A 58,242-nucleotide genomic window follows, 5' to 3' on the forward strand; every position below is an offset into this window, starting at 1 on the left:
CACCCCCCCCCCACCCTCCTACACACAAGTGTAATCATATATCAGCTGGTGGTAAAAGGTCTCGTGCACCCACATCACACAGCTCTCTGCACTCTTCTTTTACTTGACAACCCCCCCCCCCCCACCCCTCCTACACACAGTGTAATCATATATCAGCTGGTGGTAAAAGGGTTTCGTGCACCTTCATCACACAGCTCTCTGCACCTCTTCTCATACATGAACCCCCCCCCCCCCCCGACACTCCTACACACAAGTGTATCATATATCAGCTGGTGTACAAGGTTCTCGTGCACCCACATCACACAGCTCTCTGCACTCTTCTTTTACATGACAACCCCCCCCCCCCACACCCTCCGACACACAAGTGTAATCATATATCAGCTGGAGGTAAAAGGGTTTCGTGCACCTTCATCACACAGCTCTCTGCACTCTTCTCATACATGAACCCCCCCCCCCCACCCTCCTACACCAAGTGTAATCTATATCAGCTGGTGGTAAAAGGTCTCGTGCACCCACATCACACAGCTCTCTGCACTCTTCTTTTACATGACAAACCCCCCCCCCCCCCACACCCTCCTACACACAAGTGTAATCATATATCAGCTGGTGGTAAAAGGTTTTCGTGCACCTTCATCACACAGCTCTCTGCACTCTTCTCATACATGAACCCCCCCCCCCCCCCCCCGAACCCTCCTACACACAAGTTTAATCTATATCAGCTGGTGGTAAAAGGGTCTCGTGCACCCACATCACACAGCTCTCTGCACTCTTCTTTTACATGACAACCCCCCCCCCCCCCCAACCCTCCTACACACAAGTGTAATTATATATCAGCTGGTGGTAAAAGGGTCTCGTGCACCCACATCACACAGCTCTCTGCACTCTTCTCTTACATGACGAACCCCCCCCCCCCCCCCCGACACCCTCCTACACACAAGTGTAATCATATATGAGCTGGTGGTAAAAGGGTCTCGTGCACCCACATCACACAGCTCTCTGCACTCTTCTCTAACATGAACCCCCCCCCCCCTACACACAAGTGTAATCATATATCAGCTGGTGGTAAAAGGGTCTCGTGCACCCACATCAAACACAGCTTTCTGAACTCTTCTCAAACATGACACCCCCCCCCCCACCCTCCTACACACAAAGTGTAATCATATATCAGCTGGTGGTAAAAGGGTCTCGTGCACCCACACATCACACAGCTCTCTGCACTCTTCTCTAACATGAACCCCCCCCCCCCCCCCCTACACACAAGTGTAATCATATATCATCTGGTGGTAAAAGGGTCTCGTGCACCCACATCACACAGCTCTCTGCACTCTTCTCTAACATGAACCCCCCCCCCCCCCCCCCCCCTACACACACATGTTTCATATATCAGCTGGTGGTAAAAGGTCGTGTGCACCCACATCATCACAGCTCTCTACACTCTTCTCATACATGACAACACCCCCCTCCCCCACCCTCCTACCACAAAGTGTAATCATATATCAGCTAGTGGTAAAAGGTCTCGTGCACCCACATCACACAGCTTTCTGAACTCTTCCCAACATGACACCCCCCCACACCCTCCTACACACAAGTGTAATCATATATCAGCTGGTGGTAAAAGGGTCGTGTGCACCCACATCACACAGCTGTCTACACTCTTCTCATACATGACAACACCCCCCTCCCCCACCCTCCTACACACAAGTGTAATCATATATCAGCTAGTGGTAAAAGGGCCTCGTGCACCCACATCACACAGCTTTCTGAACTCTTCTCAAACATGACACCCCCCACACCCTCCTACACACAAGTGTAATCATATATCAGCTGGTGGTAAAAGGGTTCGTCAGTGCACCCACATCACACAGCTCTCTGCACTCTTCTCTAACATGAACCCCCCCCCCCCCCTACACACAAGTGTAATCATATATCAGCTGGTGGTAAAAGGGTCTCGTGCACCCACATCACACAGCTCTCTGCACTCTTCCAAACATGACACCCCCCCCCCCCCCCTACCTCCTACACACAAGTGTAATCATATATCAGCTGGTGGTAAAAGGGTTTCGTGCACCCACATCACACAGCTCTCTGCACTCTTCTCTAACATGAACCCCCCCCCCCCCCCTACACACACATGTTATCATATATCAGCTGGTGGTAAAAGGGTCTCGTGCACCCACATCACACAGCTCTCTACACTCTTCTCATACATGACAACACCCCCCCCCCCCCCACCCTCCTACACACAAGTGTAAATCAAATATCAGCTAGTGGTAAAAGGGTCTCGTGCACCCACATCACACAGCTTTCTGAACTCTTCTCAAACATGACACCCCCCCCCCACACCCTCCTACACACAAGTGTAATCATATATCAGCTGGTGGTAAAAGGGTCTCGTGCACCCACATCACACAGCTCTCTGCACTCTTCTCTAACATGAACCCCCCCCCCCTACACACAATTGTAATCATATATCAGCTGGTGGTAAAAGGGTCTCGTGCACCCACATCACACAGCTCTCTGCACTCTTCTCTAACATGAACCCCCCCCCCCCCTACACACACATGTTATCATATATCAGCTGGTGGTAAAAGGGTCGTGTGCACCCACATCACGCAGCTCTCTACACTCTTCTCATACATGACAACACCCCCCTCCCCCACCCTCCTACACACAAGTGTAATCATATATCAGCTAGTGGTAAAAGGGTCTCGTGCACCCACATCACACAGCTTTCTGAACTCTTCCCAAACATGACACCCCCCCACACCCTCCTACACACAAGTGTAATCATATATCAGCTGGTGGTAAAAGGGTCGTGTGCACCCACATCACACAGCTCTCTACACTCTTCTCATACATGACAACACCCCCCTCCCCCCACCCTCCTACACACAAGTGTAATCATATATCAGCTAGTGGTAAAAGGGCCTCGTGCACCCACATCACACAGCTTTCTGAACTCTTCTCAAACATGACACCCCCCCACACCCTCCTACACACAAGTGTAATCATATATCAGCTGGTGGTAAAGGGTTTCGTGCACCCACATCACACAGCTCTCTGCACTCTTCTCTAACATGAACCCCCCCCCCCCCCCTACACACAAGTGTAATCATATATCAGCTGGTGGTAAAAGGGTCTCGTGCACCCACATCACACAGCTCTCTGCACTCTTCCCAAACATGACACCCCCCCCCCCCCTACCTCCTACACACAAGTGTAATCATATATCAGCTGGTGGTAAAAGGGTTTCGTGCACCCACATCACACAGCTCTCTGCACTCTTCTCTAACATGACCCCCCCCCCCCCCTACACACACATGTTATCATATATCAGCTGGTGGTAAAAGGGTCTCGTGCACCCACATCACACAGCTCTCTACACTCTTCTCATACATGACAACACCCCCCCCCCACCCTCCTACACACAAGTGTAATCAATATCAGCTAGTGGTAAAAGGGTCTCGTGCACCCACATCACACAGCTTTCTGACTCTTCTCAACATGACACCCCCCCCCCCCACACCCTCCTACACACAAGTGTAATCATATATTAGCTGGTGGTAAAAGGGTCTCGTGCACCCACATCACACAGCTTTCTGAACTCTTCCAAACATGACACCCCCCCCCCCCCCACACCCTCCTACACACAAGTGTAATCAAATATCAGCTGGTGGTAAAAGGGTCGTGTGCACCCACATCACACAGCTCTCTACACTCTTCTCATACATGACAACACCCCCCTCCCCCACCCTCCTACACACAAGTGTAATCATATATCAGCTAGTGGTAAAAGGGCCTCGTGCACCCACATCATCACACAGCTTTCTGAACTCTTCTCAAACATGACCCCCCCCACACCCTCCTACACACAAGTGTAATCATATATCAGCTGGTGGTAAAAGGGTTTCGTGCACCCACATCACACAGCTCTCTGCACTCTTCTCTAACATGAACCCCCCCCCTACACACACAGTGTAATCATATATCAGCTGGTGGTAAAAGGGTCTCGTGCACCCACATCACACAGCTCTCTGCACTCTTCCCAAACATGACACCCCCCCCCCCCCTACCTCCTACACACAAGTGTAATCATATATCAGCTGGTGGTAAAAGGGTTTCGTGCACCCACATCACACAGCTCTCTGCACTCTTCTCTTACATGACGAACCCCCCCCCCCCCCCCCGACACCCTCCTACACACAAGTGTAATCATATATGAGCTGGTGGTAAAAGGGTCTCGTGCACCCACATCACACAGCTCTCTGCACTCTTCTCTAACATGAACCCCCCCCCCCCCCCTACACACAAGTGTAATCATGTATCAGCTGGTGGTAAAAGGGTCTCGTGCACCCACATCACACAGCTTTCTGAACTCTTCTCAAACATGACACCCCCCCCCCCCCACACCCTCCTACACACAAGTGTAATCATATATCAGCTGGTGGTAAAAGTGTTTCGTGCACCCACATCACACAGCTCTCTGCACTCTTCTCTAACATGAACCCCCCCCCCCCCCCTACAGTACACACAAGTGTAATCATATATCAGCTGGTGGTAAAAGGGTCGCGTGCACCCACATCACACAGCTTTCTGAACTCTTTTCAAAACATGACACCCCCCCCCCCACACACACAAGTGTAATCATATATCAGCTGGTGGTAAAAGGGTTTCGTGCACCCACATCACACAGCTTTCTGAACTCTTCTCAAACATGACACCCCCCCCCCCACCACCCTCCTACACACAAGTGTAACCATATATCAGCTGGTGGTAAAGGGGTTCGTGCACCCACATCACACAGCTCTCTGCACTCTTCTCTAACATGAACCCCCCCCCCCCCACACACAAGTGTAATCATATATCAGCTGGTGGTAAAAGGGTCTCGTGCACCCCATCACACAGCTCTCTGCACTCTTCCCAAACATGAACCCCCCCCCCCCCACCCTCCTACACACAAGTGTAATCATATATCAGCTGGTGGTAAAAGGGTTTCGTGCACCCACATCACACAGCTCTATGCACTTTTCTCTAACATGAACCCCCCCCCCCCCCCCTACACACACGTGTTTTCTATATCAGTAAAGTATGCTGGTGTAAAAGGGTCTCGGCACCCACATCCACAGCTCTCTGCACTCTTCTCTAACATGAACCCCCCCCCCTACACACACGTTGTAATCATATATCAGCTGTGGTAAAGGGTCTCGTGCACCCACATCACACAGCTCTCTGCACTCTTCTCTAACATGAACCCCCCCCCCCCCCTACACACAAGTGTAATCATATATCAGCTGGTGGTAAAAGGGTCTCGTTCACCCACATCACACAGCTCTCTGCACTCTTCCAAACATGACACCCCCCCCCCCCCCCTTTAACACAAGTGTAATCATATATCAGCTGGTGGTAAAAGGGTGTCGTGCATCCACATCACACAGCTCTCTGCACCTTTCTCATACATAACAACCCCTGCTACACACAAGTGTAATAACCATATCATGGTAAAAGGGTGTACATGCACCCACATCACACAGCTCTCTGCACTCTTCTCTAACATGAACCCCCCCCCCCCCCCCCCCCCCGCCTTAAACACAAGTGTAATCATATATCAGCTGGTGGTAAAAGGGTCTCGTGCACCCACATCACACAGCTCTCTACACTCTTCTCATACATGACAACACCCCCCCCCCCCCCACCCTCCTACACACAAGTGTAATGATATATCAGCTGGTGGTAAAAGGGTCTCGTGCACCCACATCACACAGCTTTCTGAACTCTTCTCAAACATGACACCACCCCCCCCACACCCTCCTACACACAAGGTAATCATATATTAGCTGGTGGTAAAAGGTCTCGTGCACCCATATCACACAGCTTTCTGAACTCTTCTCAAACATGACACCCCCCCCCACCCTCCTACACAAAAGTTTAATCATATATCAGCTGGTGGTAAAAAGGTTTCGTGCACCCACCCCATCACACAGCTCTCTGAACTCTTCCCATACATCACAACCCCCCCCCCCCCACACACAAGTGTAATCATATATCAGCTGGTGGTAAAAGGGTCTCATTCACCCACATCACACAGCTCTCTGCACTCTTCCCAAACATGACACCCCCCCCCCCCCCCTTAAACACAAGTGTAATCATATATCAGCTGGTGGTAAAAGGGTGTCGTGCATCCCCATCACACAGCTCTCTGCACCTTTCTCATACATAACAACCCCTGCTACACACAAGTGTAATAACCATATCATGGTAAAAGGGTGTACATGCACCCACATCACACAGCTCTCTGCACTCTTCTCTAACATGAACCCCCCCCCCCCCCCCCCGCCTTAAACACAAGTGTAATCATATATCAGCTGGTGGTAAAAGGGTCTCGTGCACCCACATCACACAGCTCTCTACACTCTTCTCATACATGACACACACACCCCCCCCCCCCCCCCCCACCCTCCTACACACAAGTGTAATGATATATCAGCTGGTGGTAAAAGGGTCTCGTGCACCCACATCACACAGCTTTCTGAACTCTTCTCAAACATGACCACCCCCCCCCCCCACACCCTCCTACACACAAGTGTAATCATATATTAGCTGGTGGTAAAAGGGTCTCGTGCACCCATATCACACAGCTTTCTGAACTCTTCTCAAACATGACCCCCCCCCCCCCCACACCCTCCTACACAAAAGTTTAATCATATATCAGCTGGTGGTAAAAAGGTTTCGTGCACCCACATCACACAGCTCTCTGCACTCTTCTCTAACATGAACCCCCCCCCCCCCCCTACACACAAGAGTAATCATATATCAGCTGGTGGTAAAAGGGTTTCGTGCACCCACATCACACAGCTCTCCGCACTCTTCCCAAACATGACACCCCCCCCCCCCCTTACACACAAGTGTAATCATATATCAGCTGGTGGTAAAAGGGTTTCGTGCACCCACATCACACAGCTCTCTGCACTCTTCTCTAACATGAACCCCCCCCCCCCCTTTCTATACACAAGTGTAATCATATATTAGCTGGTGGTAAAAGGGTCTCGTGCACCCACATCACACAGCTTTCTTAACTCTTCTCAAACATGACACCCCCCCCCCACCCCCCCCCCCCACACCTTCCTACACACAAGTGTAATCATAAATCAGCTGGTGGTAAAAGGGTCTCGTACACCCACATCACACAGCTCTCTGCACCTTTCTCATACATAACAACCCCTGCTACACACAAGTGTAATCATATATCAGCTGGTGGTAAAAGGGTTTCGTGCACCCACATCAACAGCTCTCTGCACTCTTCTCTAACATGAACCCCCCCCCCCCCTCCCACACACAAGTGTAATCATATATCAGCTGGTGGTAAAAGGGTTTCGTGCACCCACATCACACAGCTCTCTGAACTCTTCCCATACATGACAACCCCCCCCCCCCCCCTACACACAAGTGTAATCATATATCAGCTGGTGGTAAAAGGGTTTCGTGCACCCACATCACACAGCTCTCTGAACTCTTCCATACATGACAACCCCCCCCCCCCCCCCCCCCCCTACACACAAGTGTAATCATATATCAGCTGGTGGTAAAAGGGTCTCGTGCACCCACATCACACAGCTCTCTGCACTCTTCCCAAACATGACACCCCCCCCCCCCCCCCCCTTAAACACAAGTGTAATCATATATCAGCTGGTGGTAAAAGGGTGTCGTGCATCCACATCACACAGCTCTCTGCACCTTTCTCATACATAACAACCCCTGCTACACACAAGTGTAATAAATATCAGCTGGTGGTAAAGGGTGTACATGCACCCACATCACACAGCTCTATGCACTCTTCTCTAACATGAACCCCCCCCCCCCGCCTTAAATACAAGTGTAATCATATATCAGCTGGTGGTAAAAGGGTCTCATGCACCCACATCACACAGCTCTGTGAACTTTTCTGAAACATTACAACCCCACTCCCACTCCCCCACTCTACTCTCACAGCGCTCTTATCCTATCTGTCTTATATTCCACAACTGAGACCTTGCTTTGTTATCAAATGGAGGTGGTCTCAGTCTCTACTCTCATACCAGTCTTATCCTATCTGTCATATATTCTATAACTGAGACCTTGCTTCTCTATCAAATATAAATGGTCTCAGTCTCTACTCTTACACCAGTCTTACCCTATCTCTAGCATATTCTACAACTGAGGCCTGGCTTCTCAATCAAATAGGTACTTTAAAAAAAAAATATTTTGGGGTTATTTTCAGCGTTTTATTCTTTTTATGCCTTAGATCTACATTTTAGGGCATTTGGTTGATGTGCTTTATGTGCACAAAAAAAAAACGTATTAGATGAAGAAAAAATTGTACTACCGTAATTTGAGAAAAAAAATGATTAATCGTGGGAAAAACATTATGGGTTTGCAGCTCTGCAAACCCATGACCTTTGCATTGACAGTCGAGTTATGAGACCACTCTAATTATAGTGTAATCCTGTAAGTTTCATTTAGACTTCAAAGGCCCACTGTACTATTTGTAGCTTCTCGCTCCCTCTATATAGAAAACAATTCCTAATCGGTGACCATTGGTCCCCCATGATCCTCTTTTTCTCATGTCAATTGACAGCTGAGTTGAAGAGATAGCCACCTGTCAGTGACCTTCCTTGGTGGTCTAATCCCTCCTAGCCTAAGAGTACACACAGGCTTTAAGCCTTTTGTGAGTTTCTCCTTAAATCTGTATGAAGTACAACTTCTTGGTCATGGAAGCTAATGCGAGGAGCTTCAGGGACGGGCAGACCAGCTTACACCAGGTTTCAGCTGTCAGTGACCTTCCTGGGTGGTCTAATCCCTCCTAGCCAAACTAGTACAGACGGCCTTTAAAGTCCTATCAAACCATACCTCAGCAATCTTGTCCTGCAGTAATGTCTTGAGGAGAATGACCAGTACCCTGGCCAGGTATGCAAAGCCTTCCTTGCCACAAACAAGAGCTTTCATCAGAGAATCTATAGAGAAAATAAAATCAGATTGATTAGGGTAAAGATAACAAAGATAACATCTTTTGGAGTATTAAAGAGAAGGTTGAGTTCTGGGGAGAGGTGAACAAGAGTTTGTGAGCATTATTATTGTTATTATGCAAGTGTGGAAGAACATCAGATAAAATGTTCCCTGAAAAGCATGGCTCATTAAATGCCTTAATATTCTAAATATGGCATGTAACCGCAAACAGATTTTTATGCCACATGGTCGTGTAGTCCCATATACATATTTCTGTGTACAGTGCTTGTAGCTTACCAAGACTGGGCCAAATTTCTTGTATTTTAGATCTTTCAAGAACCTTGCAGTACACACCAGTACTATTTGCTAGATGATCAACCTTTTCTGATCTATCTATCGATCATCTTTCTTTCATACGTGACATCATTTAGTATCAGATGTGTGTTAAAACCATTAAATTTTTTTTTTTAAATATCAATTTCCACAGCTTCTAACAGTGATCTACTCAAGTACAATCAATATACAGTTCTGTGGCCAGTCATTAAAACTAGTGATGCATTGAATGTGTATCATATAGGCACTGGGTATGCAAAGTCTGCAAACATCATCAAATCATTTCCTTTCCTTTTATTTATTTATCAATCCATCAAATTATCAATCTATTTCTATACCTGCTGTTACTGGATAAGGATCGTTGGGCATCAGTAGTCCGTTGAAACAGTCAAGAAATTCCACCACCATTGCTACGTCTCCAAAAAGAGAGTTAGGTAGACCATCCGGCATTGGAACAGGTTTAGGGACCGGGAGAGGTAAGAGGTCCAAGTCTTGGTCCTCAAAACGCTGCGGGGGAGAGATATATATATAGAGAGAGAGAGAGATAGGAAGGGGGGGGGGAATGGAAAGATCGAGAGAGAGAGACAGAAAGAGAGAGAGAGAGAGAGAGGGGGATATAGACAGAAGGGGGGGGGGGGGAGAAAGAGAATGAGAGAGAGAGGGGGGACAAAGAGATATAGGGAGAGAGAGAGGGGGGACAAAGAGATAGAGGGAGAGAGAGAGAGAGGGGGGGGAGAGAACGAGATAGAGAGGGGGGGGGGACAAAGAGATAGAGGGAGAGGGAGAGAGAGAGAGGGGGGGGGGAGAGAGAATGAGATAGAGAGAGAGGGGGGACAAAGAGATAGAGGTAGAGAGAGGGGGAAAAGAGAGAGAGATATAGAGCAGGGGAGGGAGGGAAGAGATAGAGGGAGAAAGAGAGAGGGGGAGAGTAAAATTTTGATGACAATATTTTTTTGGTGGGTCCTCATTCAATTATTTGTATTTGTACGCGCTACGGTACTTATTGTTTTAGCGCTCCTAAATATTTGATATTATTAGAAATAGTAGTAGTAGTAGTACAGTGTACATCATAGTACATTACAATATCTTTATGTGCTTTAACCCTATTTTAACTGGGCTATTTCAGACCAGGTTTTTACTGGGGGGGGGGGGGGGGGTCAATTTGACCCCCCCCCCCCCCCCAAGATCTCGGCCGTTTCACCGCCGATCGCCGCGAAAATGTGCATGCATGCCAAGTGAAGTGTATAGAATACTATGGTAATTTCAAATTTTTTAAAATTCACTCATTTGCATATTTTAGCTAATTTATGCAAATAAGGTCATCAAATTCACATTTCTGCCCTAAATCATATATTATTCATGTTTACGTATTCTTTTTCACTACATATATTTATTAACCATTTGGAATAATAATACAACACAAAAATTGGAAGAGCCAGGTTATTCCTTATGTTATCTCTTGTTTTTATAATTTCTTATGTATTTCATTGTTTTTTTAACTTATGTATTTTATTGTTTTTGTTGTTTTATTTCATTTATAACTACAATTCAACTATTTTGACCCCAAAACAAACATCTAAACTTTAAACAAGACTGAATAACCAATGTTTTATCTATTTTTAGGAAAATGACTTTTACATACGTTTTGTACACAAATCATGAAAATGAGCGATTTTCGGGCTGACATGCAAAGACAAAAGGTCACGTGACCTTGTAACCGTAGGTCCGATTTTCGAAAAAATTGTTTTAAAAGATGCGTAAGACTCGAAAGTAAAAAGTCATGAAAGGAAAATTTTATATCTGCTGCTGTTTCGGAGTAGTCGCGAAATTTCTACAGGGGGGGGGGGGTCAAATTGACCCCCCCCCCCCCCCCCCAGTTAACATAGGGTTAAGAGCTTTTCAAATTACACACTGGCTTTAACACTGAAAAATACGATTTGTTACTGAGATCATTGCATAAGATTGGCTGTGAGAAAATAAATTCATAAATTAAATACAGTCAAACCTGCTTTAGTGACCACCTGTCTGCAAATACCACATTTTTTGTTTCCTTGAAAATGGTTTGTCATTGAAACATGTACTAAAGGAACCTGTTCATAAAGACCACCTGCCTATAAAGACCATTTTTCTTGTCTCCCCTGGGTGGTCTTTGTAGACAGGTTTCACTGTATATTAAAGACCATCAATATTTCTGGGCCAGAAGGGATTAGACCACACAGCGAGGTCACTAACAGGTGGCTATCGCATTAACTCAGCTCTCAACTAGCATAAAAAATAGAAAATCATGGGGGACCAACAGGCACCGATTGGGGAAGTTTTCTATATAGAAAGAGCAAGTAGCTACAAGTAGGACAGTGGGGCTTTAAATAAAACCATAAATTTGTGTCACTCAGTACTTGAAAGAAATTTTCATGACACATGGCCGAAGACCTTACTAATTTTTACCTTTGCTTTTTCCATCTTAAGCTTCCTCTCCTCTCCCATCTTCTTTTCTCGCTCCTCCGATCTCTTCTTCTTTCTCTCCTCTTTCTTGGCATCCAGCTCCTTCTTACGTTCTTCTGGAGTCATTTGCTTCCTGCATTTAGAACGATATAGTGCTTATCAGTCATATCATAGTATAGCGCTTATTAATAAGTTTCTACATTGCTTATTACTACGTTTTTTAGCGCTTTACATTGTAAGTATCATTTGCTTCCTGCATTGATAATGATAATAATAATATTAGTCATATTTGTTTAGTGCTTATTACTACGTTTCTACATTGTAATTGTAATTGCCCGGTCATTGCATTCAATTGCTAATTCGCACGAGTGAACACAATCTGCTCTATGGGAAGTATTCCGGCCAGGGGTCATTTCACAGGTGCACACGTGCCAATCAAAACACATTAACGCTCGCATCCTACCGGGTATCCATTCAACACCTGGGTGGAGAATAGCAAATGTAGATTAATGTCTTGCCAATGAACATTATTGCCATGACGGGACTTCATGTAAATTCATTAATATCTTTTATTTAGGACAAGCTAAAAGGGCTTGGACCTAAAGACACGGTCCTGGTCCTGGGCTGACTTACCATCTGGTCCTAGCCTGGCCTTCAGAGAACTTCTGCCACACGTCATCTTTGATCTCTGGTCTAAGGTTCTTGCATTCTTTCTCTGAGAGGATCTTAGCTGCTTTCCGCAGTAGCTTCCCATAGGCTACCTTCTCGTTCAGTTTCTTAGCCCTCAGTAACCTGGAATGCAGTAAAAGAGAAAAATATTGAGTTATTTGGGCACATAGAAAAAGTATGTGGATTTGTACTATCCTTCATTTCCAGATTTTAGGTTCTGCAACTCTTTCTCTGATAAAGTCTTTGCTGCTCGGTGTTTGCCAAGTTGCCTACTTCACAAAGGACTATGTTGAACATTTTTAAAGAGAAGGTTGGGTTCTGGGATAAGGTGAAAAACAATTTGTGAGCGTTATCATTGTATTACGCAAGTGGAGAAGAACATCAGATAAAAAATGTTTCCTGAAAAGCTTGGCTCTTCAAATGCCTTAATATTCTAAATATGGCATGTAACATGATAAAAATTGGGACAGATTTTTCTGCCACATGTTTGTATAGTCCCATATACATCTTTATGTGTACAGTGCTCGTAACTTAACCAAGACTGGGCCAATTTCTTATCATTTTGATGATTCCAGAACCTTGCAGTACACACAAACACGTATATGCTAGATGATCAACTTTTTCTGATGAATTCCACAACATTTCTTTCACAATGCAATCGCATGACCAGAACTCAACATGAGCTTTAAATGCAAAAGGTTCTTACTTTGATATAATAGGTGGCTGCCTTGGGCTTGGTAGAGCCTGGGAGAGCCGATATTGGATATGGGAGTTATCTTTGTCATAGATGGGTTTCCTCTTCCCTGCCTGGCTCTTGGTGATGTCAAACAGTGTGGCTTGCTTCAGTTGCTTCTAAAATGATAAAAAACAGAGGGAAAGTTAAAGGTATAGACCAGTTTTGGAAACGCCCCCATCTCAAAAAATGAAATGGAAGCTCATATTACTTATCATGTGATAGAATATGTTTTGACGAATATGTGATTGTACAAATTGTGCCGGGAAACCGCCTACTAATTGATATATTTGGTAAATTATCAAATTGATCCGGCTGGATAGATAGAATGATTCACAATAAATTTGAACATTTGGGCATATATTTCTGCTTTTTTGCAAATTTAGATTGAAGTATTACCATCTAAACCTCTGAAGGCAATATTTAAACAATATTGAATGGATATTTTGCACCCAAAACCCTTCAACCGCAATTTAACCACTACGGTCTTTACCTTTAACATAATTTCCAGCATTTCATGAAAACTGTATACCCTGAATTAACTCCCAAGTTTTCTGATTTTGTTTTGTTTTAGTTTTTCGTGATGAAGATTAAATATTTAAGATCACAAAGTGAGGCATTTTACAAACTAAAAGCCAAATGAAATGGGAATTTATTTCATATGAAATTAAAAAAATAACAATTTGTCAATTTTTTTTTTTTTCCTCCAAACTGTCACAAGTCTTAGGCCAACCACCAGGGAAATGTGCTGCAGAATAAACCTGGAGGTGTTTCACAAAGATCCTACATGTAAGTCGAACTTAACTCTAAGTTGGACTTAAAAATTATGGAGAGCCATTTGTAGACTTATAAAAAATATATTCAAAGGCGAAATTTTGACCATTTTTGACTTTTTAGTAATTCCACATCAAAAACATAAAATCTCCTTGATAATAGAAAATATAAATGATTTGAATCAACATTTTATACCTTTTAAAAAAACTATTACAAAATATTTTCATAGATGCTAACGTCCAACTTGGAGATAAGTTCAAGTTAGGGTCTTTGTGAAACATCCCCCAGGGCCCCATCTTAAAAAGATCTGATATCAATCACAAATTATTTGAGATTGATATCACTGTAGATAAGAGATAGGAGACTGCAAACTTGCGATTGATTAGAGGACCACAACTCATTATATAAGACAGGCACAGTTTACCAAATCTATTTTGATTCACACCCTTGGTTCCAACTCTTTGAACCACCTCCTATGCAAAATGGCATCTCTATAGGTGGAATATTCACAGTTGTTGCTATGTCAGTAAAGCATCTGGCAAACCCTTTAGTCGTCAAGAAAGATACTTTGTTTCATAAAGCATATACATACAATCAGTAAACAGGGCAGCATTTCACGATACCGTCCTAAGTACAAGTTGGCCGACAACCAATTGAAATGCATGTATTACATTTAATATTTTTTCCAAATTGAGGTGAACTTGTACTTGTACGTGTTTTGGGAAACCAGTCCGGGTACTCAACCGTCTCTTCAATAGTTCATACCTTGCTTGATGCTGTGGGAGATTTGGCAGCTTTGGTAGGTGAGGTAGTCTTCTTAACAGGAGTTTTCTTGGCTGATGGGGCTTTGGATGCAGTCTTAGCAGGTGCCTTCTTGGGAGTAGCCTGGTAAAAGAGTCAAGGGCAAAGAGAACACATGCTTATTCTTGAGCTCTGGTATGGGAGTGCCAGAGTATAAGATAGTAAGAGTTTCTTGTTTGATCTAGATGTCTGATGTTTAAGTTCAGTTTATTTCACATCCAATAAAAAACTTACAGCAATATAACATTCAAATACAATAATATAACATGCAATATATATAAAATATGATGAGAACAAACAACAACAACAACAGTAATAATTAATGGGTGGAGTAGGAATGTGAGGGACAAGAAAAGGCCATTGGTCTATCTAGGTTGGTCCCCTTTTTCTACAACCCCCATAAGTAAAATATTGACAATATAGATATTACATTAACTGAGACACACATACACACATACAGGACAGGCAGAAATAATAAAAGCTAAAAAATGTGGTTAATAATAGTAATATTGACTGCCTAATTCAGGGCAATACGACTTGTCATATATCATCCTCACCTTTGGTTCAGGCAGTACATGTTGTATTGCCCTGAAGGCAGTCAATATTCATTAATTATTGCAATCTATAAGCTTTCTTTTGATATTCACTCATTTCTTTTTTCATTTCTGGGGAGTGTTTCACAAAGACTAGGATTGACTTTAAATTGGACTTAACTATGGCAGGCCATGAATGCAACAACTTTCTCTCACCATTTACTGGCATTGGTCTCTCAAGGGACGTACAAATCATAGTCACAAATCTACATTTTTTGAAAATTCATTATTGAATGAAAAACATATTTTCTAAAGATAATGGTGAGAGCAACCAGTGGCATGAATGGCCTGCCATAGTTAAGTCCAAAATAAAGTCGATCTTAGTCTTGAAAAACGCCCCGCTAATGTTATTACTGGAAATCATCAAACATAGAACATAACTATAGATGATTTACACAGACAGTGTGCCAATGACAAAAGAATAGTTTCAAAGATACCATACACTGACCTTTGACCCAGCCTTCTTGGGTTTGACTGCTAAGGACAAGGTCTTCTTTGCAGGAGTCTTCTTCTTCTTCTGGAGTGCCTTTGCCGCCGGTTTCTGTGGTGTCTTCTTTGGTGTTTTCTTGGGCGTGGCTCCAGTTTTCTTGGGCGTCGCTGCAGTCTTTTTGGGTGTGGTGGCTGCTTTCTTGGGTGTGGCAGGCTTGCTGGCGCCCTTCTTCACGGGGCTGGTCTTCCGCGGGGTCGCTTTCTTAGGGGTCGCTTTCTTTGGGGTTTCTTTTTTAGGCGTGGTCATTGCCTTTTTAGGTGTGGCGGTTTGCTTTTTAGGTGTGGCGGTTTGCTTTTTAGGTGTGGCTGTTTGCTTTTTGGGTGTTGCCGTTTGTTTTTTGGGTGTGGTGCTCACTTTGACCCCCTCCTTTGATGACACGGTGCTTAGTTTCTTAGCAACAACTTTAACTTTAATGGGTTTTCCCGCAGGCTTCTTTTTCGGCGCTGCTTTTTTCTTCTCCACCAACATCGCTTTCTTCTTTGGACTTTCTTTTGGATCATCTTTCTGTGGAGTCTTCTGGGTGTCTGGCTTAACAGCCTTTACAGGACTAGCACTTTTTTTTGTTGGAGTTTTCTTTTCAGGTTCTTCTCTTGATTCTTTCTTTACTTGTTTCTCTTCAGTTAAGTCACTTTTTTGCATCGGTTTGAAATGATCGGTTAACTTTCGTTTTGCCGGAGTTCTTTTCTCAGACTTCTTGGGTGACTTTGTCGGAGAAGCCTTTTTATTAGAGTTTGATGTTGATTTTTTGGTTGCAGACGCTGGCGTTGGACGGAGAAACTAATTTGGTTGGATCATCACCGTCATCAGTGCCATCACGTGACTTGCGTTTAGTCCTTCCACTGTTCAATTTCTGTTTTTTCTCCTTCGCATCCGATGGGGATTTCCTTCATCTGAATGTTTCCTCTTCTTTGTCTTCTGCTCTCCATCCTTCTCCTCCTTTTTCCTCTCCTTCCTCTCTTTCCTCTCCTTCTTATCCTCCTTCCCTTTCCTTGAAATATCCTTCACTTTCTTATCCTTCTTCTTGTCCTTTTCCTTTTTATCCGGCGATGAAAACCGCCTTTTTGGGTGATTTGCTCGACGATCGCTTCGTCGATGCATTTTGTTTGTGGGGTGGAGAACTGTACGAGTGATCCAGGAAGATTTTCTCTGGGGAAGGGGTGAACTGCAGGGGCGTGATTACGACGGTGGGGTTCTGCCCCTCTCTGCTATTTGACCTCTGTTTCTTGGAGGAGCTCTCGGATTGCTGGTTAGCCGACTCGCGTTTGACGGCAAGTTTCAGACCTGTCGCAGATATCTGTGAAGGCAAAGTATAAAGTAATTTGTTAAAAACGGGTAGGATTTCATACATCCCTGAATGAATATGAATACAATGTAGAAACAATGATGAATAGCCTTTACTACCACGCAAGACTTCTGCAATTTTTGTGGCAGCATAATATCTATGTATAAGCCTAAGGTGAAATTGTAGATCAATGTTTTCACTTTATAATTGTATCATAAGATATATAAAATGGGTTCAAGAATGTAGGTGTCTAATAGATCAAATTACACCATATGACTATGCATCTTTCTTTCCTACCATGCCTACTTGATTAATATCAATTTACATTATTAATCTTATCAGAAGCAAAATTGTTTAATCATTGTATGACATAAAAGTATTTGCTTCTGATCTTCCTCACATGTGACTAATATGATGGTTAATTTTAATTACACATTTATTAATAAATTATGTTGACCTTATCTTTAAATTTTGTTTTATGTATGCACCAGCCAATGTGGAGAGCCTCTAGACAGAATTTTTAAATTCTTTTAGGTGATCCTCAGGCATTGGCTGGTGCTAAATATCATTATGTTAATGTTATATAATTTTGTCAACCGTGTGATGTTTTGTATGTTATCATCTTGCCTGGAAATAAAATAAATTAAAAATAAAAAAAATAAAATAAAAAGGAGTAATATTATTATTATCGTAATCGGCATTCACATTCGCGTGCATCTGTCAAATATAAACATACCCTTGTTGGAGAAAGGAGAGACGGAATAAGTCGACCTGAGAGGGCGTGCTTCTTCACCAGATCTTCATGTACGATCCACGGACTGGTCGGTTTGTTGCCCGCTTGCAGAGCACTGCTTCGTATATAGAGTTCTATGATTTCTCTGGATGGTATTGCAGTGCAGCGTCTTTTATGCAAGAAAAAGAAACATTTTATGTCACAATAACTATATGTAATAATATTTGTTGGTTTGTTTCAAGTTCAAGTTCAATTTATTTCTCCACAAATGCAAAACATAGGGAGCTACATAAAATAAAATACATACATACAATACAATAATAGAACATGTACATTATATATAAAACGACTCCAGTTGGAGCAATGTACATGTATGTTTTAAAAAGAAAAAAAAAAAATCATTGATGGTTTGTATGATGGTTTGTTTAATAAAGCATGTGTATGCTTACATGGAAGTAAGCACGAGACTGACCATTTAATGACCTCTCCGCAGGACTTGGTAATGAGTATTAATGCCTTTATTAACTGTTTTATTTTTCCAAATCATTATTTTTTTTACATCAAATACAATTACAAATACAGTTCATGTACAGTAACAAAATAGATAAGGAAAAAAAGTTGAAGCTTGTGGGTTGAAAAGTTCTCTCAGTACATCATCATAATCACACTGTGTACATAAAATAAAAATAAGAAAAATATTCTAAGGTTACACTTACACTGGGCTTGCATAAGATCGGAACAAGGACAACTTTTTTGCAATCAGCAAAATTCTCTACGGAAATGTTTTGTGAAAATGTGTACCAGGTTAAAGGAATGGGGGTGGACTCACGTAAGGTCGGAACCAGGCACAAAGCTAATGATCTTATCTTCGTTCTCTAGCTGAATGTTGTACCTATATGATGAACTCTGTTGTGTTGAGGAGGAAGAAGAATAAAGGGAAGATAATAAAAAAGAAAATTAAAAAGGTATTAAAAAGTTTGGGTTTGTTACAGTATGTATTACAGCTAATGCTGTGTACTGTACATACCTTCCATGAGTAGTCTAAACTCGCCTTTACAAAGTAAATATCAGCTTTTAATAAAAACATGAGGTATTCAGAATAGAAGAAAAAAAAATGTCTGTCTTTAAAAAATTATTCGATCGGTATGGTATGAGAAAGAAATTACTCCAACTTGCCTTCAAATCTTGAGGGTGAGGTAAATTTAACATTATGATTCCTCATGGCGGTAGGCTAGGACACAAGGTATTACATAAGCTAAATCGGTCGTAAAAAAGAAGTCCTTTCTTGGTGACTGACAACACCTGTTATTGGGGTAACACCTGAATGGTGTCAAATTCCCCATGAAAACCCTACAAATATAAGCCCATACCTAAGATGGCATTTCATATAGAGGCAACGTACCTGGCTTTTCTTCTTGGTCTTAGACGACAGTCCCTCGTCCGACAGGTTCCCGTGGTTCTCCTTGTCACTAGAGGGCGACCCACTCACGCTTGCAACCTGAAATGATCAAGGATTATTAATCTATATGAGTAAGGCGTTCAGGTTCAGTGGATAAGTTTCTGGACTGTGAACCACAAAGTTGCAGCACTAACGTCCTGAGGCAAGACATGAATGTACAATTGCCACACTCCATCCTGGGGGGTGTTTCACAAAGATCCTAAGTAGAACTTATCTCTAAGTTGGACTTAAAAATTATGGAAAGCCGTTAGCATCTTTGAAAATATTTTGTAAAAGTTATTTTGAAAGGCATAAAATGTTGATTCAAATCATTCATATTTTCTATCATCAAGGAGATTTCATGTTCTGGATTTGGAATTTATAAAAAAGTATAAAATACTTGAATTTCTGCTTTTGAATATATTTCATTTTAAGACTCCAATGGCTGTCCATAATTTTTAAGTCCAACTTAGAGTGAAGTTCAACTTAGGATCTTTGTGAAACACCCCCCAGGAATTAGTTCCTTGAAATGCTTGAGTGCTGTACGACAGCCGTGCTAAAGCCAGGGTAATGATAATGGAGTGCCAGGAGTGGCCATGTGCAAGACAGCTATACAAGACTCCACTATTATTATTAACCTGTTGACTACTGAATTGTATAAGTCCCATAGGCTTTTCACAGGGACCACCAGGTTCCCGTAAGCAAAGGGTTAAGGCAATTTCCTTTTAGTGAGGTCCATGTACAATAAATGAACATTCTTTCAAGTACAAAATCATGAGCCGCGCCTCTTCTCAAAATAGTTGATGTTTGATACTCTGATGAACTGTACCTTTTCTGAAAAAATTTATTCCACATTGTATTTGCACTACAAAAACATAGACTAATGAAATGAAATCTCAAGACTATTTTTAGCATAGATCTTAAACAGCTGAGGGATTATAACATAAACTTCATTTTTAATAGCAACCATTCCAAATTTTGTGGTTTGGTTTCACAGGTTTTTTTAATTTAGAGCTGTACAATATCTACCAGATGCGTGAGGAGAATGGACACACTGCATCCATTTGTTGCATGACCACATTGCGCTTGATGCTACAATTTTTTAAAGGAAAATAAGCGTTAAAATTTGTAAATTGGTAACATGTTGTAAGGTTCAAAGTCATATATTTCAATTTAAAAAAAATATGCCCCCCCCAAAAAAAAAGTTCTTTACCTAAGTTCCTACCATCTTATTTATTTTCAAGGTCTATTATATTATATTACAACAATGTAGCCGTAACAAAAAAATATTGTTGTTGGCAATTTGAAGAATACTACGTGATCAATTTAAATGACTCCTGTCCTGGATTGTTGATACTTTGTGATATAAGCTTCAACTTAATAGGAACAGTAACCCAAGGAACTATAGAGATGTGAAAGTTATATTTCTTGAAACGCAGCGCGCGTAACAGCTGCACTGCTAAAGCCAGGGTAATTATGCTGCATTATTGTAGAGCGCTTAGAGACTTCTGATAAAGTAAGTGTTAGGCGCTATATAAGCAAATATAATTATTATAGGAAGTCTTTACTGATTCCTGTTTTCAGGGGAAAATATTGTTAGATTTCTATGATGATTTATTATTCTGCAACATAAAAGCATCAATAGTGAAAATCTGGGACTCGTTTCATAAATTACAAAAAGGAGTGACAAATCTGCTGATAACCAATCAGAAGCAAGGATTTCAGTAGCTTATAACAAAACTGTCATTTGTCTGTCACTGATGAAAAGTTTGGTGAAATGGGGGCCCAGTTTTCTGTTGCCCGAAGAAAAGTAAAGAGGATGATATATCCTATATGACTTACCTCTGCTGAGCTGTCTAGTTCTACTTTCATGATTTTTCCCGTGAATCTGATAGAGAGATGAACACAAAAAAAAAAGGGCTAAGAATTAATAATGAACTGTAGGGCGAGGATGATTTCACAAGAGCCACTTTGTTGAAGAAAAAAGAGGAAGAAAAGAACACCAATGAGAGAGAAAAATATAACATAAAAATCCACAAAACAAATAACACAATATAATTTTTTTTTTAAAGAAAAAAGAAGGAAAACAAAAACAAACAACAGAACCAAATATATCAATTTTCTACAAATAATTGAGATTTAATTCACTTACAATCTACCCTTCACTTTGACCTTGAGCTCGACCTTCTCCCCAAGGGCAAAGCTTGAACTGAGGAATTGGGTAGTCTCCTGCAACAGGCTTTCCAATGTGCTTGCACCTGTGATCAAAACAAAGATAAAATATAATAATTTGCTTGCTAATAAAAAGTGGAAGACACTAGACTTTATTCATGTGCATACTCACATTTCATCCAGGTCCTTATTTACATCCTAAAATTATTCATACCCCTTATACGTTTGATGTTTTGTGCATCTTGCAACTAATATCAAGTTGGACTTGAACTATGTCAGGCGATTGGAAAAAAACTTAGAACTTATGATCTTTTGAAAATGTTTTTTCCTTCAATAATAAACTATCAACATTTTTGAATTCTGTAGATTTGTAACATCCTCTGAGAGACCAAGGGTGAGAGCAACCAGTGGCATGAATGGCCTGCCATAGTGAAGTCCATCTTTAGAGTCGATCTTTGTCTTTGTGAAACACCCCCCTGTTGTGATCGATTGAAATCGAAGACAAAGACAGGGCCCAAAACCTTTACTTTATTACAACACCCAATATATAATAATAATTTTTTTCAAGCCATGAACTGAAAGCCTTCAGGCACTCAGCAGACTGTAACTTACTGTGATGAACATGCTGCAGAATGGGCTTCTCAAAATGGGTGGGGAAGCCTTGGAGACGCTGCCTGGCGCTGACCTCTGACCTCTGTGCCTCCTCAAAGGTCATGCCGGTCTGACCCGTGCACTGGCAGGTCCAGAGCGCCTGAGCATACACTTCAAGCTGGTTCTCATAGTCACTGGTGCACAGGGGGTTAAGGGAAACAATGAAATCTTGCCTGTTTGCCTATACTTTAACTGTACGAATCAGGGGGGAGGGGGGCAGGTTGAAGGGGTTGTATGGACATAAACAGAAATACATGTAAAACTTGAATGAAAAATACACAAATATATATATATTTTTTAATCAATGAATATTACAGCGATTATATAGTCTAGGCCCTAATTAATTATATAACAATTACTGGTACAGTTATTAAAGGGAGGCGTTACTACTTCAGCTAGAAGGGATTAGACCACCCAGTGAGCCATCGAGGTAACTGTGACAGGTGGCTATCTCATTAACTCAGCTCTCATTTAACATAAGAAAAAGAGGATCATGGGGGACCAACAGGCACCGATTTGGGAAGTTTTCTACATAGAGGGAGCAAGTAGCTACAAGTAGGACAGTGGGGCTTTAAGAATGAGGAATGATGAAGATACATGGATGGGGTACCAATTTCCTTTTTTACATGTAGACTATACAAATTTGTTTAATAAAATTAATTAATTCAGCCCAAATTGAAAATAGTCTATCATAGACTGAGTCTAGATCCAAGTCTGCAGATTTCTCACAAAACCAGACGCGATGATTCTGTATTTTTTAAAGTTTTAATGATGGAGTTTTACTCTCATAGGATCCGCACTCAACATAATGGCAATGCAAGACTCTTAATCTCAGAAATGCAAACAATAGAGAAATTCTGGGATATCTGAATTGTTGTTGTTGTTGTTGTTGTTGTTGTTTTTTTTTGAAGACCTCCATTCCAAGAATCCAAGCCAAATTTAATTAAATTAAGCCTGGCTGTGGCAAGGTGCTTGAACAAACTTTCTTCAAATTAGGAGACACTCTCTCCAATCTAGAGTCTAAATAATAATAACACTTAGAATTCTACTCAAAGTCAATTGACAATGTATTGTTGACAACGGTTTTCATCTCTCTCACTCAGGCCTCAACTCAAGCTCATCTCATTCTCAGCCCTCACCTAGGGCTTTCATCGAAAGGGTGCGTTGAGAGCGGAGTACCGTTTTAACACACCCTTTCGCTAAAAGCGGGGGGGGGGGGGGGGGGGGGGGGGGGCTTAAATTGGCAACTATTACCTTCTGTCCCAGATCCTCATTTTAAACGACTGATGCGAAAGACTAGTCGACGCACCCTTTCGAGAAAAGCCCCCCCCCCCCCCCCCCCCGCTTTTATCGAAAGGGTGTGTTAAAACGGTACTCCGCTCTCAACGCACCCTTTCGAGAAAAGCCCCCCCCCCTCTTTTATCGAATGGGTGCGTTGAGCACACCACACCGCGCCGCACCGCACCCTTTCGATGAAAGCCCTCACCGAGGCTCTGAGCCGAGTGAGTCACACACTGTCTCACTCTCAGTCTCAGTCTCAGCTCAGTCTCACTTTTTAAGTTTTAATCCGACATTCCACATAAATTTTAGCTCCTAGTAGGGTGTCTGAACGATTTTTCAATTTTCAATTTGGGATCGTTTTTCACCATTTTTGTTTGATATTTGAATTAAAAATGTAATCAGAATAATACATTTCAAATTTCAAGTCTCGCCGATGTTTCTATCAAAAGATACAGCCCCTTCAAAACGCTGAAATATTCATAGCATTTTGCTCAGAATCGACGAAAAAGACGTACACGCAGAGTTATGTTGTTTTGCTAAATTTAGCCAAACAGCTGTATCGCGCGATATGCAAGCGTATGCATATCGTACGCAAGTTGCTCAGCCAATGCGCGACTTGCAAGCTTGAGCTACGCTGTCTCCGCGACACGTGCCATTGACTAGTATGGTTAGCGTTCGTCGCACAAAAAACCCGGAAGTGAATGCACGTTATAGTCAATGGCAATATCGCGGAGATGTCTCCGCGATATTGCCATTGACTACAACGTGTATTCACTTCCGGGGTTTATAGTGGGAACGGCCATCCATACTTTCATTCACTATAAGCGCACATGTTACGCGATGTAACCATGGTTTGGACTGAGCGGAGCTCACGCCTCCCTAATTAGCTGATTCCAAAAATGTGGGAGGGTATTTTCAAACTGTTATAACAAATGATCCCTTGGGGCTAGCAAAAAAAAAGCATCTGGATATTATCCTTACGTCTAGCCCTGCTTAAGCCGCGGGGCGGCAGCTCAGGAAAGTGGCAAATTTTGGAGCTAGGATGCAAACAACATTTCAATCGCTATTTTGACCAAGATATTTTTAGAATTCTGGGGGTGGCCCCCGATGGGGAATATGGAGAAAAACCTGCTCTTTCATATGACACCTCATTTATTGAGTTTCACCTTCAGGATCATTTGTTATAAAGGTTTGAATTTCAAATTTTTTCATAAAATCATTGACCAATTTTGGATGGTCGCGCAATGCACGTAGACCACATAGGGAAGCGTACAATCTCTATGGGAAGGGTTTTAGCACACAACATTGGGTGCGCGATCAGACACCCTACTCCTAGAGTCTACAAGTCTTTCATAATCATTATTAACACAATCATAGTCTCTTCTTGAAAAATCTTATCTTATGTCTCCGCACAAGACACTTAAACAATCATAACTATCATTATTATCATCCATTCCGGAAACACAATACTGACACACACACAACAAAATTTTCCCATAGACATTACACAGGAGACCATGGGCGCAGCCATCTTGTTTTTGTCCGCAGAATTTCCGACCCAAATTTTGAAAGGATACATTTTGCTCGAGAACACTTCGTTGGTGAATGGAATGAGAAAATGAGGCTCTGCTAAGGTTACTGTCTTCGATAGCACCTTCGGAATGTAAAGCTTTTTCCCCAAAAGTGGCATTTTGGGGATCCTTCCGACACCGGTCGTACTCTCACAAAAGCGCTCGCTTTTAAAATCTGGCGCGAACGTCCCCGACGATGACCCGAGAATGACCCGTCCTTTCGGAGCTGCCAAATTTTGTCTATTGTCACAGGATTGTAGTGATCAAATTTTGTCTAGGTAATAAAAATGATAAAAATATAAATTAGTCCCGATTATACAAGTATAATAATATATTTAAGAAATTATTATTGATAATAATATTTGTTAAATTGTAAAAATATTTGTTTATGCCGTAAAATTGCAAACTAAATTTAGGTTTAGGGAACTATTATGCGGCAAGTTCAAAATATTACGCAATCCCTATTCGTAGTAAACACGCGAACGTACTACTTGCAGACACTACATGTATGACCGATCTACTGAAATTCATAAACAGACAACTTGTTTGACAGCCGAAAATGACTTTGTTGATATATGAAGTGATTGTATTCAGTGATTGAGCGACCATTGTGTTTCATGCATGGCCGCTGATTGAGCGCAAGTGCAGGAGGCCGATAAGCGGTGTCGTTGTTCGATCACGTCAAGTAAAAATTAAAATAAAATAATGGGCGTTCAGAACCTGTGGCAGATTCTTGCTCCCGTGAAATCTGAGGAATCCATTGAGAGTTTGAAAGGGAAGAAGATAGCAGTGGATCTAGCGATATGGCTGGTGGAGAGTCAAGTCACTGGGATGAAGATGATGCAAGGCAGAGTCAGTAAACCTCATTTAAGGTAAATTTCTAATGGAATTTGTTGACACTTGATTCATCAGAATTCAGATATTTATTTGACTGTATTTCAGTCAAACTGTTCATTTGTCAATCTTCCTTTGCAGACATATTCAGCTCAAAACTAGACTAGAGACGAGTCTAGACCTTCGTAGTCTAGTCTAGATCTATCAGTTATATAACCAAAAACATGTTAGTTACTTTAATCTGTTATTAACAGATGTTAATGAAACAGAGCTACTGCTGCATCAAAATTGTATCGTGATTCACATGATTCATGTCAGAGCTCTAGTAATGTATTTAGTTATCTATAAGCATGCTAAGCTAATTGAGTGTTTATTTGAAATGATCTAACTTAATTAGTTTGATGATTGTTACGTTTTTTCTTTCATCCCAGGGCCCATGCAGGGCCTACAGTACTCGGTAGTTCTTTTATTTTGACATTTTGTTTTGTTTTGTTCTAGACCTGTATGTAACTTCTAGCTTCATGCATCAAATAAAGTAATAGCACAAGTTGTCCTTTAATACTGTCCAACATAACTTTAGTTAATAGCCTCTCAATCAATGTATTTATCAGTTATGTATTTTGTATTAAGACATGTCTTGTGGCACTTGCAACAATATCAAAGTACTTGATTGTTTATGTTTTCCTATTGCTTAACCATGTCAGTAGTTTATAATGTTGCATTTCTATACTTTTAGTAGGAACTTCTTCTTTCACGGGTTTCCAACTTCCTTCAGCATAATTGAGCCGAGCGCATCTCATCTTTCGGAACTATTCATTTTAGTTTTTCACATTCATGTGTGAAGCCGAAGTTTACTGGACTGTACACAATCTTTTTTTCTATATTTTCAGAAATCTCTTCTTCCAGGTTTCCACCTTCCTTCCGCTAGGCCTAGGAGTAAAGCTGTTGTTGTTCATCAACAGCTTCAGTTTATGTGTTCTGAAAAGATGTTTTTAAAAGCTCTGTAGCAACCTGTGTTTGTGCTCAATTTTTTTTTTACTGCTAAATTTCTATTGTCATCAGAAGCCCCTCATACAAGGCTCTAAAAGGTTTCCTTTTTACTCTTTAAAATCTTAACCAGAGAGCCTTCGTGGAATCAAACTTGAATTTTAAAAATTGCTTCTGTTTTGGTTTGTAAAATTGCGTCTAGTTTATTCTGTACATGTAAATGTCTAGATCAAAGGACATGTACACTGTTTGTACTCTCTATTATTTTACTGTTACAGTTGTAGGAACCTATTCTTTCGAGCTTCAAACTTCATACAGCTTGGAGTTAAGCTGATGTTTTTCATCCACGCGGCCACCACATCTCAACTTTAGGAGCTTTTCATTTTACATCAAATTTTCATCTTCAAATTTTCATCTTCAAATCGTCAGAAATCTCTTCTTCCGGACATCCATTTTTCTACGGCTCGGAGTCAAGCTGGTGTTTGTCATCGATGGTACACCGCCAGAGCTGAAGTGGGAGGAGATCGCCAGAAGAAATGAAGTAAGGCTTGGAGGAGGAGGAGGAGGAGGAGCCAGAGGAGGACGGGGAGGATGGAGAGGAAGAGGAAGAGGTGGTGGAGGAGGAGGAGTAAGGAAGGCTTCAAGATCCCATTTTACCTGTTGGTTAAAAGAGGTAAACATGATGATGAAGTATAGAGGGGATGGACAATCAAAGTATTGGAAACAAAACTGTTGGTAATTGTTTCTTTTATCTTATGTTTGTCCTCAAAGCATTGTCCAAAGAGTCTCATATTATCGTCACCGTCAACCGTATTTGAAATTAAGTGTTTGTAAATGCTAAATTTAAAAAAAGTTGTCATCAAATATCTGCACTCTTAGGTTAGCCTATTGTCAAAATGTTTTAAAAATTGTATGAAATCTCCTATTTGTTTATTTGCAGGAGCTGTATTTGAATTTTAAAATGGAGGAGAGTGGGGCGGGGGTTCTTAATTGCACTCTGCTCTCAGTTATTATTTCACTGATTTAGGTGTAATATTTCAAGTTTGGGGTTATTTCTTGTTTTGTTTCCAGTGTCAAGAATTATTGGAACTGATGGGAGTGCCGTGCATCCAGAGCAAGGGAGAAGCAGAAGCTATGTGTGCTGCACTGAACAGTGCTGGGGTTAGTTTACGCAGTCATATCTCACTAGAAGTTGATTTACTATAATTTCGCTATTTCCCAGTGTTATCTCTTTAATTTGCCTTCTGTTTGTGTCTGTCTGCATGGCTCTCTCTCTCCTGCCCACCTCCCCCTCTCTCTCTCCCCCCTCCCTCTTTCTCTCGCTCTCTCTCTCTCTCTCTCCATCCCTTCTCTTTTTCTCTATTGATCTTTCTTTCCTTCTCTCTCCTCCTCCTCCTCATCCTCTCTCTCTCTCCTCTTTTCCTGCAATTTATTTAAAGTTGTTAGCGTTCCTCTTTATGTCTTTTTCTCATACATACTGTAACTCTTCAGGTATTGATCTGTGAAACAATACAAGATAGCACCCCCCCCCCCCCCCCCCCCCTCTGCCCCTTCCTCCAAATTGCATATCTCACTTATTGTGTTCTGAACATTTTAGTGTTGATGATAAACATTTTCATTTGTATTAAATACAACCAAAAATAACACTGAAGAGATAGCAAAATAGTACAATACCTAATTAATTTATATTTGCATCGTGATATTTTTAGTTTTACTGCTCTTCCTCCAGATTGTAGATGGTTGTATGACTGAGGACGGGGATGCCTTTCTCTACGGGGCTCGCATCGTTTATAGAAACCTCAATATGGCCACAGGAAAGGTATGGTGTATTACAGTCGAACCTGCTTTAGTGACCACCTGTATAGTAAGACCACCTGTCTACAAAGACCACCTGTATAGAAAGACCACATTTTTAGTTTCCCTTTAAAATGGTTTCTCATTGAAACATGTACTAAAGGAACCTGGGCTGCGACTCACGAAACCATCATAAGTACAAGTTGAGCGACATCCCATTGAAACGTGTGTATTAAGTTTAACACGCATTTCAATGGGATGTCACTGAACTTGTACTTATGACGGTTTCATGAGACGCAGCCCTGTACACAAAGACCACTTTTCTTGTCTCCCTTGGGTGGTCTTTATAGACAGGTTTCACTGTACCTTCATTATGTACAGTATGTCATACGGGATGAACATTATGAATATAAATACGTTCAATCAATGTACGTGTTTAGTTATAAATTCTATTGATAACTTTTACAATTAAGACATATTAGGATGTATGATTTCTTGCACATGCTTTCACAAATTTAGGTACTTATAAATCATGACGATAAATAACGGCAAACAAGTTTGTACATAATACTGGTTTCTTATATAGAACTTATACCTACAGTATAACTATTACCCAGGAGTGGTCACTGAAATCAATTACTATACTGCACATTCTGGTACACATTCTCCACTCCCTGGGGAGCATTCCAGCTAGTCACCTTTGTTTGGGGCGCACATGCTAATCCAACCTCAGTGACGATCACATACTACCAAATTAACACCTGGGTGGAGAGGAGCAACATAGATGAAATGCCTTGCTCAAGGACGTAAATGCAGTACCTGGGCTCGAACCCACGACCTTTGCATTTCCAGTCAAGTGACTAAACCACAAGACTACGACACCTCTACATAGATGGCTGCACTTGGATGAAAATATTTGGAAAAGGAAGGAAAAAAATATCTAGGTCAAACTATCCTATGAAAGCATTTCAGAAGCGATCATGAATATTAAATATTACAATAATACATATATGTACTTTGTATGTCTGTTTAATTTCTGCCCTAATTGACCTGGGGGGTGTTTCACAAAGATCCTAAGTCAAAGTTAACTCTAAGTTGGACTTGAACACTATGGAGTGCCATTTGTAGCCTTAAATTAAAATATATTAAAAAGCAAATAATTCAAGTATTTTAAACTTTATATAAATTCCACATCAAGAACATGAATTCTCCTTGATAATAAGAAAATATGAATGTTTTGAATCAACATGTTATGCCATTTTAAAGAACTTTTACAAAATATTTTCATATATGCTAATGGCTTTCCAAAATTGTTAATTCCAATTAATACAGTAGCAACTTTGTAAAAGTTATTTTAAAAAGCATTTAATGTTGATTCAAATCATTCTTATTTTCTATTATCAAGGAGATTTCATGTTCTTGACGTGGAATATAAGAAAAGTCTAAAATACTTCAATTTTTGCTTTTGGAAATATTTAATTTTAAGGCTACGAATGGCTCTCCATAATTTTTAAGTCCAACGAACAGAGATAAGTTCAACTTTATCTTATTGAAACACCCCCCTGTACAATCAATTCTCTCTTTGATTACAGGTGGACTGTTACCGTATGGATGATATAGAGACCAAGCTGGACTTGGATCGCAGACGGCTCGTAGCGCTCGCCATCCTCCTAGGGTGTGACTATCTTCCCAAAGGAGTGCCGGGTAAGACATAGAGGCTTCGGTTGGATCAGAAGGTGCGATCTTGCATTTAATCTCTCTACCCCCTTTCGTACCTGCACCCTCTCACCCTCTTTTTTCCCCTGACTCGCTCTTTCTCTCCTCTCTCTCTCTTTCATTCTCTTTTTCATTATCATATTTCCTACCGGTATTGCCTTTTTCTCTATATCCCTCTATTTCTTTTACAATTTCCCCCTTCTTCTTCGTCTGTTGCTACATGTATTTTTTCTCTTCTCTTGTAATTTGTTTCCAATCTCTCTCTCTACCTCTTAATGTCTCTTATTCTCTCACTCTCTGTCTTCTCTCGTCCTATTTCTTAAGTTCTTTTACTTTATGCTATTTCTCAGGATTGGTCCTCTAACAAGTTACTTTTACGTGAAATTCTTTAAATGGTACGTTAAGCTCCTTAGAACTATAAGCTAAGAAAGATAGCCAACAGTCTTTTTCAAGACTACACAAACAGTCCTTTTCAGGACTACACACCCTCAAGAAAGATAACCAAGAGTCCTTTTCAGGACTCCCCAATCCTCCCTCTCACATGGTGCACCCGCAAGCCTACTGTATCAAATATTTCTTGTTAGTCACTCTTTTTATTTTCAGGGGCTGGAAAGGAGGGTGCCATGCGGGGTTTGTATGTACCTTGTGCCCTTACACTGCTTAGTCTGCTGTCAAAGACCCTACCAGATATTTTAATCAACAAACTAGAGAAACGCCAAGGTGGTTTCAGAAGTCGACTCTTTTTTCAGTATATAAACGTAATAATGACTGCTTTAATTTTCGAGACATAGTTGTTTTTATACGCTCTGGAAACTTATATAGCAAAATATTTTCTGTTGTCATTCTCTTTATTTTCAGGGGTTGGGAAGGAGGTTGCCATGAGGTTCATGAAGTCTCTCCCAAGCTCTGTTGACCCCCTCAACCTATTCCAGGACTGGAGAGGAGGTTGTGATTCAACTTGTTTAACAAATGAGGAACGAGATGTCAGGAAGTAAGGATAAAATGTTATTCTCTGGTGTTGGGGTAATACAGTCAATCCTGTCTTTAGCGACCGCCCACGGGGAAACACAAACAGTTGTCTTTGTAGACAGGTTTTCAAGGGAAACAAAAAATGTGCTCTTTGTAGACAGGTGGTCACTGAAGCAGTTTTGACTGTACATGCCATTGATGATATTTCGCCAAAACAAAAACTACTGTGTAGTTGGGTTTTTACAGACGTGTATCAATTAATATATGATTATTTATGTATCGGGACCAACCTTTAACATCACCATCTGAAAGACGTGACTCGGTTTCAAACCTGCGTCTTTGGCTGAATCAGTTTGTAACTTCCATTGTTAGCCCGAGTCACATTATGACATAGTCTTATCTCTACCTTTGTAATTATGCCCTGATGCTAAAAGAAAAGTTTTCCTCTTGATCTCAGTTCTTAGCTATAATCCTGAGAGTACTTTTTGGACACTATCTGTTTAAAGTGACCAGGTTACATTGCCTCAAATTCTGAAACAAAATCCTGGATTTAGCTCGTGCTGCAATCATAATTATGAACCTTTAGGTCGGTCAGGAATCCCATGACTTTTACAAGCCTGTCTGATTATCAAGATATTTGTGATTGGAAATCAAACTCATTTTTTTCATTTTTTTAACAGTTTTTATAACACTACATTCTATTGGGGAAAATGAGTATGGTAAACCCGGTCACTCAAAGATTTTTACTTTTCTGAGGCACTTCTTGATCACTTTGAAGTGCAATTTTTTTAGTGCTTCAATATTACACCATATCACAGACATTGACAACACGGGGTCATGCATCAGATTTAACATTGTTAAACGATGCCTTTAATGTATGAGTAACTCTCTAATCCAATGTTTGTTGTCGCCTGAACAGGAAATCTGTGAGAGTTGAAGGGTTTCCGAACCAGAATGTGATCAAGGAGTTCCTTCAGAATAAGGAGACACCGCCTACTCATCACAGTGAATGGAGAAGACCCCTCCTGCTTCACCTTCAGGTACGGTCAAAATGTAGCCTCTTATGCCTCGGTCACACCTTTGCGTATTTGGCTTGCGTATTGCTGTGTATTTATGGCAAGCCGTTTTAACATTAATTCCTATTTCTCGATATCAAGAAATGATTTTCTGTTGTAAAGCAATAGTAATTCTTGATATCAAGAAATAGGAATAAAGGTTAAACGGCTTGCCATAAATAGGCAGCAATACGCAAGCCAAAAACGGAAAGGTATGACTGAGGCATTAGAGGTTAGCTTAAGCTTCCTATGTGAAGTTTCAATTGTTGTAAAGAACAGTTTGGCCTGCACCCTGTCGATAAAGATCTTGTTTTTGATCTTTAGATTAATCATTGATATTTATTTATGTTCCATCCTGAACAGCAATTCAACCTGGTCAAAATGGAATGGCCCATCGAGTACACGCAGGAGAAGGTCGTTCCTTTGATGACCTTGTATGACCTCACCCATATGAACTCTGACCGTAAAGGTCGCCTAACTCCCGCTACAGTCGTAAAACTCCGTGTTCGACAAGGTGTACCGTGTGCGGAGGTCAAATGGCATAAGCCTGGTGAGTTGAAAATAATTTTTTTTTAATATCTAAATTTGTTTTTATTCTTCACAATCAGTGCTTGCTGTGGTGCAGGCTTCTTCAGACCTTTAAAGCCTGTCTGTAATAGTTTGGCCAGGAGGGATGAGACCACCCAGTGTGGTCACTGACAGGTGGTTATCTCATCAACTCGGCTCTCAATTAACACAAGAAAAAGAGGATCGTGGGGGACCAACGAGCACTGCTTAGGAATTGTTTTCTATATAGAGGGAGCAAGTAGTTACAAGTAATACAGAGGGGCTTTAACAATTGTATCTTTTGGGGGAAATTCTGGTTAATACGACAGAATGATCATATCGCCCGTAGGTATATCCCTTGATTTTGTGTCACATTTATCAATGGATTTACAGCAGAGTTGGAATTTAACTTGAATTTCATATTTTTGAATACTAACAGAAGAAGACAAGGAAAATGATGAGGACTGTGAGCCTTTCTATACGACGGTGGAGGAGAGAGAACTCTTCACATCGGCCTACCCTGATGTGATGGAACAGTTTATGGTTGCCATGGATATGAAGAAAGCCAAAGGTGAGATCAATTTCCAAAGTGTAACTTTTTCTTTTTGTTTTTCATGTTTTTATCTTTTTTTTATGGTAAAGCATCATCATTATGCGGAAAAATAGACTTATTCTTTTCATTGTTTGAAGTTATTGTTAGACATTCTGAAAGGTTTTAACTAAGTAAAGATTGGTAGTATTGAAGAAAAATTGAGCAACTCCAAATCCAATACATGGAAATTATCCTTGGGGCTTTTCAACAAAAAATTGAGATCGAAATTCTTTAAAGGAATGGAATTTCTAGATATGAGATGCTGATCATCCCCATTGCATGTATTAATATTAAAACTTAATTACAACATACAACTTCTCCTGGTTGTGAATTTGTTTTAGATGTAACCATGATTTATTTGTTCATGTATCTTTTTCTGTGTTTGCTAAGGACGAGGGAAGAAGAAAAAGGAGACGTCTTCCTCTACGCAGCAGGAAGGATCGACGGTGGATGATCATCGTGTTGTCATGGATACCGCATCCGAGCATCCGTGTGATGATTTTCATGAACCTTTCACCCTTGACCAGGAAAATCCTCTCAAGGTCGACCATACACCATCACAAGCAGAAAGTTGTCATGGAAACAAGATAGGGAGTAGAGAACTTGAATCATCACATGGAACAGATGGTGATCGTGCTGGAAGACGCAGAGCTCCGTCTCAAGGAGTAACACGTCATGGTGATGCCGATGAGGAGGACATGCTGAGGAAGTTGATAAACCTCTCTCTGCATGATGGAAGATTAGAGATGATCTTAAAAGGAGGCGGAGGAGGAGGAATAGAAAGAGGGGGAGGAGGAGCAAGAGTAGAACTAAGAAGAGGAGAAGGAGGAAGATGTTCTGGAAAAACAGCAGATGGAGTGCAAGAAGATGAAACAAGACTAAAGAGGATACCAATTAGGGACAAGAAAGCTAAACCAGGAAAAAAATGCTTGAGTGGAAAAGATTTGAATTCGGGAAAAGAATGTTCAAGAGGAATTACTCATGAAGGAATGTCATCCTTGAAAAGCAAATCTCTGCCAGTAGGTCTGGGAACTAAAGAAAGGACAATGACCAAGGATAATGTTCTTGTAACTAAAGTAACTGAAGACATTGACACTGAAGGAAAAGAAAAGGAGAGGGATGGGGAGGAAGAAGGAGAATCTTTTATAGAGGTTTTACCGTTATCCCAAAGACTTGGTTGTCATTCGTTGCGTGGATTCATCCCCAACTCTAGGAGAATCGGAAATCAAAATTCATCATGTGCCACATCAAATGCTGCAAAAAGAATTGATCACTTGTCAGATGATGAATCAGATCCAGAAATGCAAAGTACAATACCACAATTGTGCCATGAGGAGTCGCAGGACACCAGTCAAGGAGATATAAGGTCTCTCGAATTCACTCTTGCAGACAATGCTAAAGTGGTGGGAAGGAAAACACATTCAAGAGAAACCGTTGCTGGATCAGAACGACCCACTTTGCCCACTGCTGGTGAATGCTGTAAAGGAAGTTCTCCAGAAAACATCATGGATCAAGGAAAATCCATGGCAACAGAAGCTTCAGAAATCAATGCCAAACGATACATCTCACACCCAAAGGACAGGCTCAAATCGACTCCAGATCTAAAGCGTAACCAGGACATCAAAGTCAGTAAGATGCACACCCCTTGCCACAAATCAACTTCTCCAGCAACATGTGAGGTCATAGATCTAACTGAAGACAGTCCCTTAAAGGATCAACCCATGTCAGCCCACTCAGCTGTACATTCTGTAGAGGAAGTGGAAGAAACCGACCATCAGTCACCCAATGCAAGGGCCCTAGGTGTTCAGTCCAGGAGCTTGTCTGAAAAGGAAGGTGACAATAACAGTACCTACTTTGATGAAGACATCCCTTACTTCCAAGAAAAGCCTGTTCATGAGAGACTACTCCAAATATCAGTTAGTAATGGAAACTCAACTTATAATGCCAAGAAGAATGAATCAACATTCATGAAGTTGGACAATAGTTTGGCAAAGTTCATGAACGAACTGAGCCTGGTTTCAAATTCGTCATCACTAGCTGCCAGCTTTGAGGAAATTGATGATTCTGTGTTCATCGTTGAGGATGAGGAACCTTGTTTAGATGATGATAAACAAGAGAGAACCCATTTGGAGAAAAATAATGAAGAGAAAAAGATGGAATTCGTCAATGTGTGTCAAGGGACTGTACGGAACGTTTCTGGCAAAGTTCAAGAAAGCTATTCGTCGTCAGAGGTCAGCCTTGGGGTTCCTGAAGGAATCTGTGTGGTTCCAGAGAAAGAGGTGGATACAAAGATCACAGAGAGTGAGCTGCCAGTTCAAGGAGAGGTACAGGAAAGTACAGACCTTCGCAGCAGAGAAACTAACAATTTCCATGTGGTCTCAGACTCCAAGACGTCTGGTAATCTGGATTCTTTAGCGGTAACTGAGCAAGCCTGTTCGGGCAAATCGGAAGGTGGGGAGCTGTTAATGAAACAGACAAAGAACAATAGTGGAGAGATTCTAGATCAAATGATATCTGGTTCTCTTGATTCTTCTGAAGCTGCAGTGCAGGAAACCTGTGAACCACAACAAGACAAAGGAGTGGTTGCTCATCCAAGCATCTCCTGTGATGTAATGGGGAACATGTCCCCTTCTGTACATGTAGAAACGAAGAGAACAAAATCTAGGAAAGGGAGAATAGGCAAGACAAAGAAAATGCATAAGTTACATGATAGTGTTCTAATTGAAAATGGTTTGATGAAGATCCTTCAGATGATGAGTCCAGTGACTTGTCTCTCCCGTTCTGGACGTCGACGAGAAACCAGTCAATTGTCAGAGGTAGCTCAGGCAAGCGAAGATCCTTGTTCACAAACATCATGTTTAGCTTCCCAAAACGGAAGACCATGTCCAGAATTAGCCATTCTTTCACCATCTTTATCATCATCATCAGCAACAGCATCATCATCATTTACTACATCTGGATCTACATCTATAGTCACCCCAAACTTGCCAGGGCCAGATGTTACTACCACTTCAGGACAGACTCCTTTGTCCATTCCAGAAGAGCCACTGGCCATTCTTGCCAATTCTGCCACAGGAGCACATACTGTGTCTCCTTGTACCAAGTCATCTCATTTACTCAGAGGACAACTCCTGTCAATGTTGAGCCAACTAACTCCTGGTGATTCCCCTATGATGGGTGCCAAAGTACTACAGAAGCCTCCAAAATTTAGGCCACCCTGCGTTGGACGCCATGGATTCAGTAGTAAAGCTAAGCAACGAATCCATTCCGAATCTGTCCAAGATGGTCCTAAATGTACTCCTTACAGTGATATCCTCAGGGAATCAACTCAGACCATTACTGATCAAATAATTGGTGTTTGTGAATCTACTTCAGTTAAGTCAAACACGTCTTTGGAAGGAACAAACTCTCCACCCAAAGTTTGCATAGGAGATTCAAGTTCTTCAATCCAAGAGTCCCGTTCGATAAGGACCAGAGCTGTTTCTACGACAGTCGATGAGCCCAGGCCCAAGCCAAAACCAAGAAGTCTTTCCCAGCCATCTAGAACGGTTCTTAGTGTAAATGCCAAGAGAAACAGATCAAAACACAAGAGCTGTTCTCAGCCTGTGGGGTCACGGAATAGGTCAAGATCGAAGACGTCTCTGAAGGGTTTCCAGAGACGAGAATCTATGGTAGCAATGGAATGCAATCTGGCCAAGATCCTGGAAGGCCTGAGCCCTGTATGAATTAATCATGCATGTGTTTCTTACTCTTAAAGATAAAGTTGAGTTCTGGTCATGCGACTGCGTTGTGGAATCGATCAGAAAAGGTTGATCATCTAGCATATATGTACTGCAAGGTTCTGGAATCATTAAAATGATAAGAAATGTGGCCCAGTCTTGGTAAAGTTACAAGCACTGTACACAGAAAGATGTATATGGGACTACACGACATGTGGCATAAAAATCTGTTCCAATTTTTATGATGTTACATGCCATATTTTGAATGTTACACCATTTGAAGAGCTATGCTTAACATGGAATATTTTTTATCTGATGTACTTCCACACTTGCATAATACAATGCCAACGCTCACAAATTATTTGTATCCTCTTCCCTGAACTCAACCTTCTCTTTAATGGAAGAAATATGCTGTTTTACATATTTATATCTCTTACTTTTTTAATAATTTTTTACCTACCGGTATTTAATTACAGGTAATAACTTAATTATTTGTACCCCTAGTAAATATTGTGTTTTTTATAATTCTAAACTGAAAGGTGGACTGGTAGAATTAGGGCCATTGTTGAATAAATGTCACATGCATTCCCAAGGGGCATAAATCAGACAAATCAATTTTCAAATACTGAAACATGACAAAATTTGGTAAGGGTATGAATAATTTAGTTGTTAGCTGAATATGCTAGCACATCAATGAAATCACATGACTGTATGATTATGAACAATTAATTTAATATATTCTAAGGAATTGTATTATATGTATTAATATCGTTGACTCGCCTGAAGATAGTAATTGATGGCTTATAAATTGTAATTCGTTTGACCATGGAAAAGCATACATGTATATGGGATCATTTATGTCTTTATATGTATGTTTATGTTATGCAGGGCCTCCAGGTATAACAGTATTTTAACTACTGATGGGGCTACATAAATAAATAAATTTGACAGATTAGTCAAGCACACTTATTTTGAAGAAGAAAATCCCAAATTGTCAAGGCATAAAGAGAGCCTAACGTCTTTCTGTAATCAAACTAGGATACGTATGCATTATGTATTGCATTTTGTAATACATTGTGTCGTCGTAATTCATGGTGTATTCCTCTTTAAAATGTTAAATATCATGTACATGTATTCCTTACAGGTTAGGTTCAAGGATTCAACTCAACATAAATGTTTTCAAAAGATCATTCTGGTACATGAATCAAATCATTTGATGATTACTATTATCTATGCTTAAATTGTTATTAGACCAAATGGATATTAGACAAAATGGGCATTAGACAAATTGGGAATTAGACCAAATGGGTAGTAGACTTATTGAAGATTAGACCAAACGGATATTAGCCTAAATGGTCATTAGACTAAATGATAATAATAATAATAATAATATTGAATTTTTAGATAGCGCTTAATACAAATGTATCTAAGTGCTTTACAAATATACTAATACCCCGGTCATTGGATTCAGTACTGCCTGCACACATTGTGTGCACAACGCCACTGGGGAGCATTCCAGCCAGGCGTTACTGGACGCTCAAAAACTGACCAACAATGACGGCCGCATCCTACCGGGTAACCCATTTGACACCTGGGTGGAGTGGACAGAATGATTATCAGACCGTGTGGATAGTAGATGGGCTTGGTGAATACCATATGAGAATAGACGACCTGGGGTGCGTTTCACAAAACTTGTCATTATAGTAACAAATGACAATGTTTGTTATAAGCTACTGAAATCCTTGCTTCTGGTTGGTTGTCAGCAGATTTGTCACTGATTTTTGTCATTTGTCATTGAAAAAAGGCTTTATGAAACGGGCCCCTGGTGCTAGACCACATGGCTGTACATATTTATCGAGATATGAACCTTTTTTTACTTGTGGATGATAGTACAATGTTTTTATGATATAATGTTTCATGATGAATTGTTATGTTTTTATAAAGAATCAGAGATAATCAGGTAACAAACCCATACTTATTCGTAGCTTTTATTGGCATCTCAAGTACACCATGTATGTTTGTTTGTTTTATTTATTCACCATGTAAAATAGCTGTTTACAGATAATAAAATACAGTGGGTAACATTGAAATATAATACAAAGTAGGAACAGTGCATAAACAAAAAATGTTTGAAGCGCAACGTTCCTAAGATAAAATAGTTGATACTTATTAGGTAAAGATGGAACATATATGGCTTAGAATAAAACATTCTGTCGTTACAAAATAAAAATAAAAATAAAAAAATCATGCTCCTTAACGTATTTGAATAACAAGCAAAAGCAAGTAAATACACAATACCTCTTTTGAGAGAAATAATATGTGGATTTAGATCAAGATGGAAGTTTCAAATAGCAAAACTCTGAAAAATTGAATATAATTTTTAAAAAACCCAAAAATACATATGATATGCAGAACACAATCAAATAACCAAATGTATATGAGTTGAAATAAAATATAAAATAGGATTAGTATTACTATTTTGTTCTTCAGTTTGTATAACATGCTACTCTACTTGAATAAGCTTTATGTAAAACTGTTGACAAGACGATATATCTTTATCAATCAATGGTCTTAAATAATAAATAAATATAGCAATTTTAAAAAAAGTAGTAATGATGTCGTCTTTTATTTAAGTATGTGGAGTTGTGTGTACAAAAATAGCAATGGTTGAATCTTGATAGGTAGCCTCGATCCTCTGAAAGGAGCCTTTTAATGCCTCGGTCACACTTTTGCGTATTTGGCTTGCGTATTTATGCCAAGCCGTTTTAACATTTATTCCTATTTCTTGATATCAAGAAATAATTTCCTGTTGCAGACCGAATTGTGAAATACACGGAGACGGAATACTGGATATGTAATCATTATTCATTATGCACAAGCAGAACACTCCATGATACACAGGTGGAAGTATTTTTTGAAGAGGGGAAACAAAGGCTAAGTATGTAGCATCTCCATCGCTGTAGGATTGATTATTTCAAAATGTACAAAGTGGGACCTCTTCATGTTTTGAAGATCTGTGGATATTCGGGGTTATTGCAGCCATGTGCTAACCGTGAACTTGTCTATTCTTGATATCAAGAAATGGGAATAAATGTTAAAACGGCTTGCCATGAATACGCAGCAATACACAATACACGCAAATGTGTGACTATGATTGGTAAACGGCCGCAGAAAAGGGCAAAAAGAAAAGGAAAACCATTTAAGAAAGTTGTAAACGGCATCTGCATGCAAAAAAGGTGTTATGCATTTGACCAAGCCTGTGTTATAAGATGCAGAAAAGTAAAACGTACATGTATTCATTTTACTTCATTAAACAAAACACTATAGCAGTTTACCGCTGCATATCTCAACAAGGCGTTATGGTTAACTTAGTTTGAATAGCTCAATTTCTCTTTTAGATTAACTGTTTTCGAAAAATGTGAAATATACTTAATTATATTTTCAAAAAAAATTCTCTAAACATTAATTAACTTCGGAATAAGGCTGATATTTTTACATGTACAGAAAGCACTCCTATACAATCAGAAAATCTAATTAATTAATTAACTAAATAGCACACATCTGTCCATATTTTGATATGGATGGCCTTGAATGACACAATGTCCATATCAGATACATATATGATATTAAAAAGTCGTGATGAAGAAAATGATATTTGACATGCCTCATTTTTAATGAAAAAAATTAACGCACAATGATCTCTTCATATTTCGTGATTAATAGCCTTAGGTCACACAATTTCCAAGTCAGACACATAAATAATATTGAAAAGTCGTGATGAAAAAAAAAAGAAAAGAAAAAGACAATATTTGACATACAGATTAACGCACAACTCTCCATATTTTGTAATTAATGGCCTTAGGTCACAATCTCCGCGTAAGACACATATATAATATTGAAAAGTCGTGATGAAAAAAAGACAATATTTGAGATGCCTTCATTATTAATGAACAGCCTACGCACAACTCTACATATTTTGTAATGAATGCCCTCAGGTGACACAATTTCATAGTAAGAAACAGTTATAATATTGAAAAGTCGTGATGAAAAAAAGAAAATAAAATTATAATATTTGACATGCCGTCATTATTAATGAACAGATTACCGCACAACTCTACATATTTTGTAATGCATGCCCTTAGGTGACACAATCTCCTATTCAGATACAATGTACCTGTACTTTTTGTTTTAGATGTTGTTTTGGACTCACTATCTCTCTCTATAAAGCTCGACTATAACTACAGATTTCGTTATCGTAAAAAGCGGGGAGAGGAAACAACTAAACTTAGAGCATTCATGACGTCATTTTGTGATATTTAATATTGAAAAAATGGAAAGAAAAAAAGAAAAGAAAAGAAATGCATGTAAATAGAAGCGCATAAAAAAGTTTACTCCTAGAAAATTGCTAATAATTTTTAAAATCATCTATGCACTCTCGCAAACAATGCCTCCTGTTCATCCAAGCGTGAAGACATACTCTTTTAAAAAAGAGAGTGAATTTTCACTCTATTTTCACTTTCTTGGGAGTGACGTCCGTGATCACTTGTTTAGGAGTGAAAATCGATTGATTTTAGAGTGCTCTCTAAGAAGAAAAGAGTGAATGTTCACTCTATTTTCACTACATTTTCACTCTCCAGAGGAGTGACGTCCGTGATCACTCGATTTTTTTTTAGAGAGTACCACACAAAAATGATACCAAATGATTTGGGATAAAACGCTCTCCCATATTAAAGATGTATAATAATTAACTGTTCATAGGTGATTTTTAAAATAATTAGCTTTTTTTTATACTCACACTGTATAGTCTAACCTTGGTAATATTTAAACAAAGTATATTTGAACAGATACCCCGTGGTGAGCACAGGTGGTGTTCATTCTTAATGAGTCTTCTTTTGCCCATATTCGCCCTTGGTACATAGGCGACACAAAAGATATATAGATTTGTACCCATGTAACCCATGTCACTTAGAACAAGGATGTTCAACCGATGCATTCTAACAACTATGAAATATGGATCAGAAGCATGACAAAGGATCTAGAACAGAAGCTTGTGACTACTCAACGAGCTATGGAGAGAAAGATGTCACATCTATCTCTGCGAGACAAAATCAAGCACAAATTCATACGCCAGAAAACAAAGGTTAAAGACATCATGGAGACAATAAATGGACAACTCGCTTAACAGAATGGTAACCAAGGATGGGAAACAAAAGAAGAGGAAGGCAGAAGAATAGATAGAGAGATGACATAACATCATACATGGGAAAGGCCGCTTGGCCGGCCAGACTAGGATAGCTAGAAACAGAAGAGAATGGAAATGTTATGAGGAAGGCTTTGTCTAACGTCTGGATGAACTATAGCCTGATAGATAGATATATAGATTGGGTCTGCATTTGATTGCCCATATCTTTCACATTTTGAAATGAATTTGGTGACATATTTTGCTTACAAAATACAAATTTTCATAAATATATATATAAAAGATGTTGATGTTCTTCTCATACTAATTTCGGTGTTGTATACTAGTACAGTTTATTTCAGACACGATGCAAGGCAATAGGGCCGATAAAACAAAGAAAGAAAAAAAATAAGTAACTGTTACTTACGCTTGTAACAACTTAATTCACATCGTTTGTATCCTCGTCTATATTATGGCTTTGCTCCCATTGGTTTTTTAAAAGAGATCTATACAAAATTGACAAAGGATGTACGATTATCAACAAGAAAAAAAATCAGAACATTAATTTTGGACTGCAACTTTAAAGCATTGCCTTACACGTGCGTTTAATTCCACAGCGACTGTATCCTTGTCTATATCATGGCTATAATGTCTCCTTTCAGTAGTTTTAAAAGAGATCTATACAAAATTGACAAAAGGATATACGATTATATGTTTCTTTTTAATCGAACATGATTAATTTTGGATTATATCTATAAAATACATGGTTAAAGCATCGCATAGCACGTGTGATTATCAAAACGAAATTTCAGAACCTTGATTTTGGACTTCAAGCTAACATCATTATAAATAAAGCATTGTCGTGTACGTGCGTTTAATTTCACAGTGTGTGTATCCTCGTCTGTTTAATGGCTATGTCCCCATTGCTTTTAAAAGAGATATACAGAAAATTGACAAAGGGATGTACGATAATATAAAAAAAAAGATATCAGAACATTAATTTTGGACTGCAACTATAAAGCATTGCCTAACACATGCGTTTAATTCAACAGCGTTTGTTTCCTTGGATTAAAAAAAGAAAGTTTGTTGTAGTAAATGCTCACACTACCCCCCCCCCCACCCTGACCGAAAAACGGTCTGCGGATTTTCAAATTCCCAGGGTAAAAAACAAAGAAATAATGCTCACTACCCCCTCCCCCCCCCCCCCCCCCCCACTCAGCGAAATATTAGTCGGCGCGATTTTCACATTTTGGGGGCAAATACGAAAACAAAATAAATGCTCACTACCCCCCCCCCCCCCCCCCTTCCCCCGCCCCCACTGAACGAAATATTGGTCGGCGCGATTTTCAAATTTTAGTCCCCCCCCCCCCCCTATCGGCGAATCCTGGATCCGCCACTGATCATCATGGCTATATATGCTACCATTAATTTTAAACGGGATCTATACACATTGACAAAGGCATATACGGTTATTATAGAAGAAAAACAGAACATTGATTTTGGACTACAACGTTTTATAATTCTTTATAAAGCATTGTGCCTTGCACGTGCGTTTAATTTCACAGTGCGTGACTCCTCGTCTATAATATGGCTCCGTCCCACTTAGTTTTAAAAGAGATCTATACAAAATTGACAAAGGCATAAAGGTCGTTATAGAAACAAATGTCAGAACATAAATTTCGGACTACAACTATAAATCATATAAAACTGTGAATGTCAATCAGCCATCTCGGAGGAGTGTTTCGACAAAGACTAAGATCTACTAAGACTGAACTATGGCAGGCTGTTCATGCCACTGTTTGCTTTCACCATTTACTGCCATTGGTCTCTCAAGGGACGTACAAATAATTGGTCACCAATCTACATAATTTACATGTTGTGATAATTCATTATTGAAGGAAACTATAATATCTAAAGATCATATTTTAGAGACCAATGGTGAGAGCAACGAGTGGCATGAACGGCCTACCATAGTTAAGTCCAACTTAAAGTCAATCTTAGTCTCTGTGAACCACCCCCTGTGCACAACTCGACCGACTGATTGACCGACTGATTGACCAAAGAGATATCCTCCTTGGATTGACCGACTGATTGACCATTAGCTATCTCAAATGTCCATGTTGACCTCCGTGCAGTACGTACGGTCACGGTTCTTACTCATTTCGCACCTGTGCCTGGAGCGTGTACGTGTGCAACGAAAAGGCGCTAACATCTTTTGGAATGGATACGATTCCCTGTATGTTTCATAATTGTTTTTCTCCAATAAAAAAAATTACCTATTAGGTCCGTTCACACATACAAATTAGTGCGATTTTCTCCAATAAACAAATTACCTATTAGGCCCGTTCACAAATAAACATTAGTACGATTTGGAGTGCGATGCAAAGATCGATTTTTTTTTTTGCGACCGTTCACACATTTCAATTTAGTGCGAATTGGATCGCGATGCAAATTAAATTGATTTTTTTGGGGGCCACCATTCACACACAGGGAGAATTCTCGACGGCAAGAACGTCTGAACTGCGCAAGCGTTAATCCCGATGATGTATGCGCACTTGGAATCCTGGGATTAAACTAATCGACTTTTGATTCTCAATACCACACACACACAGCGCCCGGAAAACTATCGCGATTATTCTGTTAAATGGCAATTAAGACTCACTGCGAATCAGATCGCGATCTGCAAATCGCGAAGATAAGTGAAATTATTCTGTCCGCACAAGCACACACACACACACACACACAAATAATAATCTCTTTTTTTTTCTGTAGGTGGGAACGCCCCTATATACAATTCTTGCTTGTGAATGTCTGGGAGCACATGTGCAGTAGAACCTTGGCAGCAGGCGCGTACACAGGGGAGGGGGGGGGGGGGGTTAAACCCCCCCTTCGGTATTTTCATGTGTGTAACCCCCCCCCCCCCCCCCAGCTTATTCAGCGGCTGGCTGAGTCGTTGCGAAACTTTGGGCCCGATTTATAAATGTTAACCCCTCCCCCTTGACAAAATCATGCGTACGCGCCTGTAATTGGCAGTGTGTATTTTTAGGGAGTTTCCTGGAAAGGGGCCCTGATATGTCTACAATGTTATTGTATACGAAAAAATGAAAGAAACAGATTATGAAGAAGAAGGTTGAAGAAGAAAAAAGAAGGGGAAGAAGATGATGATGATAATAATAATAATATTCCGCTTTTATAAAGCGCTTAATTCATATATGATGTCTCTAAGCGCTTTACATAAATACTCATACACCGATCATTGGATTCGATTGCCCGCACACACTGTGATAATGATGATACTAAGAATTAGAAGAAAAGGAAGAATAAATCAGGAATACGACAACAAAGAAGGAGAAAAAAAGGAGCAGGAAGAAGAAAAATGACGGCAAACTAAAAGAAGAAGAAGAGAAAGATGATTGGGAACTTATCTGGGTAGCGGAAGAAGATTGAAGAAGAAGAGGAAGAGAATCAAGCAGAAGAAGAATATTGAAGAAGAAGAAGAAGAACCCACTAAAGGTAGTATGGTTAACGTTTTTTACGGAATGGGATGGAGGGAGGGATATAATAATAATAATAATAGTTTTAAAAAACGGTGCTTATAAAGCGCTTACCACCGAAGACTCTATGCGCTTTAACGAACAAAATACAATGATAAACAATTATTAGATATTAAACAAAACAAAAAATAAAAAAAACCTACAAATTACAATACATATGAAATATACATCAATGTGAACCGAGTAAATTAATCATCAAAAGCAATTTTGAATTGAATTGGTCGACAGTCTGACAGGTTTTGACATGTGAATGTAGTTTGTTCAGTATAGAAGCTTTGCAAACCGGGAGGTCGTGGGTTCGAACCGCGTCATACCAAAAGACGTTAAAAGACGGGAGTTGCTGCTACCTTGTTTGGCGTTTAACAATAAGGGGATAGAGCAACGTCGATCTGGCGCTGCTCATTGGCTATCGGGCTCACGATCAATTGAGCAATAAGAATTCCCATTTATTGGTTTAATAAAATTTGGAGTGGACTAAAAGATTATCATTATTATTATTATTATTATTATTATTATTATTATTATTATTATTATTATAAAGAGTTGACACCAAAGTAGACATATTCATTTCATTTCCACAAGTAATCAAGACATCTTTATTTCTCAAACAACATCGTATAAATCAAATAAAGGGTGTATACAAAATACCACCAAAAACAAATTATTTATGATATTTTAATATGTTAATTTAATATGTGTATATATACAAGAAGAATTTGGTCTATCAATTTTCCTACTTGGGGCTACGTCTATTAGTTACTTGGGTGTGTGTGGGTGGGCGTGTGCGTGACATTTAGAGACTTTGCTTTGCATTTGTAGAAAAGTACGGGAAAAGAATTCTTATACGTGAGTGTGATTTTAGGCCGAATATGTAAGATCTATTTGTTGTAACAATGTTTAGAAAGTGGCAATAACCACTAATGGAAAATAAATGTTATAATTTTCTTTTGAATTCACTTATGTTTATAGAATTTAAAAGTGATCCTATAGATGATTTTAAAAAACTCATGGAGAGGAAACAACTTTAACTCTCACGCAAAAGAATAAAAGAATTCTGAAAGATATTGATATATATAACCAAGAAAGATATTCATATTTATAACAGAGAAAGATACTAATATATCTATTTATAGCAGAGATCGATACTAATATATAAAACAAATAAAGCTATGAATACATTTACCAGAAAAGATATTAATATACACAAAATAGAAGGATATCAATAATATTTATAACAGAGACAGATATTAGTATAAACACATGTATGTTACAGATGAAAATGTTGATATACACTGTACATATAGCACAGAAAGATATTATATAACAGTGAAACATATTGATATGTATATATATATATATATAGATATATAAATATATACGTATAAAACAGAAAAATATTGATTTATACATAACGGAGAAAAATGAATATATACGTATTATACCGTACATATAATGGAAACTCGTTATAACGAGGTCCATGAGACCAAGGAAATTACCTTGTTATATCAGGGTAGAAAAGCAAATATAATGGGGACCATCAACATCACGTTGTCATAACATTCTTCAATACAATACGTTTAGCCATCATCTGACACTTTCATTTATTAAAAACAATCCATTTATGCAATACAAGTAAAATCGGTGTATGCGACCGACGATTTGAAGAAAAGCGTGAAAGAGAGAGAGAGAAAAAACCAAATAAAAACACATAAATTTGAAACGATTGAAACGAAGAATTAGTCGAGAAACAGAAGCTGGAGTGATAGAAATATACAGAGAGAAAAAATGGGTATGTAGGAGCATGGACCCATTACGGAGGTAGCTGTAGAGAGAGAGAGAGAAAAAAAAGTAAAAAGGATGGGGTAGATTTTTATTTTTGGGGTAGTCCATCATCACAAATTATAGGCTTAATCTGGTAAACGCGTCCGGTTGAGTTATCGCCTTACACGCCCTTTCGTGTTTTCATAAAGTTTCCGGTAAATTGGACCAGGGGGGTGTTTCACAAAGATTTTAAGTCGAACTTAACTCTAAGTTGGACTTAAATATTATGGAGAGCCATTTGTAGCCTTATAATGAAATATATTAAAAAGCAAAAATTCAAGTATTTTAGAGTTTTCATAAATTCCACATCAAGAACATGAAATCTCCCGAGAAAATAGAAAATATGAATGATTTGAATCAACATTTTATGCCTTTTAAATAGCTTTACAAAATATTGTCAATGATGCTAACGGCTTTTCATAATTGTTAAGTCCAACTAAAGGTTAAGTTTGACTTAAAATCTTTGTGAAACACCCCCAGGACCATGTAGACGAGGTGGCTTTTAATTGACAAATATTACGTCCAATATATTATGAATATAGGGGCACGTATTCACTAAAGGTCGGATAACGCGACCCGCGACGCGACGACCCAGTGATTCGAAGTAAACCCAAATTATATGACAGCAAGATCCGATTGATATTCAGTTGAGCCAAGAGTTTCGCTAAGTGCAAGATTTAAACACTCATCCACCTGCTCCGGTATATATGGGCGGAATCCCGATCCTATGTCTTTAAAGGGAGTGGATCGTCAGGTTCCATGTGGGCTCGCTGAAACCAGATTTGGTGTACAAGTCTGCACACAGCAAACCCGTAGGTCTATCAAGAATTACCCCTCGTCTCTCGAAGAGTCCTCGGGTGAGGGAAAAGCAAGACAATGAATTTACTATGCATGGTAAATTCAGAGCAATATAAAAGGCATGTTAGTCTTAAAATTGAAGGCTAATAACCTACTGGTGATCGGCATCACCTGTTATTTGGGTAAACGGCACACGAACGATGTCAAATTCCCCATGAGAGCCCAATCCTATGCGTCTTTAACAGCAATGTGCAGAACACCTGCGCCTTAAAATGTGCTTCAGGGTACGCCGGAAGTTGTGGTTCATGACCGAAAAGATGACGAAATTGAGCCAGCTTCCGCTTATCACCAGCATCCTGCAGAAGAGCGTTGCTCCCGAGGACACCGCCTGGGGACCTTTATAAAGAGCCACGAGCCGTACGATTCGGTTGGGAATGGTGGTAACTGTGAAGGCTGCGGTGACCGCAAAGAAGGTTAAGATCAGTTTGTACTGTCCCGTGTGGTCATTCTGACGTAAGGCATGAGCATTTGGTCGTTCCTGGATCTCGATCCTGGGTCTAGGGCCTGGATCAGACGGGAGTGACACATCAGAGCACGGGTACACCCCTTGATCATGTATGCTGATGGAGTAGTCCCGTATCGGTTGTACACGGGCGATCTCGCGAACCATCCGCCGAACAACGACGAGGAGATGGGTATAGATGACAAGCATAGTGGTCAACGGTATAAAATACAGCAAAGTCGTCGAGACCACGACACGGGTGATCGACACTTGGACGTCGCATAATCGTCGGTTAGGGTCGTAGAAGTACGTCCCAGTGGCGTTTTCGAGCACGTTGGCGAACGTCGTCAGGGCCCACATGACGATCACCAGCACGATGCAGAACCTCTTCGTAGCGAAACGCCGATGCGCGAACGGGTGAACAATAGCCACGTAGCGATCGACGATGATGAGGATTAAGGAGACGATCGATACCCGGACACCCGTAACCGAGAGTATGAGGTGTACCCGGCAAATGAGGCGCGCCCATGAACCGAGTGAAAACCGCATGATGGTGGATAAACCGATAATGATATCTCCCAGTGACATCGAGACGATAGCTACACTGTTGCTGATAGGGAAGTTTAATTGGTCACTGCAGGCGACCATGATGTTAAGTGTGTTTAACACGATGGACAGGATACTGCAAATCAGTGAAGTGGCAACCGTCATAATGACGGTAAATTGCTGAACTTGAATAGCTCCCTGGTTGGCCATGGCCGTCGTCATGATAGTGACCGCTTCTTCAGTTGCCAGCTCGGTGGTGTTGTATAAATCCATATCTATGTTGAAAAAGGGGGGGGGGACAAGAATGGAGAAGAACATCAATTTTACGATGGATTAACACACCAACCATATGCATATAAGGGTCTGATAAAGAATTGCTTGTGAAAAGGAGGTGGGGTGTGAACAATTTACTTTTAGATTTGCGTGGACTGATACGTGTGACGTCCATTCAAGGCAGTGCATTAAAAGGACGTCGATCGTAGCAATCCACGTTGTCGTTTGGCAAATCTAAAAGTCCCTATTAAAGAAAAGTGGACAGCAGATCTATTTGCCCAGGGTACCCATACCGGTACTGATAGCCTACTGCGCATGCTCTTCCGGCGGCTCTGCAATATTAGTGTTACCCCTCCAATTGCAAGGTACGGCCTATTCACAACTTGGTGGAGAGTGGCGAATGTGGATTAGTGTCTTACTAAAGGACAATTGGTGATTGGAAGAAGGGGCAAGGCCAGGGGTAGTTTAGCCTCCTGACAGATTTCCCACCAAGAAAAAAAAAAGAAAAATGTAAATTCATTTAAAAACTTAATAGCAGATTAGGGATTTATTTTAAGTAAACAATAACAAACAAACGAAAAAACAACCTCCCAACCTCCCATCAAAAGAAGAAAAAAAAAGACCGCATCAAATTATGTTCACCACGATCATATTCTGAAAATAAGTAATTTTTGGATGTAGCTCCTCCCCTCCCCTCCCCCCCCCCCCCCCCCCCCCCCATCAGTAACGCAAACCAACGCCCTCAAACTTGACTTAAATGTCTTGTAGTTTGACAGGTGGATCGAAGTGAAAGCAATATGCCTTTTTTTTTAAGGCAAACATATCATCATTGCTATAGGAGTCTTTTTGTTCAGTAAAGGCGAACAATGAAGAAAGCGAAGAGACAATGTAAATGTGCCTACTGCAGTATCAATTCTTTCAGTACAAAACAAAGGTTGTGTTTCTGTTACTTCCCTGATCGAATATAATAAGATGTGTTATGTCTGTAGAGGAAGAGTTTTCATGAAAGACGAATAAATATCGTTTGTGAGAAAATTGGCACAAATTCTCTGAAATAGAAATAACTTGACTGGAAGGGTGAATGAAAATAATAGCCATCAACAGTGGAGTTTTAGATTTGAAATGCAACATAAAATCGATGTTCTCGTTTTGTTTAAAGGTATAGACCAGTTCCGGTCATGCGATTGCATTGTGAAAGAAACGTTGATCATCTAGAATATAAGTATTGGTGTGTACTGCAGGGTTCTGGAATCAGCAAAATGATAAGAAATTTGGCCCAGTCTTGGTAATGTTACAAGCACGTAGGGTCTACTGTACACAGAAATATGTATGTGAGACTACACAATATCTATCCAGTCCGGATAGATATAATAATTTACCAAATATATCAATTAGTAGGCGGTTTCCCCGCAAAATTTGTATCATCACATATTATTGAAAACATATTCTTTTCACATGATTGGTAATAAGAGCTTCCATTTCATTTTTTGAGAGGGGGGCGTATCCAAAACTAGTCTATACCTTTAACTGTCGTTATTGGAAAAAAGAGAAAAAAGAGGAAAATGCCAAATGAAAACTACAAGTCTACATGTATGATATAAAATGGCGAATTATCAATTACATGTACATTTGTTTAATTGTTATTCAGCATGAATAAGTAATTTTGTGGAAGACATCGTATTAATCCCATAATTTTTCGAAATCCACCTTCTGAGATGTTAAGAGAAACTCTATTAATGCACATATTTGTATTGTATCGACACTTGTGAGGTAAACCCATGGAATAAATTATTTTCAATTTTGAATTCAATTATTTTATAACATTTACAAAGACTAATAAGATGCAATATTTTCTTGTGACTGGATTTTGTTTTCTTTGCGGCTCATGCAGTGACGCAAACCAGTGGAAAGGTAATAAAAAAATAACATGGATTCCTCTGTTATAATTTATTGACATTTAGAATGGAAGGTTTAGATGTGGTAAGGACAAAAAATTATAATTTGTGAGCTGTTGCATTATTTTTATGTCGATGTGGAAGTATATTGAATTGAATTGAATTGAAATTTATTTCCATCATCGTTACTATATATACAAAGATAAAATATGGAATTTCATAACATGTAACAATATCAAAATTACATATAAATTGGCGTAACAGCATTCAAAATATAAATGGAAAATGGTGCATCCGTTAAAGCCAGTAAGACTTGACAATTGAATGCACCAGGCGCAGAAGTAATAATAACATATACTTGAAGAAAAAACTAGAAAAAAAAAGAAGAAAAAGGAAAAATAAAAAGGAGGAGTATTAGTAATATAGGTGTGGTCTTAAAATAAATAATGCGTTATAAAGAGAGAGAAGATATATCACAAAGGGATTACCGTCTGAAAAGGGAGTGCTCTTCGAAAACCTTCATACTTGAGACATTAGTGCACAGACACATATGCAGTCCTCGGCTGTGTTTTTATTATGCCTATGAAAGCTCATACTTCCCAGCCGACTGCATTTCCTTTTTCTTTATCTTTATTTCTCTTTCCATTTGGTTAGTAATTCACACAAAATATACAAGATCTGATATTTAGTGGATTTCTCAATTTCCTTTCAATTTCGACTGAATGTATGATAACATTATGCTTATATATCTTGTATCCTCAGATGCTTTGACTACTTATCGACATTTGATATTGTATAATTTCATTTTCTATGTTATATTGCAAATGTCATTTAATATCAATTTTGTGTACGCGTTTTTCATGTTTTGATTCAATTATGAAAATATTTTTTTTTTTTTTTTTACATGAATTGAAATTGATAACAAGACCGAAATGTTAGTCCCTACACACAGTTTCCTTCCCAATGCAATATACCGTTTAACTAACACGTTAAAATGTATAGATGTTTCTTTCCTGGGAACCTAGTGATGAGTATTCCCATTTACATGCTATTGATGAATGAAGTACAATACTTGGGATCCAGTCTGCGTACATTACGTGTTGATATGTCGGACAAGCTAATTAAGGTTGTCAAGAACAATCGTTGTATAAAAACTACGCATAAAACTTGAACATGTTAATACACCGGTCTATTTCATGACCACGTTATCTTTACATGCTTCAATTGCCATGTCTGTTTTAGTCACAAAGACATACATCAGAGCGACAACAGATTTTTGTTTTAAATCCCCGATTGGCCCAATCGGTCCGTTTCCAAGAATTGGATAAAAAATAAATAATGAAATAACATGGTCGCAAGGACTATCGAAAAATAGAAATCAACAAAAGGCAATTTTAATCGCCTTCTCCATCCGCTTAAGTATTGCATACTCTTAACACAATCCCTATAGAATATACGAAAGCGTTATTTCCAGTAAGTCTTTTTAGTTGTGTCAGATATGAATTTCTAGATATTTGGTAAATTTTCTATAAATGTTCTTTTTGAAATATATTAATGTACGTAGAAAATGGGGATAATACATTTTATAATGTGTTTGGACCGAATCACATCTAATCTCTTTAATATTTCATCTTCAGTTTATTGTTTCATATTTCACATACATATATATCTACATTTTTGAAATTATTTCCCAAATTAAATTGCACAAGTTAACATTGACAAAAGCATGGAGGTGAGTGCCTCTCATAGATTTGTTCGAATGCACGAGATTAAAAGACTGAACCTTAAAGAGAGAAATATGGAAGCTTTTCTTGTGAGTGATAGGCCCCGTAGGGTAGTTAATACGAAATAGTAATTAATGTCAATCACAGTAATATAATTCGTATTCCCAAAAAGGCAACGTTGAAGTCACTTTCATTATAATAATGTAACAAATTTATATAATTTGAATAAATTTGATGTGTCATAAGTCATAATAATAATAATAATAATACTACTAATAATGTAACAAATTTATATAATTTAAATAAACTTGATGAGTCATGAGTCATTTTTTATGAGTCATGTGAGGAATGAGTTCATTTGGAGCCCATGTTCTTGCTCAACAAAGTAAAACAATAATTAGAACAAATACTTTAGCGTGAGCTATATAACAATTTCGGAGTTATTAAGATCTAAATACGAAGTGATCTCTGATGTTACTCCTAAAACTTGTAAATTTGATTTGATAATTAATAAAAGCGATTGAGCCTCATTAAATTTCCAAGAACATTCAGAATGAATTGAATACGATACAATCTCCTGAAGAATGTCCTATTTCATTATTGTCTACATATTTTTAAAGTTTTTCAACATTATATTCACCACTTTCATTGTGCTTCTGTGATTACATCGTCTAGAAAGCCTTTACGAGGTCTTCCCCTCTTCTCCTTTCCATGAATACGACCTTCTATGACTCTGAGCATCAAGCCCTCATCATGCCGCATTATAATAATGATAATAATCTTGTTTACCATGGGTAGCTTCATCAGTATTAATACTGTTCTCCATGATGACGGATCTGCAGTCATACAATGTTTATCGCTACGTGCTACCATGACATAATTTCCTTTAAACCCCGTCTGAGCTAGTTTGGCCAGGGGGGTTAGGCCTCCCTGCAACGTCACCGACAGATGGTTATCTCATCAAATCAGCTCTCATTTAACATAAGAAAAAGGGAATCATGGGGGACCAACAGGCACCGATTAGGCATTGTTTGCTTTATAGAGGGCGCAAGTAGCTATAAGTAGTGCAGTGAGGATTTAAAAGTTTGTTTCGATTAAAGAATGGTACTCACAACAGTTTCGTTTTTAAAAGGGCATATTCCAAGGAGATCCGTTATCACCGATAATTTTCTCCTTTGCTTCAATTCAATAATTGAAGTTCTGTCGGATAATAGCCGATTTGGATACGAGCTAGATGACCATAAGATCATCACTGCACCATTTACAGATGCGTTTTGTTTTGTTTAATAACACTACAGGTAATAACAGAACCCATCAGCGACTCATGAATACAATCTCTAGTCGAACTTCCTCGCTTCATGGTCGCTTGGGATAAACAGAATTGCTCGTATTGTATATAATTCCTCGAGAGTTGCCAAGCTGTTGTATAAGTTATTTCCTTACATATTATAATATTCAAAAATAGTTAGTTAACTACTTGAATTATTCACACTCCTTGTAAAGTTGATCAATTCTTCGTAACTCCAGAATGAAATATGGACTGGTTGTATTAGGGCCTTTGTTGAATACCTTTAGATGTAAGCTTGAATCATTTACATTATCAAGAAGCATAAATTGGGACAAATAATTTTTTCTCATACTTATACAGCATACAAAACTTGGTAAGGGTACGAATAATTTAGTTGCTAACAGTTTGTACATACAGAAAAAAAGGATGATATTTTCTTGTTTTTTTGTTGTTGATCATATTAGCTCACGTTATTCAAACAACTTGTAGAACACTTGATATATATATATATATATATATATGTACTGAAGACCATTAAGTACCAACTGAGGATGTGTTTATTTTTGTGAATTAAAGCCCTTTCACCTTTTAAAAAGCTTGCAGTAAACCATACATTGGGAGAATAACGATTAGCAAATTAAAAAAACCGCTTACAACAATGCTATGTTTTAATGATACAAACATTGTACTGATGGTAGAATTGTGAGCTTCTGCTACGAACATGGCTGAGCAAAAGCTGAATATTATTATTATTATTATTATTATTATTATTATTATTATTATTAAATCATTCTTTTCTAAATCTTAAAATTCAGTTTAATGGGACAAATCGCTGAAATATTCGCAGCAATAAAGTTTATAAACAATATATAAAGGGTAATGTATCGAGAACACAATGGCTCGGAATTATCGTTGTTTTATTGAATAAGAGAATATGGAGAATTTTATGTTTAAGTGGTTTTAGGCGCATGAAGTATATGCGATAAATGTCATCGTCAATTCTAAACAGTGTAATAAAAAAAACATGAATTTATTAATATAAACACAATGACTAAATATCTAATATGCATGCGTATCATGCCGACTGTAAGAATCGAGACGAAATACTGAAGGTTTTCAGACATTTGAAAGAATTTCTACTGTGATGTAATTTAAGAAAATGGAAAAATGGGACTTTTCAGTTGCCATCCAAATGTTGATGAGCATTTCCATCTCGTAGAGTCATTTCAATTCAATTCGATTCAAATGAAAATTTATTTTCTTCGATTCAATTGGACAACATATTTGACATCTGTTTAAATAATACAATTTATACGTAGGAACATAAATATAATAAAAGAACTAGTATTACAAGGAAGAAGGCGCGAAACCCGATAAGCAGAGCTTGTAAAGGGTACGCCCGAATACACAAATACATAATATACATTATAAATAGAAGAAAGGAAGAAAGGAAGAAAGGAAGAAAGGGATAGGCAAGGAGGAGAGGAGGGTAGAGAGCTTGGAGAAAGAGAAAAGAAGAGAGGAAAAGAAGAGAGGAAAAGAAGAGAGGAAAAGAAGAGGACTGCAACATAGTAGCAATAAAGTGTATGGCATGCATACATAACATAATGGCAAGATATAGGTGAAGGGTATAATGTTGAAATATTTAACTGCATATATATATATATATATATATAAATACTTCGTTACAAGTACATGCATTTATACAACATAGGCCTATAAAACAATGTAAAGATATTTGAAAATACAATCATGAGAAACACGGCAAGAGAGGTATCGTGGCCGTGCTTGTTAAATCTATGCAGTCCTGAGACAACATTTTAATTTCATTTGTTTAATTAGTATTTGTATATCGATGCGATGTGGGATTATCAACATTAAATCATCTATTATATATATTTATAAACTCCTGCGAGAAAGATAAAGAATAACAAGGAAATTTAGAATACCATCGGTTTGAATTTCGAATAAATCTATTAGACCGATTTACTCGTTTTCGCGAATGGAACTCACAGTAAATACCTAAATTATTCATGCTTCTACCAAGTTTTAAAATTTTGAAGTATATGCAAAATTAATTTGTTCCAATTTATTTTTCTTCAGAATTTAACATATTAAATATTACATCTAAAGGTATTTAAAAATGCCCTAATTGAACCAGTCCAGTCGACCTTTCGTTCCTGAGTTATGGAGAAGACAAAAAACATTAAATTTACAAAGGGTAGGAATAGTTCAGTTGTAAACTGTACTTTCCACGTTTTAAAACATACTTCAGCTAGAGGATTCAACATAGTATTTATGTTTATATAAACATAATGGATGAAACAAAAAGAATTCTAGTTCTTACCTTTGATCATTTCCTTAACGTTTGTGGTCAGTAACAAGTGTCCAGTCATCCAACTTGAATGACCAATCACTCCGATTGGCCGAACACGAACTGCTCTACTAGTAGTTATGTACCACCAGGCCAGCTCAAAATGAACACTCCTTTCGATCTATGTACGTGCATGCATGTACGGAATTCTTCTCACTGCAGGGTGTTTCATAATTATATGAAGAAGAAAAAAGCCACGCGAACGATCAGTGATGGTTTTCAACTTGTCAGCTAGAAAATGACTTTTCCATTCGATGTAATATTTATAGACATAATTCACATCACTATATGGTGTAGAAATTAATAATAATAATAATAATTACAGTGCTTATATAGCGCCTAACACTTACTTTGTCAGAAGTCTCTAAGCGCTCTACAATAATGCAGCATAATTACCCTGGCTTTAGCAGTGCAGCTGTTACGCGCGCTGCGTTTCAAGGAATAAATTCCTACCAGGTACCCATTTACTTCACTTTACTTTACTTTAATCAGTAGCTGTGAATTGTTGAACAACATTATGTAAAAATTATGTAAATGTTGCAAGACATAACATCCGCTTGAAATCAAATGCTGAAGACGCGCGCGTTTGATGGCGTTTGGCGCCAACAGGTAGCCTGACTGTCTATTCGATGTTAAGGGTATTTACGTACATTAATACGATGGATTATATAATACTGTGTTCAGCTAGAAATTGCCTGTCTAGTCACTGCTTAGGCTACTTTTGAGTAGTGCCTGTCACTATAAGGTGCCAACAAAATCGCTATATTTGAATTTGTCATCATGCGCTCAACACATTCACAAACTCATCCACAAATTTCGTTTAAAGGTGAAGACCAGTTACGGTCATGCGATTGCATTGTGAAAGAAACGTTGTGGAATCGATCAGAAAAGGTTGATCATCTAGCATCTAGCATCTGCAAGGTTCTGGAATCATCAAAATAATAAGAAATTTGGCCCATTCTTCGTAATGTTTCAAGCACTATACACAGAAAGATGTGTATGGGACTACCCTATATCTCTCACAGACCATGAGAGAAATAAATTTACCAAATATATGAATTTGTAGGCGGTTTCCCGGCAAATTTTTTATCATCATGTATTAGTCAAAACATATTCTTTCACATGATTGGTAAT

The 58,242-nt window shown here is 39.2% G+C and overlaps 4 protein-coding genes across 4 annotated transcripts; 1 reads left to right on the top strand and 3 right to left on the bottom strand.

The window, feature by feature from the left end:
• Window positions 1-8,883: 8,883 nt before the first annotated feature.
• LOC115927501 (tyrosine-protein kinase BAZ1B-like) lies at window positions 8,884-16,657 on the bottom strand (the record flags this gene model as incomplete). The annotated part of the gene is given in 7 exon segments (XM_030993508.1): window positions 8,884-8,987; window positions 9,651-9,819; window positions 11,758-11,887; window positions 12,388-12,546; window positions 13,130-13,275; window positions 14,696-14,815; window positions 15,773-16,657. Coding segments are annotated over 7 exon segments (1,509 nt in total), but the record flags the coding sequence as incomplete, so codon positions are not given.
• A 141-nt stretch (window positions 16,658-16,798) lies between these two features.
• On the bottom strand, window positions 16,799-25,151 carry LOC115927502 (tyrosine-protein kinase BAZ1B-like). Its single transcript, XM_030993509.1, has 8 exons — window positions 24,949-25,151; window positions 22,052-22,224; window positions 21,420-21,525; window positions 21,110-21,155; window positions 19,232-19,327; window positions 18,659-18,735; window positions 17,833-17,998; window positions 16,799-17,108 (listed from the first exon to the last, which is right to left on the bottom strand). Exons 1-8 carry the CDS (start codon window positions 25,059-25,061, stop codon window positions 16,851-16,853), a joined length of 1,035 nt encoding a protein of 344 aa, XP_030849369.1. The 5' UTR covers window positions 25,062-25,151; the 3' UTR covers window positions 16,799-16,850.
• A 298-nt stretch (window positions 25,152-25,449) lies between these two features.
• On the top strand, window positions 25,450-37,274 carry LOC589174. The gene is made up of 10 exons (XM_030993510.1): window positions 25,450-25,814; window positions 27,193-27,436; window positions 27,835-27,924; window positions 28,493-28,582; window positions 30,150-30,261; window positions 31,132-31,264; window positions 32,162-32,282; window positions 32,661-32,847; window positions 33,283-33,414; window positions 33,826-37,274. Exons 1-10 carry the CDS (start codon window positions 25,648-25,650, stop codon window positions 37,158-37,160), a joined length of 4,611 nt encoding a protein of 1,536 aa, XP_030849370.1. The 5' UTR covers window positions 25,450-25,647; the 3' UTR covers window positions 37,161-37,274.
• An 11,017-nt stretch (window positions 37,275-48,291) lies between these two features.
• Window positions 48,292-49,816, bottom strand: LOC763727 (beta-4C adrenergic receptor-like). The gene has a single exon (XM_030992610.1). The coding sequence runs from the start codon at window positions 49,774-49,776 to the stop codon at window positions 48,745-48,747; it is 1,032 nt and encodes a 343-aa protein (XP_030848470.1). The 5' UTR covers window positions 49,777-49,816; the 3' UTR covers window positions 48,292-48,744.
• Window positions 49,817-58,242: the final 8,426 nt, after the last annotated feature.

This window comes from Strongylocentrotus purpuratus, unplaced genomic scaffold (genome assembly GCF_000002235.5).
Source record: "Strongylocentrotus purpuratus isolate Spur 01 unplaced genomic scaffold, Spur_5.0 spur5_scaffold_20, whole genome shotgun sequence".
NCBI lineage: Eukaryota > Metazoa > Echinodermata > Echinoidea > Camarodonta > Strongylocentrotidae > Strongylocentrotus > Strongylocentrotus purpuratus.

What these genes read in the sequence shown, in the direction of transcription:
- LOC763727 (XM_030992610.1), bottom strand. Translation starts at nt 49,776, where the DNA reads ATGACGACGGCCATGGCCAACCAGGGAGCTATTCAAGTTCAGCAATTT.
- LOC115927502 (XM_030993509.1), bottom strand. Translation starts at nt 25,061, where the DNA reads ATGCCACTTTTGGGGAAAAAGCTTTACATTCCGAAGGTGCTATCGAAG. An exon ending in GTGCCTGGTTCCGACCTTAC is followed by an intron (nt 17,999 to 18,658) that starts GTGAGTCCACCC and finishes CTTGCATAAAAG; the next exon opens with ACGCTGCACTGCAATACCAT. An exon ending in CTCTCCTTTCTCCAACAAGG is followed by an intron (nt 17,109 to 17,832) that starts GTATGTTTATAT and finishes TTGCCTTCACAG; the next exon opens with ATATCTGCGACAGGTCTGAA.
- LOC589174 (XM_030993510.1), top strand. Translation starts at nt 25,648, where the DNA reads ATGGGCGTTCAGAACCTGTGGCAGATTCTTGCTCCCGTGAAATCTGAG. An exon ending in TCAATATGGCCACAGGAAAG is followed by an intron (nt 28,583 to 30,149) that starts GTATGGTGTATT and finishes CTTTGATTACAG; the next exon opens with GTGGACTGTTACCGTATGGA. An exon ending in TCTTCCCAAAGGAGTGCCGG is followed by an intron (nt 30,262 to 31,131) that starts GTAAGACATAGA and finishes CTTTATTTTCAG; the next exon opens with GGGTTGGGAAGGAGGTTGCC.